General features: G+C 37.5%; 5 protein-coding genes and 1 non-coding gene across 6 annotated transcripts; 3 read left to right on the plus strand and 3 right to left on the minus strand.

Moving 5' to 3' along the window:
* Positions 1 to 17,638: 17,638 nt before the first annotated feature.
* Positions 17,639 to 21,388, minus strand: LOC104886993 (uncharacterized). Its single transcript, XM_057392950.1, has 3 exons — positions 20,759 to 21,388; positions 18,298 to 20,660; positions 17,639 to 18,209 (listed from the first exon to the last, which is right to left on the minus strand). Exons 1-3 carry the CDS (start codon positions 21,386 to 21,388, stop codon positions 17,639 to 17,641), a joined length of 3,564 nt encoding a protein of 1,187 aa, XP_057248933.1.
* A 2,829-nt stretch (positions 21,389 to 24,217) lies between these two features.
* LOC104886976 (actin-depolymerizing factor 4) lies at positions 24,218 to 27,236 on the plus strand. The gene is made up of 3 exons (XM_010671547.4): positions 24,218 to 24,410; positions 26,361 to 26,626; positions 26,718 to 27,236. The coding sequence occupies exons 1-3, from the start codon at positions 24,408 to 24,410 to the stop codon at positions 26,866 to 26,868; spliced, it is 420 nt and encodes a 139-aa protein (XP_010669849.1). The 5' UTR covers positions 24,218 to 24,407; the 3' UTR covers positions 26,869 to 27,236.
* Positions 27,237 to 32,245: 5,009 nt separating this feature from the next.
* Positions 32,246 to 32,318, minus strand: TRNAA-AGC (transfer RNA alanine (anticodon AGC)). Its single transcript has one exon. It is a non-coding gene; the product is annotated as a tRNA-Ala (tRNA).
* Positions 32,319 to 32,387: 69 nt separating this feature from the next.
* LOC104886975 (uncharacterized) lies at positions 32,388 to 39,881 on the plus strand. Its single transcript, XM_010671546.4, has 10 exons — positions 32,388 to 32,685; positions 32,774 to 32,835; positions 34,711 to 34,854; positions 34,948 to 35,058; positions 35,149 to 35,353; positions 36,490 to 36,548; positions 37,528 to 37,580; positions 37,671 to 37,893; positions 38,653 to 38,761; positions 39,387 to 39,881. Exons 1-10 carry the CDS (start codon positions 32,457 to 32,459, stop codon positions 39,650 to 39,652), a joined length of 1,461 nt encoding a protein of 486 aa, XP_010669848.1. The 5' UTR covers positions 32,388 to 32,456; the 3' UTR covers positions 39,653 to 39,881.
* A 4,137-nt stretch (positions 39,882 to 44,018) lies between these two features.
* Positions 44,019 to 44,489, plus strand: LOC109134409 (uncharacterized mitochondrial protein AtMg00860-like). The gene has a single exon (XM_019248147.1). The coding sequence runs from the start codon at positions 44,019 to 44,021 to the stop codon at positions 44,487 to 44,489; it is 471 nt and encodes a 156-aa protein (XP_019103692.1).
* Positions 44,490 to 47,333: 2,844 nt separating this feature from the next.
* On the minus strand, positions 47,334 to 50,063 carry LOC104886973 (pentatricopeptide repeat-containing protein At2g37230). Its single transcript, XM_010671545.4, has one exon. The coding sequence runs from the start codon at positions 49,820 to 49,822 to the stop codon at positions 47,474 to 47,476; it is 2,349 nt and encodes a 782-aa protein (XP_010669847.1). The 5' UTR covers positions 49,823 to 50,063; the 3' UTR covers positions 47,334 to 47,473.
* Positions 50,064 to 72,089: the final 22,026 nt, after the last annotated feature.

The following is a 72,089-nucleotide window of genomic DNA, read 5'->3' on the forward strand; positions in this document are numbered from 1 at the left end:
TCTCATAATCATTTCTCATTTAGAAAATCATTTCCAAAAACTTACAAGTAAGGTCCACTAACTTTCCATTCACAATCGGTCGAGATATTACAACTTGCGAACACCCAACCTATGAATCGTACTAAGTGGAGGCCAACAACGGGAAAAGTATGATTCCTAATCATATTCATACCTTTACCCCGAAACTCAATCTTTTGTTCATTGACTAATATAAAGTTATGACGGGGAAATCTATATTGGATAAGTCTCTAAGTTTTTCCTATGGTTTCCCATATCCAATTAACTTTATGAGTCTTCCTTTAAAGACTTGTTGTCGACTTCTTTTTTCAAAAAATTTCAAATCTAAAAACCCTTTACAATAAAGTAGTAAAATTTGTGCTCATCCCACGTATGCAATGAAAACATGCCTACATTAAGCTTTAACATAAAACATAATAATCTATTAGAAAACTTAAACTAACACTTAAAGTATGCTCTCTCAAACTTTTTTTCAATTCAATTTAGTTTAATTCAGTTTAGTTCAGTTGCAATTGGTTCAGTTCAGTTGCAATCAGTTTAGTTCAGTTAAATTCAATTCAATTCAGTTCAGTTCAGCTCCAATTATCATTTCTATTAGTTATAACTTAATTCAGTTCAATTCAATTCGGTTCAGTTCAGTTTGGTTCATTACAGTTGCAATCAGTTCAGTTCAGTTCAATTCAATTCAGTTGCAATCAGTTTAGTTCAATTTGATTCAGTTTAGTTAAGTTCAATTTAGTTGTTTTATGTCGAAGAGAACATGCCCTTAGTTACCTTGTCATAATCTGACATTAACGTAGAATAATCTCAACTGGGAAATCTTATATACTAGGAAAAATTGAGAAGAATAATCTCAACTATTGTCAATTTGCTAAAACTAAGCCTACCTATGGGTTAATAAATCATCCTATGTATTACCAAAACTTTCTTAAGAATAATTCCTTAACTTGTAACCTGCAAAAATGACAAGTGCTCCCCACATGATTTGCTAAAACTTCCCCACCCTATACATAGACACATAATCGTGTCTCCCCGTTTATCACCCAATGATGACACATATCATCGTCCTAATTAATCCGGCACAAAGGAAGAGCAATCTGACAAGCTAAACCCCAAATCCTTTTTAGAACATAAAGTCTAATCAATTGATTCATGATAATTAATTGTATTTTAAGGCCCGATTTTAAAAAGTCGAATTAATGATTATTGATCATTAATTATATTTTTAATCAGATCTGCATCGTGTCTCAATCTATTAATTATTCTTGATAATTATTTATATTTCCTAAATCAAAATATATTATGAAAATCAGATTTTTATTCCATAATATAAGATAACTGATTTTCGAATCTAAAGATATATCATAGATAGAAATGTTATATGTTTATTACCTTCATCATCTCACATGCTTATTTCTGCTAATCAAAGCCCTAAATAAATGTTTCAATACTAAATTCATATAATTTGTAAAACCTATTAGGTTCCTATTACTTATGATTGCATAAATAACGTTTCACAAAAAATTGATCTTCGTTTTTCATGAACCAACATAGATTAATATTAAAATTGCATGAACATATTGCTTGGTTATTTATTTTCATAAACCTAGATAGGAATAGTATTAAGTAGAGGCCAACAATAGGAGAATATGATACATGATCATATTCGTACTCTTACCCCAAACTCAACCTTTGTTTCAATGACCAATTATGAAGTCATGACGGAAAAATCTACATTAGATAAGTCCCTAAGTTGTTCCTATATATGGTTTCTCGATGCCTAATTAGGTTTATGAGTCTTCCTTTAGAGACTTGTTGTTGACTTCTTTATTGTATAACGACAAAAGAAGAACTTTTACAATGAGATAGTCAAATCTGCGCTCATCCAATATAGGCAATATTGCCACCCTCCCCTTCCACCCACCCTTGCAAACTCCCTCACCCCACCCGCTGCTAATCCACTAATCCTCCTTCACCCCCGGAAAAATCCACTACTCCACCATTTCCTTTTTCCTACTTCCCACTCTCCCTTCCTCCCCCACCTTAGAAAAGAACCCTGCCATCCCACTGCAAGTCTACCACCCCTCCCCACTCCCGAAAAAACCCCCTACCTCATTGTCACCTCTCCCCTTCCTCCCCCCACCCTATTTCCACACCTCCTTCACCCCCAAAGAAAAACCATAGCTACCCCAATCTTACCATCGAAAAGATACCCTCACCCACTGATACCCCTTCCCCACCCCGAAAAATTCCCCCACCCACTATTACCCCTCCCGTACCGCCCAAAAAACCCTACCTCGAATTAACCCACCTAAACAGACCCCTTCAACTTTAGCATTTAGGTTTGTTGGAAAACTACACGTGGATGGGTTTTTTCAGGAGCTAGTGTTTGGGGAAGGGCTGGTAGATGTGGGGTTTTTGGGGACGGGAGAAGAAGAGGAAGGGAATGAGGTAGGCAAGTGGCGGTGGGGTTGGAGAGGAAAAGGAAAGGGAGAGGTGTTGGTGGCAGTAGATAGGGGAGGTGGATAGTGACTGGGGTGGGGTTGGTGGGTCGAAAGGGTGAGGGTGGAGGAGCAAAGAGAAAGAAGAGGAAAAAAGTTACTTAATTAACAGGTTTTCAAGTCACCTTGGAGTATTTTTGAAAGATCTCCTTTACAGTTGGGATTATTTTAAATAAGCTTATAAATGAGATTATTTGTGGCGAAACGGCCATAGAAGGGATTATTTAGGTCAATTGTTCCTATATACTTCCTCCATAACAAAATATATGTTACACTTTCAAAATTGCACTATTCATCTATTACATTTGACTAGGGTTGAAAGTTATTCGGATAAAAACCGAAATCCAATCCAAACCGAATAAATAATTTGGAATGGGCTTGAACTATGTTTGAATTGGATTCGAATTGAGCTCATTTGAAAATCTAATTTTTTCGGATTGGATTGAATTGAGAGTGATTGGATCCAAAAATCCAAAATAACCGAATAGTAGATGGGTCCTATATTGTTTATTTATGATTGGGATTAACTGATTTTTTTAACAAAAAGCCCAAATGGTCCAGCAACCCTTCCCTTCCCCTAAAAGTTAAAACCTCTAATTTGTTGTCACCTGCTATGTAGTTGAATATGTTATTATACTGTTATTCAACACTCTATTGTAACAAATTATAAATTTTTTTACGGGTAATGAATTATGAATTTGTAATTAATTATTAGTTGTTATTATGCTATTAATGATTTTTTACGGGTTTGTACCAATTACTTCTATTCTCAAACATTTCATTTTGATACCCGCGCCAAATGTATTTTATTGAAAAAATATAGTTTTAAAAAATTGGATAATTCAGATCAGATCTAATTATATTAGTGTCTGAAAATTCGGATTGTATTGGTTTGGACTTAAATTCTAAATGGTTTGGATTGGAAAATTAAAATCCAAATTTTGTTCGGGTCGGATTGGATTAGACCTAAATCCAAATTGTACACGAACTTCCACCCCTATATTTGGCCATGCATTTATTAGTTTTAGATAAAATCAACTGTTATCATATGATATGTTGTTTGTTCGTTTCAATGTATACTTTCATAATATTTAACTCTTATGATTTTTTACTAATACATAAGTAAAGTTATTAATGGACAAAATACGGCATCGATAAGCGTGAAGTGAAACATCACTAAACAACTTCTCACTGGTGCACCATCCAATTAGCACTATGAGTACCTAAAATAGAAATAAAATGTTATGAGCCGAGGCTTAGTAACATATTACTCTAACATCATTTGAGCATTTGAGTTCATTCTATTTGTAAACTGGAATGAGGGAAATAGTAAAACCATTTCATAAACATGTCATAAGGTTAATCATCATCTTTCCTTGATCGTTAATTCTTATTGGTAACATGGGAATATAAGCCACATAGCATAATTGTCCCCCCAACAGAAGGTGGCATATCAGAATACAAGTGTCAAGGGAGACTATTGTCCTCCAACAAAAGTAATAAAACCGCCAGATGTAGGAATGAAACTTGTACAACCAACATAACATAATACCGCCAAAAATCGTCTTTAACTTATTAGCACGTTTCATTCCTTTTAAATATCTTCTAGAACTTATAACAGAGTCATAACATAACATCATCATAGTTCTCTATTATCAAAACATAAAACATACTTTCATAACATCATACATTCGTAAATCATCATTTCATAGTAAATATATTGTATCCCGCAATCCATGATAATCATCAACAAAAAGATCATATCATAAAGACATATATAAAATTTATTCAGAAAGGGAATACGGGTGTTAGCAGTTTACGTTACCTGGTATCATAGTTGAATTAATAGATAGTCGGGGGAGGCGTGTAATAATCCTTCTCTTTAATTTAATCAATAGTTGTATGATGGAGTTTAATGTTATTTAATCTAGACTTGGACTTTTCTAAAACTAATGTAGTTTTTCATAAGTAAGTAGCGTTTTATGAAACGCTTTTCCTTTACGACGGTTCTAGTAGTTAGAAAAAACTTACACTTTTCTATCAGGCCATTTTAGTAATTCATGTCATTACTCATAATATCTTTTCACGCATAAAAGTCATTATTAGGCAGAAATAATTATACCAATTACTCTCGATTCATAATTCATGTTTAATGACTTGTATATATGAGCTTCATCAACTATTTGATTCTCTAAATTAAATCTTAAGCGCAAATTACTAACTTAATAGCCTTTAATGCAACTCATAACATTATTATTGCTAATAATAATTTGTTACTAGAATATTTGGGCGAAACTATTATTGCTAATTACACCTTTAATTCATAATACTTATTTACCCAAACATTATCATATTTTACACTTCAATAGTTGTCATAGAATCTAAAATTGAAAGTGTTTTGTCTAATTAACTCAATCACTAATGATTTAACATGAGTATAAGCCAAAGAACACTTATAAAAATTTGGGTCTTACCATCAATATTATACTCAAAATTCATATTATAAGAAATAAGATTAACTATTTTAACAAAACCAGAACCAGTTTAATCCTTATTACAAGATTAACCCAACTAGTCAAATATATAAGTTAAACCAAGTGGTTTCATTAAAGCTAAGTAAATTAGTACATTAACCCCAATAAGTTAAAGGTATGAATTTATACTAAAATTAATCAACAGTGGGTAAACATGAGCGTTATTCAAATATTGAAAATAGAGAAAATAAACAGAATTAATACCTCCGCTCAAGTGTGCAAGGTCGACATAAGCTCCGGTGGACGAGGGGTGCGCCATTGACGCTGGCTGCATGTTGGTGGCAGCGTGGTGGCGTTTGGCGGTGCCACATTTCGCGGTGTAGAAGCGAGTATGAGACTGGGAGGGGACAATGTGGAAGAGGGGAGAAGGAGGAATAAAGGATCAAGATGTTGCGGTCAGGTTGCTAGGGTGCAACGTACGGTCAGAGTTAGGCGGCGGCACTGGTGGTTAGTGTAGGTGGTGTTGATGATGGTGCTGAGAAGAGAAAAGGAAGAACTTATTTGATTTGTTGTGGTTTGAAAGCTTAAACCTATTGCAATTTATAGATGAATGTAGGGGATATAATCTTTTCATGTACTGGTGGTGATCAGTGAATTTTAGTCCTTGGGTAGCAAGGAAAACATAGAATCTTGGGGTTGGGAACGGAAACTTGGGGTCCAAGGTGAAACAGTTGAAAAAGGTTAGAAAAAAACCTTCCCTACTTTATTCTCGACGAAAAAAGTTCTCCCTGGAGAGAAAAGGGTGACTCCTCCAGAGATAGGTTGGTGCTAACCCTAGTGGTCGAGTTTCCTCCAATATGACAGATGCTCTTGCGAATTAGTGCCAGAATATGACAATTAATGATGTGGAGTCGAATACGGTAGATCTTGGCACCCTAAACAGTGAGCATTCTTCAGAATAATTGTCCTTATTATTGATTTGACGTGTCATGACGGAGAGAAGTTTCAATATGGAGGCTTTCAAGAAAACCATAATGCAAGCATGGGGTGTTACGAAGCGACTTGTGATTATGTTAATTGGTCTGAATCTATTTTTGTTCCAGTTTGTGCATTAGAGAGATAAAGATAGAGTTATGGACGATAGACGTTGGTGTTTTGACAATCAATTGATCCTGTTGAATGAAATACATGGCCATGAATAGCCATCTAATGTAAACCTTTCACATTGCCCTTTTGGATTCGTATTGAGGACCTTCCATTTAACTGTCGATCCCCGTCAGTTTGCTCGACCATTGCTTCTACTCTTGTTAGTGTGATGGATGTGGAAAAGGACATAGTTAGTATAAACCCTTATCAACGTGTTAGGGTTAATATGGATATCATAAAACCTCTGTGTAGATTTCAAAATATTAGAAGAAAGGAGGATCGTCTGATTCGAGTAACCTTTGCTTATGAACGATTGCCCTTCTTTTATTTCATGTGTGGTGTGATTGCATATAGTGAGAGGGATTGTACTTTTGTGGATGATCGTGATCATGAATGTAGCATGGGGTGGGGGAAGAGCTTATGGGCTACTCCTCGAAGGGGAGTACAAAGGTTGGTGGAGGAGGTGGAAGAAATCAAATCGTGTAGGAAGTTTTCATTCCCAAATCGATGATTGATGAAGCTGAGTTGAATATAGAGGAGAATGTGGAGGGGAATAAGAGGGTGTTGGGGATGGGTAGTGAGAAGGGCGTGGGAGATGATACGGCGGTGACAGACTTCCTAGGTGTTAAGCGGGGGCTGGCTGGGAGTCTGACTGGGCCTGATGAGTGTGAAGGCATCGAACATACCAAGAGTGAAGAGGGTGTTTTGAGTGACAAAGCGAAGGAAGCTGAAGGGAATGTGGCAGCTTCGATGGGAGGTATTACTTCACCGTCGAAGGGGAGGAGGAAGTGAGGATCAGGAGTGCGTGCTGGGGGGATTGTGGTGAGTAAGGGGAGTCTTATTGAGGGAGAGGATTTTGAAGCGGTAGGCGATAATTTGTTCACGAGAAGGTGAGTGTGGGTTTGCATGGCTCTAAAAAGGTAGGGGGTAAGAAGTGGAGAAAGGTGTCCCGTGAGAGGAGTGATTTTGTGATGGAAGATGGGTGGCTAAGTAAGGAGAAGGAGAAAAAGCGTGAGAGGGAGGGGGCTAGTGAAGAGATGGAGGAGATGGTTGAGTTGAAGAAGGTGTGTCTGGGTTCCGATTCTTTTGGATGGCGTATGACGAGGTCCGAGTTGAGCAGACCCGCCCAGCCTCATGAGTATATTAAGCTTTAATTGCAGAGGAGTGGGCAACTTCTTTGCAGTTAATAGCCTCCGGGGTCTTATTCAGAGAGAGGCCCCTGCTGTAATCTTTCTTTCAGTGACGAAGTTGAGTAGTATTGTGTTTGGGAAGATCGAGTGCAACTGGGTGATTTTGATAGTATTGTTATGGATTTGGTGGGTCGTTCAGGGTTTTGGCTTTGCTTTGGAGGAAAGAGATGGTTGTTGATCTTCTTTCGATGTCTGTACATCATATTGACATTGTAGTTCAAAATGTATTGGGCGAGGAGGAGTGGAGATGGACTTGATTTTATGGGTGGCCTGAGATTCATAATAGACACCTCTCATGGTCTTTGCTAACTACTTTGATGACGCAATCCAATCTAGCTTGGCTTTGTATAGGTGACTTCAATGAGATCTTGTTGATGACAGAGAAGCGATGTGGGAATGACAAAGCAAAGTGGCAAATGACTAATTTCAGGAATACTATTGATGCATGCGGGTTTCAGGATATTGCTTATTCGGGGTATGAGTTCACTTATGATAATGAGAGAGAATTGGAGGACAATATCTAATGTAGGCTGGATAGAGTTCTGGCTACTAGTGCTTAATTGTTTGTGTTTTTGGATAGTTACCTGTGACATCCAGATCGTGAATGGTCAGACCATGATTCGATTAAACTTACTTTATGGAAGAGGGAGGTAGGAGTTCAACTAGGAACAAAGCCATTCAGGTTCGAATAACTGTGCACTACGAAGGGGGAATGTAAGGAGCTGATAGCAAGAGCCTGGATGGGGGTACCTCTGTTGGAATGAAGATTGATTCATGTGCGGCTGAGTTGAATACTTGGAGTCGGGGTAAATTTGGGAAGATTTTTGCTGAGTTAAAGAAGTAGAGGAAAGCATTGAAAAAGTTTAACCAGGGGGACTTAGTGCGGTGCAGTTGGATCGCAGGCGTAAGCTCCTCCATGAGATTGCAGAACGTATTTCGATTGAGGATATCTATTAGAAACAGACATTGAGAGTTCTTTGGCTTGTGGAGGATGATCAGAATTCTAAAATTTTCCACCAAAGAGCATCAGGGAGGAAAAGTAATAAGAACATTATTTGAATGCTGAAGGATGAGGAGGAGGTTGAGCACGTTGGTGATGAAGCAGTGGGGCATGTTATCGTATCTTACTTTAAGTAGATGTTTGCCTCTTCATGCTCTATAGTGATAGTAGAGGCCCTATAGAGTTTTGATGCTAGAGTCTCGGATGAAATGAATGCTCTGTGTTACGAGCAGATTATAGAGAAGAGGAGGTGTATCGTACATTGAGCCAAATGCACCATATTAAAGCTCCTGGCCTTGATGGTATATGTCCTATGTTCTTTCAGACTTATTGGCATATTGTTGGGCACTCAGCGACTCAAATGGTAATGGGAATCCTCAAGGGTGCTCCTATTCCTACCCATCTGAATAGGACTTTTATTACTCTTATCCTTAAGAAGAGTAACACGGTTCATATGGCAGATTTTCGTCCGATATCTCTTTGCAATGTCGTGTATAAGTTGGTGTCTAAAGTGTTGGCTAATCGCCTAAAATCTTTTTTTATCTAAAATAGTGTCTGTTAATCAAAGTGCCTTTACTCCTAAGCGTTTGATCACAGATAATATTTAAGTAGATTTTGAACTCTTCCATCATATGAAGCAGCTTAAGAGTTCAGAGGGTTGCATGGCGATGAAGCTGGATATGTCTAAAGCTTATGATAAGGGAGAGTGGGAGTTCTTGGATGCTGCGATGCTGAGATTTGGGTTTGATACGGGGGGATTGGTAGGGTGGTGGAGAGTGTTCGCTCTGTCTCTTTTTTCGTTCTGATTAATGGGAACCCTTCAATTGACTATTTTCCCTAGAGAGGTATCAAGCAGGGGGATCCTTTGTCCCCATACTTGTTCATCTTGTGTGCAGAAGTTTTTTCCCATCTGATAAGGGAAGCAGAAGTTCGTGGATCATTCAGAGGCATTAGGGTGGCTCCTACTGCTCCTTCAGTGAGTCATCTTTTATTTGCTGATGATTGTATTATCTTCTTAAGAGCTAGATTGCAGGATGCGGAGAAAATTCAACAAGCCCTTGCGCTCTATGAGAACTCTTCAGGGAAGAAGGTAAACTTTGATAAAACTAAAATTTTGTTTAGTCAAGGGTGCCTAGTACTTGAAGAGATGAAATTTCCCATCACATTGGAGTTTAGGAAGTGGTTATACATGATAGATATTTGGGTTTTCCTGTCGTGGTGGGAGATCCAAAAAGGTGATTACAAGAGGAGTCAAGGAGAAAATTTGGAAGAAGCTTCAAGGCTGGAAGGGGATGGTTCTTTCTAAAGCGGGTAAGGAGGTCATGATAAAGACAGTGGCTCAATCTCTCCATACCTACGCAAGGAGTGTTTTAAATTTTCCATCTTCCTTTTGTGATGACATAAGATCCCTTATCTCTAAATTTTGGTGGGGTAAAAAGAGTGGGGAGAAGAAGATTCATTGGATAGCATGGGAAAAGTTGTGTAGACCCAAAAGTGAGGATGGTCTTGGTTTTAGAGATGTGAAGATGTTTAACTGGGCACTTTTGGGGAACCAAAGTTGAGACTTGTTATGAATCCAGGCATCTTGATTAAGCAAATTTTGGAGGCTCGCTACCATCCAAACTCCACTTTCATGGAAGCAAATTTGGGTACTACTCCAAGTTATACTTGGAGAGGTATTTGGGAGGCTAGATGGGTCCTTAAACGTGGGATGAGATGGAGGGTTGGTGATGATGAGAAGATAAAGGTTTGGAAGGATGCTTAGATTTCGGGATCTCAATCGCGAAAGGTGCTCTCTCCACGGGTTGAGGCCAATTATGAGATGGAGGGTGGTACTTTGATTGATACGATTACAAAGAGTTGGAATGAGGTACTTCTTTCTCGACTCTTCCTACCTTTTGAAGTTGAAAAAATTTTAAGTATTTCGTTGAGTCATAGACTTCCGGAGGATTCTTTATGTTGGGATTTGGAGAAATATGCGATCTATTCGGTGAAATCGGCCTACCATGCCATAGTAGATGATGCTTGGCACTTAAGGAAAGAGTCCACTTTCTTCTCATGATTTGTGGAAGGTCATTTGGGGTGCAAATGTTCTACCTAGAGAGAAATTTTTTGCTTGGGGAGCGTGTTTGGAGGCCCTCCCCACTAGGCTTAGCTTGAGTAAGAGATTGAAATACATCTCTCCGGAGTGTTGTACCTGTGGGGCTGTGAATGAATAGGTGTTCCATGATGAATATGTGTGTGCTGTTGCGCAAAGAGTTTGGGGTGAGAGCAGTTTCGATCTTGAGCTACCATCAGGCGGCATTTCCATTGCGGCGTGGTGGTCCGTCTGCTTCAAGGAGTTTCGAGAGGAAGAGCATGAGTTGTTTCCCACATTAAGCTGGGTTGTATGGAGTTCTCGCTGCAAGGTTACCATGGACTTGGAACTTATTCTCCCTGCTGACACATAATCCTACGCGGTGAAGGTTAGTTTAGAGGCGAAACAGACTAGGGAGGGAAGAACAAAGGCTGCGGGGTCTTCGGCGACTTTCCCAGTTGTGTGGTCTGTCCCAGAAGAGGGAATTTGGAAGTAAAATGTGGATGTGGTACTGCTAGAGGAAGCTGCCGTGGGTCTGGGTATGGTTTGTAGGGATGAGTTGGGGGTTGTTCAGGGCTGCTCGGTGCTGCAGGTTCGGGGAAAAAGTGGAAGGTTCGCATGGCTGAAGCTTGTGTTGTCCTTGAAGGCTTGCGGTTGGCTCATAGACTAGGTGTGCGCAAAGTCATGGTGGAGAGTGATCGTCTACATGTTATTGAAGCTGTCAAGTTTCGCTCATCGGGTGCTAATGATTTTCATTTAATTATTGATGATGTTTTGTCATTGTTAGTAGCTTTGATGTAGTGGTTTGGTCTTTTGTTAAACACTCTGCAATACGCTCATTACTTAGCTCATCTCCAACCTGTGGAGTATGGTCTTCGTACTTGCGAGGTTGATATTCCGAATAGTGTTAAACGTTTGGCGGATTTGGATTTGTTAATATAGTTCCATGTGGGTTCCCTTAAAAAAAATTAAAAAAAAGTAAAAAAAGAGAAAATAAAGAGAATTAGTACCTCTGCTCAAGTGAGCAGGGTCGACATGAGCTCCGGTGAACGAGGGGGTGCATCATTGAGGTTGGTTGCATGTTGGTTACTGTGCAAGGTTGCGGTGCAGAAGCGAGTATGAGACAGGGAGGGGACAACGTGGAATAGGGGAGAATAAGGAGGAACATAGGAGCAAGGCGTTGCGGTGGGGTTGCTAGGGTGCAGCATATAGTTAGAGTTAGGCGGCGGCAATGGTGGTTAGTGTAGGTGGTGTTGATGATGGTGCTGAGAAGAGAAAAGGAAGAAGAGCTTATTTGATTTGTTGTGGTTTGAAAGCTTAAACCTATTGCAATTTATCGATGAATCTAGGGAATATAACCTGATCATGTACTGGTGATTAGTGAATTTTTGTTCTTGGGTAGCAAGGAAAACACGGGCATCTTTGGGTTGGGAACGGGAACTTGGGGTCCAAGGTGAAACAGTTGAAAAAGGTAAGAAGAAGAAGGGCGGTGTGTGTGTCGTGAGGTTGGATTTTTTTTTGTCCAGCATACTACATTATTAATATTAGTCTCATTTATTAATTTGTAAATTTAAGTAACACAAAATTCATAATTATACTTACCTAGCTAGAAACAATTAAAAGAAAAAAAAAATTATCTTAATTACTCGATTAAACACGTTTAATGTTTTGGGATATTACATCCTCACCCCTTTAGAAAAAGTTTCGTCCTCAAAACTTAAGAGATATAGTCAAGCATAGAACGTCATGCATTTCATTCATAAACTTTCATAATCATATATTCACATATGCGTAGCATTACATAACACATATACATATCATTGCATAATTGTTGTAAGGTCAGTCAAGCAAATAGGTGAGGGTATTTTGATTTCATTTGATCCTCGACTTTCCATGTGACTTCCTAGGACGAGTTGTTAGCCAACAAAATCTTTACTATATGAATAACTTTATTTCTAAGTTGCTTTTCTCAACGATCAAAAATTTTAATCGGTTTCTCTTTGTATGTCAAGTCATTTCTTAGCTATAAGGGTTCGTGTCCGATTACATGGCTAGGATCAGGTATATACTTCCATCACATGGAAGACATTGTGCATCTTATCTATGTCGGTAGTGCTAATCAATAAGCAACTTTGTTAACACGTTCGAGAAACTCATATGGGCCAATGTACCTAAGACTTAACTTACCAGACTGATCAAATCTCATGACACCTTTGGTAGGCGAAACTTTCAAGAAGATATGATCGCCCATGAACTCTAGTGATCTCCTTCTACAGTCAGCATAATACTTTTGTCTATCTTGTGTAGCTTTGTATCTAGCTTGAATCCAACGTACTTTTTTTTATTGTCTCATGTACCAAGTCAGGTCCAATCATTTGAACGTCGTCAATATCACCCCCAACAAATAGGTCTCCTACACCTTTTACCATAACACTAGGGGAAAAAAAAGGAAGGGCTGCGGAGGAAGGGCTGCGCTTTTTAAAAAAAGCGCAGCCCTTCCTGAAAAAATTTAAAATTTCGAAATCGCAGGCTTTGAAATATTGAGCGGGGATTCATCAAATATATTATCCCTCATTCTCTCTCCTCTCTCACGTCCCTCATTATTCCTTTCCTCCTTCTCTCTCATCCTCTCTTCTTACTCATCCTCTCTTCTCTCTCAAAAACTCCCATTAACATTTGCGATAAAAACCTTGAAATGATTTGCACTAAACATGGCGACGGAGTCCGATTGCCTATTGTGATACCTTTTCGGAAGCGGAACGGGCCAACGAGTCAAACACACCGCTATGCTGTGACGTTTAGGCTTTTTAAGCCATCCGAGTTCGTTTAAGCCTCCAAATAGGCATTTTAAGTTTTTCCGAAATTTTTTTTTTCCCTTAAATTATGTATTAGGGTTTTGTTTTATGTATTTAAACATTATTAGGTTAATGTTTGGAGGTAGTTCTTGTATTTTCAGATCTATAATGTTCTTGTATACTTCTCTTTGTCTATTTTGATTAATGTTCTTGTATACTTCTCTTTTTTTGATTAATGTTCTTGTATACTTCTCTTTGTTTATTTTGATTAATGTTCTTGTATACTTCTCTTTGTATATAATTTCTTGTATTTTCATCTTTGTTTTGATTAATGTTCTTGTATACTTCTTGTATACTTCTCTTTGTATATTAGTTTTTGTTCCTTTTTTTCATTTTCGTTTCATTCTTTTTTTTGTTTTGGGTTTAGTATTTTCGTTTCGTTTCTCTTCTCTTCTGTTTAATTTCAGAAAATGTGAGATTATGAGTAAAAAAATGTCAAAAAAAAAATTTTTTTTTTTTTTTGGTAGGAAGGGCTGCGCTAGTTAGGAAAAAGCGCAGCTCTTCTAGCTAGAAGGGCTGCGCTTTTTCCTAACTAGCGCAGCCCTTCTAGCTTAAGGGCTGCGCTTTTCTAGCGCAGCCCTACTTAAAAAGTGAAGGGCTGCTACTGAAAGGGCTGCTGTCAAAAAGCGCAGCCCTACATGCCTTTTTCAGCGCAGCCCTTCATCATTTTTCCACTAGTGTAGAGTGCTTCATATGGTGCCTATCTGATACTAGCTTGATAGTTGTTGTTGTAAGAAAGTTCAACTAAGGGTAGATATTTCTCTCAATTTTCTTAAATTTGAAGATACATGCCTCAACATATCTTCAAGAGTCTGAATTGTTCGCTCTAATTGACCAATACTTACTAGGTGACTAGTCGTGTTAAAATCCAATCTTGTGCCAAAAGCCTTTTGCAATTCTTTTTAAAACATTGCTTGGAATCTGAAGTCACGATCTGATATGATAGAATTTTGCAATCCATATAATCTGACAATTGTGATTACGTACAACTCTACTAGTTTATCCAAACACCAATTATTTCTAATAGCCAAGAAATGCGCAGACTTAGTTAATCTATCCACAATATATAACCCAAATGGAGTTCATGCCTGGAGATGATGGTGGTAATCCCATGATGAAATCCATCGAAATCGATTCTCGTTTCTATGTTGGCACATCCAATGGTTTTAGCAATCCTATAGGCCTTTGATGCTCAATATTTTTTCTTTGACAAGTCAAGGTTCTTACCACAAATTCCACAACTTCTTGCTTCATACTACTCTATTAAAATGTTTGTCTTAAATCCTTGTATAACTTGTTTTCGTTAGAGTGAACTAAGAAAGGACTATTGTAAGCTTCTTCTAAAATCTTGTTCTTAAATGCTTCGTTGTTGGGGACACAAATTCTTCCCTGAAATCTCATTGTGCGATCATATTGGGTTACAAATCCTGATGATTTTTCCTTTTTCACATAATTCTTCATCTTTTTTAACTCCAAGTCTCCACTTTATGCCTGTAGACACATAATCGTGTCTCCCTATTTAAGGATCCGGTGATGAAACATATTGCGATCTTAGTTGGTCCGACCCAAGGGAAGAGCAATCTAAAAAGATATTCCAAAACTATTTCAAAGTGTTAAAGTCTTATTTTAAAGCCCAATTAATTAATTATTAACCTTGGCCATTGATATCAAGCTTTCTAAAGGTATCCAGGAAAGCCGTTCTGGGCCACAAATCTCCCATCATTTCTTTGCGGGTGATGAGTTATTCTTTTTCAAAGTCTCCACTGCCATATGTTCGTCAATCTCCCATATGCTTTTACGATTCTGCCATAATTCAGGAAAAATTATCAAATACGTCCTACATCAAGTTCATCCCCAATATTCCACTTATCAGGCGCAGAAATACAAGCAAATACAATACTTAACATGTCATCTCAGCAATCACTTCGCAGCTACTTAGGGACACCAATTGATATTCAAGATTCAAAGGTTCAGCACTTCACTTTTTTATTAGATAAGGTCTCGACTCGTATTTCAGCATGGCGCCAACGTCCTCTTTCCCAAGTCGAGAAGTTGATACTTTTTAACTCGGTGCTTATATCTTTCATTGCCCACATCTTATAAGTAGGGGGTGAAAGTTATTCGGAAAAAATCCAAAATCCAATCCAATACGAATTAGTAATTTGGATCGGATTCGAGCTATGTTCGGATTGGATTCGGATTGAGATTTTTTGAAAACTTAGATTTTCGGATCGGATTGGATTAAGGATAATTGGATCCAAAAATCCAATATAACCAAATAGTAATGTGCCTTGTATTATGTATCTGAATTGGGCTTATGTGCTTAACTGTTTTTTTTTTATAAAAAAACTACTCCATATCCCAATACATATAGCACTTCAACCCTTCCCCCAAAACACCACCTGCACTTAATTCCTCATTTCCTAATTTCAATAGGTTGCTGTTGTGCTTAATTCATTTCATCGAAAAACTAGAGTTTTAAAACATCGGATTTTCGGATCGGTTCCAATCTAGAGTATGAAAATTTGGATTTGATTGGAGCAGATTCAAACCCTAATTGGTTTGGATTCGAATTAAAAAATTGAAATCTAAATTTTATTCGGATCGGACTGGATTAGGCACTAATCCAAACCGTGCACCGAACTTTCAACCCTACTTATAAGTGCTTCGAGTTCTGACGAGCATCATCAACAAGCTCGATATTATTATTGCACGTTTCAACCAGGCTCTCTTAATGAAGAAAGTTTAGCGCATTCATACGAACCCTCAACTTCTGATTTCTAGGTTTTTTGCTTCTCCACGCCCAAGCGACCCCCTGTCTCTTATGCTTCTCCGCTCTCTAACTAGTCATAGCTCATGGGGTTTTCGTGGCTTATATCATGCGGAACAAAGCTTTCTCACTCTATGTATGTGGAAGATAGGTAGTGGATCACACAATTCTGCTTCTCATTGCTAGCTCAATGGGCAATCCTCATTATTTTGTGATAATGTACCAATCCAGGAAGCGACAACATTAAAGGTGGATCCCCTCGCTGTCCCTAACGACCAAGGGTGGGATATTCTACGAATTCCACATATTGTTCATAGTCCTCGCCAGATTTAGGGAATGGAACTTCCTCGCTTTGGCACCATCCTTGATACCCCCTACTAGACCCTTCACCCACCTGGTAAGTACACCACTAACTCTGGCAATTACTTTATAATTTCTCTCTACACAACAAGAAATTCATAGCATGACCCCTCACTCTCATTCGATGTTCTTTTGAATGCTCTAGGATTTGAACATCATGTCCAAATAGAAACTTTTATCTCGAAGCTATGGCACAACGGTCTTACGGTCAACGCAAACCTGTCTCGCCGAGGGTTCACGAGTTCCGACCTATATATGCCAAATTTGCTTCCAAGCCCCAAAGGATCCTCAACATCTGTTCAGAATTGTTCTTTGGCTTATGTGGTATGGCTTGCTATTCAGGTACGGTTCGTCCTTCAAGATAATGTTAACACCACCTTCTATGAGTCGTTAATCGCCTAGGTTCAGTTCTTCAGGAGTGAAGATGGGATCATTGGCCACAGTTTACCCACCTTCATTGCAACACTATGGGACATCTAGTGCACGAGGAACGGTCAAATGTTCCGATAGACTCTTGCTACTCCTCAACAGGTCCAACATGCTCTCCATCTAGGGATGACTGAACATCAGATTTTCACACAGTCGCAACCATATATACCTTTTCCTCACCAGGATGATTTGGACTCGCTTAGATTTATTGTCGCCAACATATGTCAATCCCTTATTGTCGCACTAGAATTGCTCATCCAAATCGATGACTCTCGGAGCAGGACCACTTGGTCAGGTAGTATTGTGTGGTTTACTACTAATGCTTAGACCTCCACTCGTCAAGGTCATGGCCAATGCATCTATGCTAGCTCAGTCATCTCGACGGAAGCTCAAGCTTTGTGTACATGTGCTGATTTGGGCCCGCGAGTGTGATCATGAGTGCATTTTGATCTAACACAAACATGACATCACTTGTTAACTATCTATGTTTCCCCCAAGAATGGTGACATCTCCTTCAAATGGGTAATTCATGATATTCGACACATTGTCAAGGTAACACGTTGGTGTTATATCATTAAAGTTCCTCAACTGCAAGTCAACCAAGCTAATGATCTCGCTAGCTATCTCATATTAGTAGTATTCTTTTTTACACCTTCTAAGTTACTCTTATGTTCTCCTAATGTGAACAAAGAATTTATCCCATAAGAAAACACAAATATAAGGACTTTCTTTTATCTTTCCTTCCATAGTTCTTTTTTTTTTTTTTTTTTTTGGACATCGGGAAAACGTACATTCAAAAGTAATTTAACAAAAAGCAATTAAAGACGAAGTAACGGTACATGTCCCTGTCTGACACGTGTTGCCAGATCGTGAGCCTTTTGAACCTGTGAACGAGCGACCTTGGTAATTCTACACCATACAAATTGCTGGCCGATCAAGCGAATATCACCGAGTGTCCAAGTGATCGAAATGGGAGATGTCAGTGGTTTTAATAAGCTTAGGACGATAATTTCGGAATCTGTGTGCAGGTAGAGTTTTTGATAACCTTGACCTTGTGCCCAAAGCAAGGCCTGAAGACATGCCTTAGCTTCTGTGAGGAGAGCAGAGTCTGCATGAATACAAGAGCCTTCTCCTATCTGAATCTGATTGTTAACATTTTCAGCAACCCAAGCAATGCCAGCCAAGGTCGAATTAGAAACCCACGACCCATCAACTTGAATTTGTAGTTGTGGAATCCCGCAAAAAGAAGAACCAAAATGTGCCATAAGAAATCCTGGTGGTCCAGGTCCTTCGTCGATAATTGTATGAGAAAACATCGGCCTAGCCAGGAATGTTAGATGTTGCTGCCTGACTTGTTGTGTAAGGACATTTAAGCTATCACCATCAGGCCTGATGTTGTTAAAAACCAAATTATTCCGACACTGCCAGATTGTCCACAGTGTGGCGATTAAAACCGGAATACGATCCCCCCAAATACCCATCCATACGATAAAGATATAAAATCCATGCAACAAGCCATTCTCTGAAGGGAACGTAACTAACTGAGTTAGAAATAATACCCAACTGACTGGTCCGCCAGGCTGTAGTAGCTAGGGGGCACATTCTGAATAGATGTTGGCAGGTCTCAGATTCCAGCGCACAACAAGGGCATTCACTCGGGACTGACAGCCCCCGAGCTGAAAGATTAGCAACTGTTGCTAAACTGTTATGCCAAAGTTTCCATAGAAAAATCTTCCACTTAGGCATGATGCGCAATCCCCATAAAATCCGAAAAAATTTCGAATTTAGAGGAGGTGTCATGCTACAGATGTCAATTTGTCGCGATAGAAAATAGTAGCCAGACTTAGTGGTGTATTTACCCGAAGCTGTGTGAGGCCAATACGGGATGTCACACTGAGTTGCCAGGCTTGGCAATTCTAACCCTCGGATAGCCCCTATCGTCTCTGGAGTGAATAGAGAATGAAGTCTGGGAATATTCCAACCTTGCTGATCCTGTAAGATGAGGGACCCAACAGTGACAGAAGTTGCTGTTCGTAGTGTAATCTGATCACGGTATATCGGTATTTGACCATTGACCCATCGATTCTGACCTGCCCGTAGAGTTGAGTTGGACCCAATTTTCCAAGCATAATTATCAAGAAGGATCTTTTCAGCCTGATTTAAACTCCGCGCTCCCCAAGAGCTCTGGCCTTTTAAGGAATGTAACATAGAAATATGCGAATGAATATGTAGGGGAGTTGATGCAAAGACTTGGCTGACAAGTAACTTCGAATTCCGATGAATACGCCAGACTTTTTTTATCAGTAAGGCACGATTGTGAACCATAACACTACGTAGTCCGAGTCCCCCAGCACCTTTAGGCATATTCAAAATGTCCTTCCGGCGCCAGGCAATTCCTTTCCCTGATGGTTTAGCCCAGAAAAATCTCGATACCATGGCATCCACCTTATTAGCAATGGTTGTAGGAAGCAAAAACACAAAGAGGATGTGAGCAATTGAAGCAATGAGAACCGAGTTGATAAGGATCACCTTGCCAGCTTGTGATAAGGGGGTATGACTCCATGCAGTAATACGTTGTGAGATTTTATCCAGTAAATAAGTGAAATGCTGAGTCTTTTTCCTCTGAATGTCCACTGGTGTACCAAGATATGTTCCCATAGAACTTGTAGCCTCCAGCTTGAGAATACTTTTATACTCAGTAAGCATCCCTTGAGGAATATTAGGGCTAAATTTCACATATGACTTGGTGAGACTTAGCATTTGACCCGATATCATGCAGAAACGTGCGAGAAGTCTTGAAACTTTCGTACAAGAATTAGTAGTAGCCTTAAAGAAAAGAACAGCATCATCAGCAAAAAAAAGATGGGAAATAGGAGGTGCATACCTGTGTGCTTTAATACCGTCAAATTGCCGAATATCCGTGGCTTGTGTTAGCATACGGGACAAGATATCCATACAGAACAAAAACAAGTATGGGGAAATAGGATCCCCCTGCCTTAGACCATAGTGAGGAGTGAAGGCCTCTGAGACCTGTCCATTGACCAAAATTCGATATGTGACAATAGAGATGCATTGTTGAATCAATCGTAACCAATGTTCAGGAAACCCATATGCTCTGAGAACACTTAAAAGAAACACCCAGTTAACACGATCATAGGCCTTATTCATGTCTAGTTTAAGGCCGGAAAGATGAACATTCCCGCGACGATGTTTATTGATGACGTGAGTGAGCTCATGACTAATCAAAATGTTGTCGTCCATATGACGTCCCGGAATAAAGGCACTTTGATATTCACTGATCAGGTCCTGTAGCAGTGGCCGTAACCGATTTACCAAACATTTTGACGCACATTTGTAAATTGTATTGCATAAACTAATCGGCCGAAATTGCGTAACCTTTTCAGGATTAGGACCTTTAGGTAGTAAGACAATAAGCGATTGGTTCCATTCCCGCAAAATAAATCCCGTGGTAAGAAAGCGACTAACCGCCTGGAATATCGGTACCCCTAGCAGGTCCCAATGAGTTTTAAAAAATTCTGCTGTAGAACTGTCTAACCCTGGAGACTTGGCATTCCCAATTCCAAACATGGCATCATGAACTTCTAATTCTGAAAAAGGAAGAAGGAGTTGTTGTTGCTGGATAGCAGAAAGTTGTGGAAGATTTAGTTCCCGTAGCAATAATCCAATATTTTCGTCATATGCTGGATCAGGCTCCGTAGAAGTGGAAGGCGTGTAAGCGTTTTTAAAGTGTCGCAGGATTTCAGTAGAAATAGCATGAACATCGTCAGTCCAATCACCCTCCGCAGTTTTGAGGAGATAAATGAATGTCGAACGTTGTTTCTGCTTTCTTTGTTAAAAAAGAACTTAGTAGAGAGTTCGCCGTCCTGAAGAAACTTATCCTTAGAGCGTTGCGACCAGTAAGTATGAGCCAAACTAGCCTTATGCAGTAACTGTTGTCTTTGGCTCATGAAAGCATTTCCTTGCTGAAGATTATCAATAGGCTCAGCATAAGTAGTTAATTGTTCAGAAATGTCCTTCCAATCAATACCCCAAACTACCTTGTGATCCAAACACCAGCGCTTAATATCTTGACGTAATAAGGAAAGATGTTTGGTAAAACAGTACATAGAAGATACTGCGATGGGGTTTTGCCAAACAGATGTTATAAGACTCGGAATGTCTGAATGTGTAAGGCACCAATTTTCAAACTGGTATGGCCGCCGCCGAGGAGTATATGGTGGCGCTGTCTGGTAAAATATTGCTAAGTGATCAGAATGTAGGATTGGAAAATGTTTGACGTAACTAAGTGGATATTTGTCTAACCATGCTGGCGACCCATATGTACGATCAAGACGTTCTAGAATCAAGTCTGACCCTTCTCGGTTATTTGTCCAAGTAAACCGAGGTCCCACAAAAGGAATATCTTGTAATTCTAAATCATGTTTCCAATTAGTAAAATCCTCCCATCCCCTAATAGTAACATCTCCACCTAATTTATCCTCGTAATGATCAATAATGAGGAAATCTGGATAGGGAGATAGTAATTGGAAAAGGTGATCCCACAACATTGGGCGGAGTTGATGACTCGGTTCCCCGTACAAGAACAAAACGTACCATATCATTCCATTATTACCAGAGATTTTACAAAAAAATGTTACACATAGAACTAAGTACAGTCACATCGTAAGAGCCCAACAAAAAACAACCCTCCTCCACTAGCACCTACAGCATCAACTCCTACTACACTACGTGGCTAGTACTATGAAGCAAACCCTGTACATGATGCACTGTAGATTTCGTTTCCTGCAAAAACAAAAACATTGGACGTACGGTAGATGTCAACCAGAGTATATACGGAATTATCGGAGCGTCCCTGGACGTCAAACCCCGACAATTGAGCGAGAGGATATTCATGGATAAGGTGGTGACTGGTCTGGGTCAGTCACTACCCTAGGAGAGTCATCTGACAACTTCACCGTCAATGAAAAACGACGATCCATCTTATCAGCTTCAGTGTGATGTAGGGTGGACTCATCATTGTTACCTTTCATGCGCTTGAAAATCCATTTCCCCGCTGGAAGTGGTGGTGAAGTTGCTGCATTGCGCTTTTTGGAAACTTTTGAAGTAACTTCATCACCAGGTTCAACTCCCATTGATCGTGCCATGGCCACATTAGTCAATGCCTTAGCCTGAAACCCAGTTGGTGCAAGTGGAGAAGCAAGATTAAATCCACCTTTAGTTTCCCATTGTGCAAGACGTTGTCTTTACTACTTTTGCTTGCTGAACTAGAGTCCCCTATCAGTTCATCCACCCCATCAATAGAGTAACTGCGAATATGGCGTTTCCGACCACATAGGTCACCCTCTTGGCCGAACGAACGCGGTGGTCGAATAGGGCCCCATGCACTAGGCCCAGGTTCATTTGGCACAGGTGGTTGATTCCAAGTCCACCCTTGTTCTACCAAAGCCTCAAGAGTTCCATTACCATGTATATCACTCCAAGTACCAGTAGGACTAGTAATAATATGCTGAGGGTCTCCCCCATCCACGCCATCATCCTTACGCGCATCTGGACTAGGCTCCTTGCTAACAAATGCTGCGCGAAAGGTTGTTAATTGGGGGTCTTGTGGTAATGCCCAAGTGTCTACGAAAAGGTCGTGGCCCCCGAGATGAACCCCCGACCCCTGCATGAGTACTCGGCGGGGAGCCCCCAACCATCGTCGAAGGAACTCGTTGCACCCTTGTTTGAATTTCCGGACTACGAACCGTCCCACAAGTGAAAACATCCACACCAACACGCCTCCTCGAAAAAGCCACCACTTATTGTGGGGTAGTGTCCCTGTTAACACTTTCTACAGAACCCTAGAAAAGGTCGTAGGTGGATTTGTATGTGCATCGGATTCACGGCCTGAAGGATTATTTGGTTGTGAAGGAAGGTTAGGTGGTTCAGGCGAAGGTTCCTGTAAACCTGGGGAAACAAAGTTACGTGGCTCATCCTCCGAACTAGAATCTACCATATGGACCTCGACGTGCCTTTCATCAAACATATAAGGATCATTTTCCGGAACAAACCTTGCCAAATTTACACGAGCATTGCGATAAATAAATCGATCGGGTAATCCTCTGAGAATATTTGTGTAAAGAGGAGTCTCAATAGGGCCAAACATTAAAGTCATCCCGTCATGCTCAAACTCCGAAAACCTTCGATGGATGAGATGATGAGCATCATAGGCGGACATGGGACACCTAGCAGTATGATGCCCTACACACCCACATTGCTTACAAAATTTGAAAACCCCTTCATACCTAAAATACACCCACACCACTTCACCATCATCTAAGGGCAAGAAACAACCCGAAATAAGTGGACGGGATAGATCAACTAATATTTTTGCACGAAGAAAAGCTTCCCTAGATAACCCAGGCCCCGTATCCTCCACAAAATCCACCACACCCACATGTGAGAGTATACGCGAAGTCCATTCATGCTCGAGAAAGCGCCATGGCAGGTTATGAACTCTCACCCAAAGAGTGGCTAAATTAAAGTTTATGGTAGAAGGCACCTGATTAGCCGAACTAGAACGAAAGGTAAGGATCTTACCATCAATAACAGTGGTGTGACAATCCAGTAGCGCATCACGGTCGCGTTGGTCTTGGCACTCAAAAATGAAGTAATCACCTGTTCGAAGCACCCTAATAGAGCCTCGAGTTACCCAGTGATTATTCACTATATTAGTGATGAAGCTCGTATTAGGTGGAGCATAGTCGAAAAACTGCCCAACAACTGAGTGATTCCACTCAATATTAGGCAACCGCGGTGGTTGGGACGGTGGTTGTGGAACGAAAACACCCATGCGTTTATGTATGGAACGAATGGGAAGATTTTCAGTTTGAGTTGTTTGGGTATCAGAACTCATTTTAAGGTTATATATATAGGTTTGCAAGTAAAAACAACAGTAAAATATGGTGCAGTGAATTTTGGGATTTGGGTGAGTAAGTAATAAAGAACACTGAGTATTTGAAGCGAAAACGAAGAAAGAACCTGGATGAGAATTATCGTGCACCGCCACGAAGACAAACCTGAGTCATGCAAGCTGCCAGGTGTTGAGCACCGAGTCCAGAAAATGAGAAAAAGCGGCGTGGAAGACCGTAGAACCCTTTCAGCGAAGGAATGTAATCCAGCTGGCTGAAGCTCACAATTCTTAGTGAGAGACGCTCTCAAATTTAGTGAGAGAAAGTTTTTTTGGGTTGTTTTTGACTAATTCTCCTTCCATAGTTCCATGCTAACTAAACATTGGAAAATTTAATTGATTCTACTCAAAAAAAAAAAAATCTTTCATTTCTTTTCTTTCATAGTCCATACGAGCTGTAAAGGAAATAGAGAAGAATTTTTTTTTGGAAAAACATCAAAGAAAAATTAAAAACCCCACTTTCTCTTCAGAAAAAAACACACTCCATTTTATACATTCGTTCTCTCTCTTAATCAAAGCCCTAGATTCTCTCGATCGCTCTTACCCACCCCTTCGCTTTCTCTCTCTCTCTCGTTTTCCCACTCTCGCAGGTGCTGCTACTACTTCACTCAGCAAAAATGGTAAAATTTTTCTCTCTCCTCTTTTTTTTTTTTTAAAGTGTTTTCTTAGCTACTTCGCTCTTTTTGTGCAGAGAGATTGAATCTAGGAATTTTCTTTTTTATGAAATTATGCTCTTGTTTTCCGATTTTCGATGTTCGATCTGGAATTTCTTTCTGAGAATTATGTCCTGGATTTATTAGGAAATTGTTCAATTTCTTTGTGGATTTGATCTCATCTCCTTTTTCTTGTTTTTTGCTTTTTTTTTCTGATCAATTTTGCTATATTTTCTGATCTGATCTTTTATATGGCCGAATTCTTCGTATTTACTGATTGTATATAAATTTTCTTTTTACGATTATTTTCATTGTTGCAAAATTGAGTTTGGGATCGATATTATTATTTGCACTGATATAATAGAGGATTCCGTTAATATTTGTGGCTTTTTGTATGTTTGATGAAATTGATTTTGAATATGATGATATTGGAGTGATTACAGCAATTGAGGCTCTGTTATTTATATGATTGAATCGTGTTGGTTCGAAATGTCTAGCTCTGGTAGCAAGAGTTTTATTCTGAGCAAGCTTGAATGAATATGATTAACGGTTTGATTAGATGAAGTGAACATGATAAAGTTCGGAGTTTCCTGATGATGGATTGGAGGTTCAGAATTTTCAGTCAGATATTATGTTTGATAATTATTCTCGTGTTCGGATTTGAGGAATCTATAGGGTGTATGTGTAGTTGATGAAGAGTTACATGTAAACTATTAAGTTCCAATATAAGGTACTTCATAGAACAGAAGTATCCAAATGCTTATATGTGTCTATGCAATACTGCCATCTTAAGGATCACACGCTCGGAGGTTTACAGTTTGTTTGGATAACAACATAGGAAGGAAAGGAAAGAGGAGGAAGGAGATGGGGAAGGTGGAGCTTGGTTTTCCTTCCAAATCTTTGTTCATTGCCTGCTGACACTAGTTATAGTTGATGGTGAAGAATTCACTAACATTAATAAACTATCTATGTGATTATTCATATATGAGGCCACAATATTTCTTTCCGTCATGCTGATAATATCTTGTTTATTTGTGATGTTTGTTTTCACTAATTGAAGTGGAGTAGGTTCTTAATAATCCTCAATTCCATTGGAAGATTCCAGGATTTTATTGGACAAATTGAGTAAAAGACAAAGGAGGAAGCTTTAGTATTACGCTTTTACTGAAAAGCTATTGGTGTAGTGAAGTGAAAACCCATGTAGCATGGAATGGTTGTGATATTGGAAACAAAAACGTTTTAGTATTGGAGAAACCTCAAGTCACAACCATTTTCGGGCTTTGTTAGCATATAAATGGTCGGGGTTTTACAAATGAAAATAATTCAAAAACTGTTGCACAATCTAGTTAGTGATAGAGGAGTTTCAATGATCCATGTCTATGACTATCAATATGTTATATTGAATCATTTTCTTTCTTTAATTACCTTTTGTTTACCGAATCAAGAGTGAATTTAAAGCTTTCAACTTAGTTTTTCAATGCTTTTGTGACTCATGTGATGGTAGCCAATATCTCTGATTTTCTTTGCAGATATGAAAGAGTGAACAAATTCACTTAATTACTTTAGTAAAAGAAGCGCTTGCTATAATATTATGAAACCTCAGTCAACAGCTGCTAAATTATTAATTATGTGTGTTTTCATCTTGGACTCTCTTTCGCATTTTTTATTTGAGCAGTACCACTTTTTGCTTTTTGTTTGAAGTCAGTTATAACTTGTGAGATTATACTTCTGTTCTTTATGATTGTCACAAATAGATTTTGCAAAATTAGGTTTGGAGAATGGCTGTTTTATGAAACATTTTATCCTTGGTCGTTGGAAAGTTGCTGCTATTCCTGTCCCTCTATCCTTATAGTTTATTGCTGTCATTATGGTATATCTTGCCATATGATTGTGATGTAAATTCACATGGTTGTATAGGCCAATGCTGCATCAGGAATGGCTGTTGATGATCAGTGCAAGCTCAAATTTTTAGAGTTGAAGACAAAAAGGACTTACCGGTTCATAATTTTTAAGATTGAAGAAAAGCAAAAGCAGGTAATAGTGGAAAAGGTTGGGGAGCCTTCTGAAAGCTATGAAGATTTCACTGCAAGCATTCCTGCTGATGAATGCAGATATGCTGTCTATGATTTTGATTTTGTGACTGCGGAGAATTGCCAAAAGAGCAGGATCTTTTTCATCGCATGGTAAATTCTTGTCAGCCATAGTATTGCACCTAGCACAGTGTTCATCCTGTGGTTTTAATTAACACCTTTTGTTGTTCCGTTGCGTTGTAAGGGCCCCTGACACAGCTAAGGTGAGAAGCAAGATGATATACGCGAGCTCCAAGGACAGGTTCAAGAGAGAGCTGGATGGTATTCAAGTTGAATTGCAAGCAACTGATCCTACTGAGATGGATTTGGATGTTATCAAAAGCCGTGCTGCATGATGCTCTCGCATGTTCAAGCTGGCCTTCGTTGAGTGTTTCCATACAGTCCACTTTACCTATGTTTAATTGTTAATACCTTGTTATGGAGCAATAGAACTTGCTTACATATAATATTTGATGGTTGTTGGAGTGTTATACTACTGATGATGTCTTGTTCTTTTGCTTCAGTAATTTCAAAAAGTACATTGATGTGTTATTTGTGGGATTTCAGTGGTGAGCCTAGCATCGATGAGTATGCTTTGGCTATGTATTCCTTTTCTGGGGTGAACATGTCCTTTTATTTGAGATGGAGTGCCCCTTTATGTATCACTAATCCTTGAAAACTTTTGGATGTTGCTCATATATGGGATCCTTTGGCATCTGTCTTATCATTTTGCGCAGATTCTATTTCCTGCGTAAGCTTCTTCAGCAAGCTTTTTCGTGTTCTTTTGAACGGATTAAATATATCGGTTTTGCACAGACTCTGGGGTAATTCTGTCATTTTGTAATATATCATGAATACGGTATGATGAGTCTTTAAAACAAGCTATGGCCTCTATTGTGAATGTATGTGTAATGTGTGGCATGTTCTTGGACAGTTTAGGAGCTTGTGTATAGAGGATTACTCTCTGTTTTGTTTAACGTGTGGTGACTTTCTTGAACGTGTTAAAAACTTAAAACTTCATGCATAGAATATTTGGTTGGGAGAGGAAAAGGAATATGATTAGTTAAAAAGGACCCCTAAATATTAAATTTCCCTACATGTTTTGTTTGGGCAAGGTGCTGGTTACAAAAGGTGAACCATATTTTTCTGTGTCCCATTTCAATCTATCTTTATTTGAACGTAACTATATGTGGCGGTAGATCCGGTTTACTTTCTCTCTCTTGGATTGACATTGATAAATATGGTCCCTTTCTCTTAGGCTGACAGGCGGCTACTAATCTTTCTCACTATCTCCCTCTGCTGTTTTAGTGGGGTGGTTTGGGTGGTCTCTTGATGGTTATAGCGGGGTATCGGACTATTGGACTATCAGAAGTGGTTGCTTTGGGTGGTTGGTTGGTTGGTTTCGGGGTGGTTGCGAGTGCTTGGTTGGAGTGTTGGGGTTAGTTTTGAATGGGTGGGAGTGGTTTTGAGATGGAACATTAGGGTTAGTTTTAAATAGGTGGGGGTGGTTTTGAGATGGCATGTTAGGCCTCCCAAGATCCTGAATTTCCTGTATGATGTTGCGAGAAGTTAGTTTATTAGTCGTAGAGTGTTGGGTATATGGATGATTCAGTTGAAAAAGAAACTTGATATTGGCTATATTACTAGAAAGTAGTGTTTTTGTTGTTAAAAACATTGACCTTCTTCTCTCTTAAACAAGATCAAAGTAACTTATAAACCCTCTCTACTCATTTTATATTTTATATTTTAAAGTTGTGGTCTCGTTTAGTGACTTATTCATACATTTCTCGTTTCTTTTAATTCTTTCTCATTTTGCCGTAGAATTCATAAACACTGTCTTTTATCATTCATTCCTTCTGAAATATTGCGTAAAAAGAAAATTACATTTTGGTTTAATTTTGCTCTAATATCCTTGGCAATCCCTTTCTTCTTCTTATCTCACTTACAAACTACTTAAACACTACAATGAAGCACTAATGATAGATTATCTGACTTTTCCACCTAGATGCACTGTGCCACTACCATTGCGCCAAGAAATCATCACCATCGAGGAGGCGGAGCTTCACCTACATGTATATTTTCAGTCCCCAATAACACCAATTATTGTTTTAAGGAGTGTTTTAATGAGAAGCAGGACAAATTTGGTTTGCAAATCCCTATTTATAGTTTTTGGCTTTGGTACTAGGATTAGGAAAGATTCTAAGAAAGGGTTTTATTACAATTAAAACACACGTCTCTTTAAATAATCAAATAGAAAGTCAATAAACTTTAACATCTATCTCTATTATATAAGGGAAGGGGGGAGCAATGGTGTCCTCTTTTGAAATGCCTATTTTGCCCTCCATCCCTTTCTAAATTACAAATTCACTTACTAATTAAAGGGAGCTTCAAACAAAAATGCCAAAAATATAATTATAACAATCATCACAAGTCAACTAAAATCATGAAATTGCATAATTTACGCTATGCAAATCACTAAAATGAGGAAACTTTAGAAAAACTTAAAAATTCACTTACAAACTACAACCTATGAAAAAATTGACTTGAAATCAAAGTGTTCACTTTCTTTACAATTTATGAAGTATTGTACTTAATTCAAAAATCAACTAAAAAATTATAATATTAGAAATCATAAATTCAATAAAATTTCTATTTTGTTCATAAAATTTAACTTTGAAAAGTTAAAAAAAAAAAAGAATGGCGAGAGACATAAGTGGCAGAAATTAAACCAATCAAAATTTGCAACAGAAAACAATTATACTTCATATGTTTAATGTTCAAATTTTGACTCTTTTGCCGAAGAAAATCGAGTTTATGTTTCGAAAAAAATTCAAGCACGCATCGCGTGCAATTCTAGTACTAATATATTAAAAGGCGTGCATAAGAACGTCTATGTGCCATGTGGCACTCTCTTCTAACACTCTAAGGCATATGCTCTATTTTCATGCCAAATGACCTCTCAAATAAAAAAAATAATGTTGTGTGGTTAGAAGGTATTGAACACATGACCTTTGAAAGGAAATTTGAGAGCTTAACCATTGATCCAACATAACATCTTTGATTAATATTTCAAAATAAAATATAATAAGGTTTTGTAATTATATCTCATTAAAAGACTATACAAGTAATTAGATATTTAACACATTAATGGTAATAATAAAAGACTATTGTGGTCAATTTTTTCCTCACAAGATAAAACTCTAAGAAAAGAAACAACCCGGAGCATCGCCCGGGACACTTACTACTCATTTTATAATTAGGAAACTCAATCAAATGACCTCTCAAATAAAAAAATAATGTTGTGTGGTTAGAAGGTACCGAACACGTGACCTTTGAAAGGAAATTTGAGAGCTTAACCATTGATCCAACATAACATCTTTGATTAATATTTCAAAATAAAATATAATAAGGTTTTGTAATTATATCTCATTAAAAGACTATACAAGTAATTAGATATTTAACACATTAATGGTAATAATAAAAGACTATTGTGGTCAATTTTTTCCTCACAAGATAAAACTCTAAGAAAAGAAACAACCCGGAGCATCGCCCGCGACACTTACTAGTTTAATAAATTAAACTTTGAGAAATTATAATTGGTACCATTGTACTTTGGGCTTTCCATTTGGTACCCAAATTTTGTTGGATTTTATATTATACCACCGTAGTTTGAACTTGTTTTTTACCGTAACATTATATTAAGCAAAACGTTAATTTTGGGGTTAAAAAAGGTTAGGAATTTGTCCAATTTTACCTACTTGAGGTTTTAGGAGTCATTTTTGTCATTAACGACCAAATTTAAGGTCCAAATTGCTAAAGACAAGTAGGCAGTTCACTTACATCCCTAGTCTCACCCACTAACAAAATTTGAAGATCCAAATCCACTAAAAAGGGATCTGAATTCACGATACTAATAGGGACTATTACTCAATGACATTTCTAGTCTCATCTAAGACATAATTCACTAATGACCTTCGTAAATCTATCATATTCCATCCATGTTCTTAATGATATTCAACTTTAGTGCCTTTTAGTTCTTCACTGATACCCTCTATTTTGCTCACTATTTTTAGGTATAATTTAGCTTAGGAATCACTAAGCGTAGTTGATAGCTGAAAAATTAATTTACAAAGTCCATATGTAATTTAGAATTGACTTTTTATTTGATGGTTGACCTCCTCAACAATATAATTACTTTTTTTTTTAAGGTAAGATGAAGGGGACTCATTTGAAAGAATAAGGGAAAATCCTCAAATGAGTCACATGAGGTTTGATCCCTATACTTCAGGGAATGAGGTGGAAAGCAATGCCACTACTCCACCACCTCAACCTCCTATGATACAATTACTTGTTATACTTGCGGTATTATTATACTCTCTCTGTATTTAGATAGATGTTGTATCTTGATTTGTACATTTACTGATATACAATTTTGCCTACTAATATTTCTAATTATCCAATACTGGAAAAATATAATAAAATAAAATAATAATTTAAAAATATACGTTGAGACTTATTCAACATCTCGTATGCTAATTGTAGACACATAATAGTACATTATTCACTTTTATAGTTATGTAGAAAAATATGGTCAAAATAGAGCTATTGAATATTATAAAATTCAAAGTGAAGAACTCAATTATTTGTGTTCTACCTGTTTGCGATGCAGTTATTTGTGTACTCGCGTATTATTATACTCCCTTCGTCTCTAATTGCACATTTTCCAGTGAACCTTTAACTATTGATATCTCTAATTATTCATGATTATTTTAAAATTTACGTGGAGAAAATTGAAAACATATGAAATAAAATAATAAAAATTCAAGCAATAATGTGATTTAAAACAATAAAACAATTATAGGAATATTTGCTTCTAATAATCCAAAGTTTTGTCCATCCGCAATTAATAATGCAAGCTTTTGATTATTCCTGAATAATTAATATCTGAATAATCAATATTTTGATTATTCCTTAATAATCAACATTTTGATTATTCCTAAATAATGCAACTTTTATACCCCATTTTCTTTGAGTAAGATAAAGCTGGATAAAACCTATAAAATAGGTAAGATGGTAAACAATTGGTGAGAAGGTTGTATATAAAGGTTGCTTAGAACCTATAAAAATAAAACAAATTACCACTTTTTAAAGTAAAATATGATATCTATTCAAAAAAATAAAAAGTAAAATATGATATTATCCCGCTCAAAGAAAATTTGGTATAAATGTTGCATTATTTAGAAATAAATAAAAAGGTTGCATTATTCAGAAATAATTGAAAAGGTTGCATTATTCAGAAATAATTGAAAAGGTTGCATTATTCAGAAATAATTGAAAAGGTTGCATTATTCAGAAATAATTGAAAAGGTTACATTATTATTTGCGAAAGGCCTTTGGTTACATGTTTAAGAAGCAATTATAATCATATTTTTCTCATTTTAACAAAAAAAAATAAAAAATAAAAAATAAAAAATAAATGAAGATGCCGGATAAAACTTAGGAAATAGGTAAACTTAAACACTTGACCGTGATCAATTGGTAAAAATGTGGCACATTAAGGTAAGGTTGCTTAGAACTTTAAAAAAACAATTACCATTTTCTAGTAAAATATTATTTTATCATACTTAACACTTAATGGTGAAATAGGTAAACTTAAACACTTGAATGTATAAAGTTGCTGAACTTTTTTTTTAAAACAATTACCATTTTCTAGTAAAATTTATTTAACAAAAATGGAGATGCGGGGTATCGATCCCCGTACCTCTCGCATGCTAAGCGAGCGCTCTACCATCTGAGCTACATCCCCAATGTTATTATGATTAGTTCTATATTTTTAAAAACTAAATTATATTTATATTTCCCTATGCTTCTTCTACTTGACTGTTTCGTTTTGATTTCAGGAGTTGAAGAAGCAGAGAGTAAAATTGAGCTTTGAAGATTGGAGATGTTGAGAAGAGCACTGAAAGCGGTGACTTCACATTCCATCACCAATTCACACCTCCGCCCTTTTCTCTCTCCTCAATCTACATCTTTTTTCTCATCTTCATCATCACAAACTTCACCTACGCATTTCGTCGAACATGTTGCAGGCGACAACAACAACAACAATGAACCAAACCTTCAAACTCCCACCGCCATCTCCATTGATCGCTCTTCCCTTCATACCCCTCCTGGTATTTCTACATTTTCACTGGTTTTTACTTCTTTTTTTGTTTTTTTTATTTTTTTTTTTTTAAAAAGGGTTGTTGTTGAATTTGGCAGAACATTCTCATGAACCCAGTTCAGATTCTGAGCTTGTCAAGCACCTAAAAAGCATAATCAAGGTTACCCATTTTTCCTCTTATCTTTTTCTGTTTTGGTTTCTATGCTATTTGGTAAATAATGTATGTTACTATACATGTAAAGAACTTGTGACAATTTTGGCTCAAAATGAAGTGTCCAAGGGTTTTTATGATCTTATCTTTGTCCAAATGTCGCGTAGTTGAGGTATAATGAAGAGTCAGAGGAATGTAGGGCAAAACTCGGCATTCTAATACTGTGTCATTGAAGACTTGAAGTGGACAATGGGTATTTTCTATGATTGTTATCTTATTGAATTTATGGAGTTTGGACACTGGAAAATTGGAATTCTTTAATATGGTTGGTATTAAGTGAAGTCTTATTACTATAAGGTTAGGTTTTGATGTATATCTTTTATGAGACGCTTGGTAGATAACATGTGGATAAATTTGAAATTCCTGAAGTTGACAACTATATCTTTTTGCACTCATGATTGAGATCTTGTTTGATGATTTTCCTAAACAATTTGTTGATTATAAATTGATGTGCCTTCTGAGGGACAAGGCTTTGCATTTGAATAATCTTGACCTCCCAAATCATACTGAGAGGCTAGAGTGACGTGATTGTGGTTGTGGTTGTTGGTAAATCTTATCTTTTGGCTACTATATTTTTCTTGAGATTTTTGGGGAACAAATAAATACAGTATGTATCCTTTTGTTGGAGCATGATGTTCAACTTTTAATGGAGGCCTTGTCCCTTATCTACGGAAGGGATCAAGGTTAGACCTTAGAAAGTCAAGGAAAAAGATTCTAGCATGTAGGTGTAGTGTTTTGTGCTAAATTTTAGAAACAAAGGCTTTCTGTTGAGACTTGACTTGTATTAGATCCAGCACTAAACTTTCTTCCTTCAAGAAGAGAGGTCCTTCTTTCAAATAACCAAGCCACCCCGTTACCCTAATTCCTCTACTGAGGGTTCGCCTAGGGTGGGCCAGTGGGTGTTAATATGATCTGTACAATTGCGAAGAGGTTCTTTCAGCTGTACCCAGCAACTCTAAATTGCTTCAGTCAGACCTTGATTAAAATGTCAGCTGACGAATTAAATACTTGCAAAAAAGTAGTAAGAAGTAAATTACAGTTCAATGAAGCACTTGATGTACTCTGTTGTAATTCAAAGTTGAAAATTTTCCCATTATACTGATTCGGATAATATTACTGTACTCCTGTAAATACAACGTTGTTTTTCCTTTTCCTTGGTAAGAAAGAAACTTTCTAAATGGACGTAAAAAGAAAGACTAAGATAGTACAATGGAGAGGATCAAGGGTCATCAAACAAAACCAATGGAATTTGAGTGACTCCTTCATGGTATACAACTAACACAATTCGGAAAACACAAACATCATGACTCCAAGAAACGTATAAGCGTGAGCTGAGACCCTCACCTGAAAGATTCTTTTATACCTTTGGAACCACCAAACCCTCATAATAGTCAAACAAACCGACTACCACAATGCTCTGCTATCCTTATCTGTTCGGAAAATAATTCTCCCTCTATTCTAGAATCCAAATTAGCTTTCATATTATGTTTTTCTGTACCCACCTTTGGCCATCAATTACTCCTAATACTGCATTGGTGACAAATATTAAAAATGTAATATTATGAAAGTACTTTAAGAGTACTAATTTTCATGATATAATATTTTTAGATTTTTTATAGATATATATTAGGAGAATTTAGTGGTCAAAGGTTGAAATGTGACAGATGAAAAGGAATGGAAAGAGTATTGTGTATCCATTAGTGCCTCAAAATGGCATCTTTGTAAATCATTGCAAAATTACCACCTCCAACAATATATCAGTAGAAGTTTCAGTTTTATTGTGGATACATTTTTAACATAATCATTCAACTCTTCTCTTTGCAGTTTCGTGGAGGTCCTATCTCGGTGGCTGAGTATATGGAGGAAGTTCTCACAAATCCAAAAGCTGGTTACTACATGAATCGTGATGTCTTTGGTGCAGAAGGTGATTTTATCACCTCTCCTGAAGTCAGCCAGATGTTTGGGGAGGTAATCTGATAACAATAACAGCTCTCTAGATGTTGTATATCATAATTGTGCAAGGACTGGCAGTATTTATTTGTCTGTGCTCCCTGTTCATAGATGATTAGTGTTTGGGCCATGTGTCTCTGGGAACAAATGGGGCGGCCTGCTAAAGTTAATCTAGTGGAGCTTGGTCCAGGAAGGGGAACCCTTATGGTCGATCTTTTACGTGTAAGTCAATGGTATCGCTGACCTTAAAATTTTTCGGACGGGCAAAGGTTCTTCATATCTATAATATCAACATTTGATTTTCTTATGCAGGGGGCATCTAAGTTCAAAAACTTCACAGAATCCGTGCACATACACTTAGTCGAGTGCAGCCCTGCACTAAAGGAACTCCAGCACCTCAATTTGAAGTGCGTGGATGAAGATAACGTATCTTCAGACAGTGAGTTAAAGACAATAAGCAGACTAACTGGAAACTCTGTATCATGGCATGCTGCTTTAGAGCATGTTCCATCTGGAGGTGTGGAATCATTGGCGTAATGAGTTTCTTTTAGGGTTATGTCTTAATATTTTCCTTCTGGACTAATGCTATGCTTGCTTGGTTCATGAGCTAGCTTATGTTCATTGTGCTTGCTTGAAAGTTTATCTGGATTACAGATCCATCTGGTTGATATTTGTAATGAAGTGGGTATGTTGGCAGAAAAATAAAGGAAGAAGATGATGATATTTGATTGATGGAAATGCAAATTACAGAAAATAAAAGGATAATTATCAAGTTTTCGAGTGACTTGACACACTCCCAAAGCTAACCACTAAAATAAACTTCTCCAATATTTTCTTGATATCCTCTCCTTAACACTAACTCCTATTAATAAAGTTATTTACTTACTCCCCAAGCTAACCTAATTATATTGTACTACCCAGATTACCCCTCCCCCTAAACCAATCTAATACAACATTATAAAAGTTCTATTGTCGAATCTTTTGACTGCATGAAATTGTTGTCCTCTTAGAGTTTGCCCATGGATAGTACTGACTACTGAGTTTTGAGTGACTTATTTTGGTTTTGTGTTTCTAGCGCGAGAAAAATACACATCCCAGAGCCCTCTGGAGTCCGGACCCCTCTCAGAGAAACAGAAAGAAAAAAGAAAACGAAAACACTAATTAACTGAACATGAATTCAGTCAAACAAGTTGGTCAGGAACTAGATGATGCAGTGGTACAGTACCTTCCTCATAAACTCCCATGATATTTCTATAGATATCATCTGTCTAATGTTTGGAATATCTTGTGGATTACCTTTGAACAAGTGGATTTAGGGTGACTTTTCTCAAAGATGCTTAGTAAGTAAAACATAGTGCTGAGGATTGACACATGTTATTGGGGATAAGCTGTCAGAAAATGAAATGAAAAAGATGGCCTAGTGCTTTTGATAAAGTCTTAAATAGTAAGATGACTTGAAAGTAAACGAATGTCTGAACTGATCAAATGCCTGGGCCTCTAACTGCTTGAGACTTGAGAGTAACTGGAAGTTTTTTGTTTGCTCTAATGGATGCATCTTGTGCTTTTGACATTTAATAGACTTCAAGTTGAGCTTGTGCAACTTATCCAAAAAATGTCGAGCTTGTGTAACTTTCTTTTTTACATTTTCTTCAGTGCCAACAATCATAATAGCCCACGAATTTTATGATGCTCTACCTGTTCATCAGTTTCAGGTTTGTTGTACGTTCGGTTCTTGTCATCCATTAAAAGTCACTTTATCTATTTTTTATTTGCATTAACTAGGCAACATGAACTGTTGCACCTTTTCTATCAGTTAAAATGGCTGAAAAGTTCATCTATTTACTTGTTGATGTTATTGAACCTGAAAAGTGCTTTGCATTATGAGTCAGCATATGCATCTGCCTTGTATATCTTATTTCTTATAGTTTGTATATCTGTCTGGCTTTCCTTCCCCTCTGCATAATGTTCTCTCTGTCTGACTCAAACAGTTGGATTGCAGAAATGTAAAGATCTGCCCAATGGAAAAACTTTGCTTTCTTAGGATTGAATTAAAATATTAAAATTGAGAATAATGATGCTGTTAAAGAATGCGAGAGGAGACTGATCTAATTCCCATGGTGACAAAGGAGAATAATATTTCCATATTTTTCATTTGGTATATACATAGTATCCAAAACTATTTGAGCAAGAAAAAAAGATTGACGACTGACTAGCAGTGCATCTTAGGTGCTTGTTGATATTCACTTGGATTAGTGGAGATACCAGGCTTACTAGATATGTCTGTTATGGTTGTATATCGCTTTTAGTTTTACGAAGACTAATCAAATATGTCACTTCAGGCGTAAGATGCACGTCTGACATAGGAGTGGCTAAGTGTGTTGGACTTGGAGCTGAATATTGAATATCTGTGATTTTATCTTCATTTGCTCCTCTGGTATAGGTCTGTTGTGACATATCTGCTGAGTCCGACGGTCTAGTATAGTTAGAAAAGCTAGTTCATGTAGCCAGCATGGATTAGAAATTAATTGTTCATAATTATCCTTCTTGCAGGTCTATTTGACATGTAGTTCTGCATTTGTTTCTTCATCTTTCATTAGTTCTATCAGTTATCTGCACGTAGCAATTGGTTCTCTAAAATATCATCTTATACACAAATTCATTCCACTTTTCTGATTGTTGAGATTATTGCAGAGAGCTTCTCGTGGCTTCTGTGAGAAAATGGTTGACGTAGAAGAGGATTCAGCGTAAGGTTTTCAAATTTTTTTTACTTATATGGTATATTTTATTCCCATTACAGTATAGAGTTATATGTTCTGTTTATAATCATTGTTTAGGTTTCGTTTTGTTCTCTCGCCTACTTATACACCTGCACAGATTTTCCTGGCAAAGCGCTGCAAGTGGGCTGTGAAAGAGGAAATAGACAAGCTCAATCAGATTGAGGTTTGCCCAAAAGCTATGGAGTTGACTGAATTGATTTCTACAAGAATAGGTTCTGATGGTGGCGGAGCACTTATCATTGACTATGGTCTAAATGGAATAGTTTCTGACAGTCTTCAGGTACATTACAAATCCCTTAAGAATCATTATGATATGATTTGACTAAAGCTGTATGTATGACCATATGACTATCAACACAGTTCTTTCATCAAAAGCCATGCATTTCTTCACTTTGTTTTTAACCTATAGGCCTTTCTCCCAATTGGGTGGAAATTAAGAGGGAGAAAAGTGTTAATTTCAATACCATTGGCCTCATCTCGACTTTGGGGTGTTCCAAAAATAATAGACCACATTTATTAAAATTCAATTCCCAACTTCCGCACACTACCCTTATTCATGAGGATCTGTATGTCTAAATTGGGAATATATTGTTCATTACTACCTTTTGTTAAAATACCCATAGTATTTTAACACATTTTCTTAAAAATGACACAGACCAATAATTTGGAAGGGAATAGTGTATTGTTTTAAATCTGAAGCCAAGGTTAGCTTGGTTTTAGTTATGGAACCCACGGTTGTGAAATCGAATAAAACCATAACCTACTAAGATTGAAGTTTTCTGTTTTCATGCTTTAAACTTTGGAGTGCTGAAGGTCTCAACCTGATAAATCGCCTGTTAATTGTGAAACTGGTCTTTGGATGGAAAGTTTTTGTCTTCAACATAAATATGATAGGTAATCCAGCGTTTATGATTTGCAAATTCCTCTGTGGAATTGATAAGTAAATAGCAACACATAAACATGAGAGATATTTTCATTGCTCATATGCATGGCATATTTGGACGCAAGCCACTATTAATCTGTGATTTTTCTTATGCAGGCAATTCGAAAACACAAGTTTGTTGATATTCTTGATGACCCTGGAACTGCAGATCTCAGTGCTTATGTTGACTTTGAGTCGATTCGTCTCTCTGCTGAGGAGGCTTCAGGTCAAGAAATATCTTCCCATTTTCTATTCCTATCCCCTTTAACTATTGAAGTTAAGAGTGTCAACTTAGGGATTTAAAAAATCGAAGAACAACTTCTCCCATACATTTTACATTTTACCTTTAAAGGTAAGACCACCTCTCTTTTTGAGGTAAAGAAGCCACTTTTTAAGTGAAATATGTCATCTTTTAGGCTTTTACCATAAACAAGTCACTTTTGAATTTAGGATCTTTTGCCAAATGCAGCCCTTTAAAGGGCTACTTTGTTAATTGCAGCTCTTTAAAGTGGCTACTTTGTTAATTGCAGCCTCAGATAAACCAAACTCTTTTAAGTTGCAGCCCAAACCCAACCTATTTTCACGTCTTTTAGGCCGCAACTTAAAAGAGTTTGTTTTATTTGAGGCTGCAATTGAAGAGATTGAAATGAAAGGGCCGCAATTAGCAAAGTAACCACTTTAATGGCTGCATTTGACAAAAAATCTTAAAAGAAGGGGTACTTTTAATCTTGAATAGACCACTTTTGACTAATTTCATAAAAAGTAGACTCCACATTAAATGATAAGAGTCTCATATGAGAATGTGCGATGGACGAATTACATTATAATAGTTGCTTTTGCAATTTTTTCAGAAGATGTTTCGGTACACGGTCCTATTACTCAGTCCCAGTTGTTGGGTTTTCTGGGGATAAATTTTCGAATTGAAGCTTTATTAGAGAATTGCACGACAGACGAGCAAGCAGAGATTCTGCGAGCAGGATACTGGCGTCTTGTGGGCGAAGGTGAAGCCCCTTTTTGGGAGGGCCCCAAAGACAAGGTTCCTATCGGGATGGGTACTCGGTATTTAGCTATGGCTATTGTCAACAAGAATCAAGGCGTTCCTATTCCATATCAGTGAACTAGATTTTAGGATACCTATAGAATAGGAAAGTTAAACGGTCTTGATGTAATAGAAACGCCACTTAAAAAGAGCGTCACTGGTTTCTCTTTTTTTTTAAAAAAAAAAAAAATTTATTGTGTAACTCAGTTACTCACAATTTGTCATAAGAGGTTTTATCTTTGTAATTTGGATGAACATAGTTCTGTGGATCCTTTTATAATCAAATGGCTAAGGATCTTAACTATAACTCTCTGAAATCTAAATCATGACACTATTATATTAACAGTCAGTAGTACTTCTGATCAACGATCATGTTTATGGCATACCCACCCTGGGTTGATTGCTATCAGTGTCGACATAATTGTAGGACCAGATTTTCTTGTTGCAGCACTGCTCCTCTAAATTGCAAGGATTGCACTTCCTGCAGCATTCAACAAGGTGACAATCACTCCAACTCCAATCCGATCTCATACTTGGAACTCGCTTAGCTCCGATCTTACCTCCATCGCTTCTCCCACCACTTTATGCCTTCACAGCTTCACTTAAATGATAAATCAGTGATTGCCTCATGCTCTGCACCACTTATGCCTTCACAGCTTCACTTAAATCAGTGATTGCCTCATGCTCTGCAGGATGCTTGTTAGTCGGTCGGTCCAGTTTCAGCCTTTTGTCTCTATGCTTTCATTAGTTCTTGTTCATGGGGTGGTGGTTAAAACATCAGTCTTTATTGTGTAATGCTCTGATGTAACAAGGACTTCTCATGGAGATCATAGACTGAATAAAAGTTAGCAACTCCTATATAGAAGAAAAAGAAAGAGGGAATGAAACAAGGAGTAAGAGGGTGTTTGGCAGGGCCATAAACATTTTTTAGGAAGTAATTTCCAATACGACGGAAAATAAGTCTACGCCGGTGGGACATATTTCATTTCCTAAAGAATTGAATGCCACATGTTCTCCCTTATTCCTTATCTTTCTCTTTCCGTTCTCTCATCCATCTTATCGCTTCCATTTTATTCTCCCTTTTCTCTTTAACTTTATGTAAAGAACCAAACAAATAAAGTAATTAGTGTCACCAGAACTTTTTTTCTGTCCAACCAAATGAAGCCTAAAATGCTACTGGCGTAAAATTATTAGGATTGAAATTTACTTGTTGGCTCGTAGTTTATAAATAAAGTTGAACCCAAACTTTTAGTTTAGTGGCTTGTGTTGCAAAAACTTGTGTGCAATGAAATATGTGTTTTCATGAAAAATTCTTAACTGCCTTCAAGAAATTATCATCTTAAGATTTTTTTATTGAATGTTATCAGAACCCAAGATCTATAGAAGTCTATGTCTTCTCTTGATTTTCAAATCACGTGTTTTGATAACACATGTTATAGTATTACTGTAATAATAACCGTCATATTCCTAAAACATGTTAACGGCGATGTCATATTCCTAAAACATGTTAACGACGATGTCATGTTCCTAAAACATGTTAACACGATGTCATGTTCCCAAAACATGTTAACGGGCCATATTCCTAAAACATGTTAACGACGATGTCATATTCCTAAAACATGTTAACAGCGATGTCATGTTCCTAAAACATGTTAACGGCGATGTCATGTTCCTAAAACATGTTAACGGCGATGTCATGTTCCTAAAACATGTTAACGGCGACGTCATATTCCTAAAACATGTTAACGGCGATATCATATTCCTAAAACATGTTAACGACGATATCATATTCCTAAAACATGTTAACGGCGATATCATATTCCTAAAGTACGTGTGGAAGCACATACCACATAGGGGAGGATCTTAGTTGGGGAGAATATGAGATTAGTCCCTAGTAACTGTTTTTTTGACAGTAGTATATAGAAGTGATATATACTGTATTGGATATATACATATATAAACTTGTAGCAATCGTTAAGTAGGGCCGGACCAACGTGGGGTCCTGTGCGGCACGAGACCCCCATTATTTTTTCAAAAATTGTTAAACAAATTTTTAAAAAAACAAAAAAAGAACAAATGTGTAAAGTTGTATATTAGGCCGTCAACGGTAGTAACTACTCCTAGTTACTCCCTCAGTCCTTTATTAGTTTACCCACTTTGACTTATAACACTATTCATCTTTAATACTTTGACCATCATTCGTGTATATGTAAGGAGAAATATAATTATGTGGGATATCATTTGATTTGTCTCAATATTTAGTTTTGAAATTTCAAATTTTTATAATTTTTGCAAATACATGATTAGAGATATTATTACTCAAAGTTTTACATCGATAAATGTGAAAAGTCAAAACTGGTAAACTAACTTTTGAAAATCTAGCTAGCAGGTTAGATTTATCTCAGGAGTACTTATTGAGTTGTTATTTGGGAGGATTGGAGGAAGTGATTCAACTTGATGTGAGGATGTTTAACCCTACCACCATCCAACAAGCCCACTGCTTAGCCAAATTACAGGAAGCTGTCCACCAGGCCATAAAGCCAAAAACACAACCCAAACCTTTACCTCCCTTATTACCTACCCCAAAACACCCTACAACCAACTTGGATCCACTAATAATTGGAGAGGAGCAAACACCAACCCACAAAATTCACAAACAAAAATTTAACCAAACTTCAAACCCTAATAGGAAAACCCTGACTGCTAAAGAAATGAGTGACAAGAGAGCTAAGGGACTTTTTTTTGGTGTGATGAGAAGTATGAGGTGGGTCATAGATGTAAGGGAAAGAAGCCTCAGCTATTTCACATTAAGGTGGAAGATGATGAAGAAATAGAGGAGAAAGGGGAAGGAGATACAGGAGAGTAGAAGGAAGTAATGTGTGTCCAAATATCACTGCAAGCTCTGGATGGACAAGGTAATTTCAATACCATGAGGTTAATGGGTCAATATGGGAAGAAACCTCTCCATATCCTGTTGGATAGTGAAAGTACACATAATTTCATTGATACCAACACAACTCTCAAACTTAGTTGCAAGGTGGAAAAGGTCTCACCCATGTGGGTTAGGGTGGCTGATGGAGGACAACTAAAATGTGATGCTGTGATTAGAGGGCCGGGTTTGAGTGAAAAATGCAAGGTTACCCATTTGCTGCAAATTTGTTATTACTACCCTTAAGTGATAGTGATGTAGTATTGGGAATACAATGGTTTTCTACATTGGGCTCTATCCTATGGGATTTTAATAATTTAACCATGGAGTTTAAGGTAGAAGGTAGGAAGGTAAAACTGAGGGGAGCTACCAGAAAAAAAAAAAAAAAAAGGTTGATAGCAATTTAACCAGATCAGTGGATGAAGTTGGTACAACAAACTAGGGAGTTATCCATGATGCAGGTGGTAACTCCAACCATGGAGTGGAGCCCACAGTTATCTTCTACTTATACATGGGAACTTGAGGGTTTGAGTGGAAAATGCAAGGTTACCCATTTGCTGCAAATTTGTTATTACTACCGTTATGTATGTGGTAGTGATGTAGTATTGGGAATACAACGTATTTTCTCTAAATTGGGCTCTGTCCTATGGGATTTTAAGAATTTAACCATGGAGTTTAAGGTAGAAGGTAGGAAGGTAAAACTGAGGGGACCTACCTAAAAAACAAAGGTTGATAGAAATTCAACCAGACCAGTTGATGAAGCTAGTACAACAAACTGGGGAGTTATCCATGATGCAGGTGGTAACTCCAACCATGGAGTGGAGCCCACAGTTATCTTCTGCTCATATGTGGAACTTGAGGAGACACACCCTGATATTAAGTCTCTTCTCCAGGATTTTGCTGATGTGTTTGAAACACCAATAGGGATGCCACCTGACAAAGAAGGATTTGACCATAGAATCCCTCTCAAGGAAGGAACACAATCAATCGACCTCAGACCATATAGATATCCTGTATTGCAGAAGGATGTGATTGAGGAGCTGGTGCATGAATTACAAGAACAAGGGGTAATCAGGGATATCAATAGTTCGTTTGCATCCCCAGTAGTTTTGGTAAAAAATAAAGATGGAGGGTGGAGGATGTATGTGGACTATAGATCACTCAGCAAGGCTACATTGAAGGATAAATTTCCAATACCAATAATAGAAGAATTATTCGATGAATTGCAAGGTACCATTTTCTTTTCTAAGATTGATTTAAAGGCTGGATACCATCAGATCAGAATGCATGCATCCTGATGATATTCACAAGTCCGTCTTCAAGACCCATTTTGGGCACTTTGAGTACTTGGTAATGCCCTTTGGCCTAACCAATGCATCTTCAACTTTTCAATCACTCATGAATCATGTATTCAAGCCTTATTAAGGAAGTTCATATTGTTTTTTTTACGATATATTAGTTTATAGTCCTACTTGGGAGGAGCACATTAACCATTTGCAGATAACCTTGGAAGTGATGAGGACCTATGTTTTACATGCTAATGCCAAGAAATGTTCATTTGGTTATACTAGAATCAATTATCTTGGGCATATCATATCTGAAGGAGTGAGAACTAAAGATGATAAAATGCATGCTGTATTATCATGGCCTCAACCAAGGACCTTGAAACAGTTAAGGGGTTTTCTAGGCCTGACTGGCTACTATAGAAGGTTTGTGAGAGACTATGGCAAAATTTGTAGGCCTCTCACTAATCTATTGAAGAAGGATGCCTTTTCTTGGCGTGAAGAAGCTACTATAGTTTTTGAAACACTCAAGCAAGCCATGTCTTCCCCTCCTGTGTTGGCTCTTCCTAATTTTCACCAGCCTTTTGTTATTGAAACGGATACCTCTGGGACAGGCATTGGAGATGTGCTGATGCGAGGGGGCCACCCAATTGCTTTTATAAGCAAAGCTCTATCAGAGAAATTTGCATCTCTCTGCTTCTGAGAGAGAACTCTTGGCTATTGTATATGCAATAAAGAAATGGCAACACTATCTTATGTCGCTGCCATTTACAATCATAACTGATGAGCAAAGCCTAAAATATATGCTTGAGCATAAGATTGTCACTCCATTCCAACAGAAATTGACGGCAAAACTAGCAGGCCTTGATTATATACGTGTGGCAGTGAAAATAAAGTTGTTGATGCCTTATCTCGAGTCTCTGGAGCTGAGATCATGAATATGATGATATCCACACTTCACTCTTCCCTCTTGGAAGAAATCTAGGAGGTATAAAGGAAGATCCCAACGTACAAAAGCTCATTGCTGAATTACAAGTTGATCCTAACTCTCATCCTCACTTTACTTAGGTAGGAGACCTGCTTAGAAAGAAGGGAAGGTTGGTAATTGGGCATAGTACTGCTCTAAAGGTGAAGATTATGGAGTGGATGCATAACTCTAACACAGGGGGTCATTCTGGGATTAAAGCTACTCTAAGGAGAATTAAAAGTTTATTTCACTGGCCTGGCATGAAGAAAAATGTCGCACACCACATTAAGCATTGTTTGATCTGTCAAAGATGCAAATATGATCAATCTGCGTCCCCTGGTCTCTTACAACCTCTGGCAATCCCTGAAAGAGTGTGGGAAGAAGTCACTATGGATTTTATATAGGGTCTTCCAAATTCCTTGGGGAAAAATGTCATTCTGGTAGTTATTGACAGGTTGAGTAAGTATACCCATTTCATTCCCTTATCCCACGCATTCACTGCTATCAAGGTAGCTCAGGCTTATATGGACTTCATATATAAGCTCCATGGATTCCCTAAATCCATAATTTCATATCGTGACAAAGTTTTTATCAGTACATTTTGGAGTGAATTGATGAAAATTCAAGGAGTACAACATCATCTTTCAACTACTTACCATCCACAAACAGATGGGCGGTCTGAAGTGTTGAATAGATGCCTTGAAAATTACCTCAGGTGTATGTGTTGTGACACACCCCAAGAGTGGGCTAGATGTCTGCCACTAGCAGAATTCTGGTATAACACTACTTATCATTCAGCTTCTCACACAACCCCTTATGAAATACTTTATGGGCAGCCACCACTGCACCACATGCCCTATCTAGCTGGATCTATAGCAGCGGAGAGTGTTGATAGGAGCATACAGAAGAGAGAAGCTACTATTGTTCTTCTAAAAGAGCATCTTGCTAAAGCAAGGGACAGAATGAAGCAGCGGGCGGATAAGAAGAGGAGTGAAAGAGTATTAAAGGTTGGAGATTGGGTATATCTAAAATTACAACCTTACCATCAACATTCATTGGTGCATAGGCCTAACCAGAAGCCTGGACCTAAGTACTATGGCCCTTACATGGTCATTAAGAGGACTGGTGAGGTAGCCTACACACTATAACTCCCTAACTTCTCAAAAATCCACCCCACTTTTCATGTGTCCCAGTTAAAGAAACATAACGGCTGACCACCCACCCATATTATTAATCCCTCTTCTCTTCATATCCCTCACCTACATCCTGCCACACATCCCACAACAGTCATTGATAAAAGGAGCATCAAGAAGGCTAATCATGTTGTAGTTCAGTGGTTGGTTCAATGGTCTGATTCATCTCCAGAGGATGCTACCTGGGTGGATGCTACCTGGGTGGATGCTACCTGGGTGGATGCTACTCAGATTGAATAAACATATCCCACTTTTGATCCTTGGGGTCAAGGATCAACCCAAGAAGGGGGCATTGATGCAAGCATCAGCAGAATGGAAGGAATTGAGCTGACAGTAAGAAAGGGGGAGCTAGGCACAAGAAGACAAGGAGGAATAAGATGCTCTGAATATTCCCTTACAAATTGGTTACATTCCGTTATTTTGATTCAGTTATTTACATTTTCTTTTTATTTAATTAAGCTGTGTCAGCAGATATTTCAATGAGAAGGATCTATACATAGAGCTAGATACACTATAAGAAAGGCATTCAGAAAATATATACAGATCTCCCATTTCCTTGGCTCTAAGTTCTCTCTCTAAATTTCTATATATTGTTACTTATAATTGATATAATCCTTGAGAATTCCTTTTCTTCCTTGTCAAATTTTCTCTGGTTTATCAATTCTTGATTCTCATCTCTTCATTGAGATTGCATCAAGTTGGTCAAGCAATCTTTGGTAGCTAAATCAGGAGATTGCATCATTAACATTTTTACTTTTGGAAACAGATGTTAACATATAATGTCTCATATATGAGCCATGATTCGAAATGTTTAAATTGCTTCGAAAAACAGAGTAAGCAGCTCTTGGCTGGACTCTATGTTTCATCAAACATTACAGTATCACAGAGTTGGTCATTTTGTGGTAATAAAATGTTGCCCTCTGTCATTCTCAACTCTCACACTGACGTTGTTTTCTCAGTGGTCACATCCCCTCTTTAATGGCATATTATTGCCAGAGGCGTTCAGGCAAGAACAAGTGAACAACCAACTTCACTCGAGTTTTTTTTTTCCCTTTGAATGGATATTTGCTGGCCCATAGCAAGCAAAACCAGATGAACTTGAATCCGTGACGAAAGTAGGAATGAACATATTGAACAAGTATAGGAAATAAAGTTGAATGATTCTTTGTCTTAAGCACTGACCTTGATTCCTTCCTTTTTTTTTTTTAAGCCACTGGAGGAGAAAAAACAGACCCTCCTGAAAATTTCTATAGCTGGAGAAATAGCTATATTTTGACAAAGGGGCACATGAAAAGAAACGCTGAAAATTAATCTAGTCAACATCAAGAGCAAGCTCAAAAAAATGAATTATAAGGCTAAAATTTGCTTGTTCTATCAACCCACAAAATCAAAACAAAAAATTGATAAAAGCGAGTATAAGGTACACATCATCTCACTGGAATTATTACTCCCTGAAAAATTTGGAAGGGGATATCAAAGTCCAGCTTCAATCTACAAAACAAATGCAGAACTAAAAAAGGGTCAGTTCTAAGCTAGGATCTCTTGTTTCTTCCCTTTCTTCGAACTGAGACTTTTATCACCCGTCATCATTCTTGACAAAACATCAGCTTGTTTCGTGTTTCCTTCTTCATTCAGGGTCTTAATTAGGCTCTTAAAGCTCTTCTGATCAGTCAAACCCCCTCCTTTCATTGAAATTTTGCACAAGATTGAGTAAGCATTCAGGGTCTTCCCGGCAGATAAAAGGGCATCTAACACCTGATCATAACTGGAAAAGTCCAATGTAAAATCTCTCTCTAGAGCAAAATCTAGAAGTTTAAGGGCAGCAATTGTCTTCCCTTTCTGACTAAGAACTGATAAAAGCTTGTCAATTTCAGGTGCACATCCACTCTGCATAAGTAGCTCAATTCTTCCAAGGGCTTCCTCAACATGACCTCTCATGAATAGAGCCTCAAGAATCTTAGTAGCTAGGTCCATATTTTCCGTCACTCCCTTCTCCAGCATAGTCTTCATCACACGACTCGCAGTTTGCACCCTTTCATCTTTGAAGAGACCTTCCATAACTGTCCTGAACAAAGCTGAGTCGGGCAAGTGGTCATTCTCGATCATACTATCAAGCACTGTTTTTGCATCCGCTGGTTCACCTTTCTCCAAGAAACTATGGATGAGTAATCTGTAAGCATCTGCTTCTGATGAAACCCCTCTCCGAATCATGATATTCAACATTTCAAATGCGCCTTCAGGGTTGTGTTCTCTCGAATGCCCACGTATCAAATTATTGAAAGCAACTGGGTCCTGAACACCCTTTTTCATCAGCTGCCTGAAAAGTATTTCCGCTTTTTCTGTCTGGCCATTGTTACAAAGATATTCGATGATGCCGTTATAGGAAGTAGGCTGCATATCCAGGGTACTTTGAGGCCTCAGTATTATATCTTTCTCAATTAGTTTATCCACCAATTTCACAGCTCGATCGTATACCTTGGCATTACAGAAGTTCTCAATTAAGACTCCATAGTGTCCAGCCTCTGTTGGAATGCTTAGCCTTATCATTGCTTTAAGCACATCAGCAGCTGCATCCAAGTTACCTGATTCGCACTGGCAGTTCAACAACTTAATAAAGACTGAGTTATCCTTTGGAGGGGTATGTCTCTCCACCATCTCATTCAAGATCATTTGTACATCAGACATTTTCATAGCATCACAGAGACCAGGCAAAAGCGTCGTGTAGGTGAGAGCATTAGGGTTGATACCGAAACCCTTCATCTCCTCAAACATTCTAAGTGCATCATCCACCTTTCCCATTGATACATACCCCTTAATCATAGTCGTATAGCTAATAACAGTCGGCGCTATATTCCTACCTTTCATCTCTATAAAAAACTTCTCAGCCTCTTCCAACTTCTTCAACCTATAAAACCCATTAATCATCGTGTTATAAGTAACCACATCAGGCATAATCCCTCTGCTACTCATATCCTCATAAAATCTATTAGCAGTCTCCACCTTCTGACAAAGAAAAAAACCCCACAGCAACAAATTAAAAGTATGCTTCGTCGGGGCAATCCCTTCCCCCAACATCTTATTATAATACCTCTTCGCCATCATATACCTCCCACGTCGCAATATCGCCTTAAACAAAGCATCATACGATTTGACACTCCTCTCAACACCCATTTCCTTCATCTGCTGAAAAATCTTCACTGACTCCTGAACAATGCCATTCCTACCATAACTATCAATCAAAACAACAAACATATCCTCATCCCATTCCACACTTTTACTAGGCATATCCATTAAAATACACCTAGCATGATTAACTTTCGAAGCTCGGCCCAATCTCTCAATAATTTTCATGTGAGTCTCCCTATCATGCTTAAATAAACCCGACCGCTCGACCCACCGGAAGAACTGAAGCGAATGCTCCGAACTCCTAGCATTCTCAATTACATTCAATACAAGATTTTGATCAAATTGAGGCACTAAATTACGAATTGAGTTCTGTAAACGAGTTGTCCAATCTCTACTTGCCATCATTCTACAAATTAAATCCTCTAATTTTTCTGGGTTACGATGCTTACCTCTTTTACTCCTCTGTTTCTGCACATTTTCACCTTCGGCAACAATACCCACCTCAAATTTCTGTTTTTCTTCGGGTATTATTTGGGTTTGAACAATGCCCAGCTCAGATTTCTCTGATTTATCGGGTAACTTTTGGGTTTGATCATTTGAGGAGAGAGATTCCTGAGATGGGTCATCAATGGAACTTGTTGAACAGAAGTTTTTGATCGAATTGAGGGATGATCTGCTCGAGAGAGTGTAAAACCCTGAATAAACCCTAGGTTTCAAATTATGCAACTTTAAACGAGAAATGTGCGCCATTTTTGGAGATTTATGAGATTTGCTTTGCGGGTATGCTTCAGATCGAACAAAAATGTGAAAAAATTACTACGAAATGTTTAATCTCTCATCTTTTTAGTTGAAGTTTCAAGCTTTTTTTTCTTTTACGCTGGTGTCAGTGGTGTAGAGATTAGGGTTTTGTTTGAAAGAGTTAAATTTGGGGATGAGGGAAATGAAGAAGGGGCTTCTGGTTAACATGACAAGCTCATGGTTGGCCAAACTGTGATCCGACCCGAGCCTAATTGATGCCCCATATGGTCTATATTTTGGCCCTTGGAGAAATTACAAAATTATGTCGGATATTTGGACATACTCCAATTTTTTTTTAAAAGAATAATTGTTCATAATACGTTAACCTTTGTCCCGTCAGCTAAAAATAAGTCATCTTTTGATTATTTATTAAACTAAGTGTACGTTTAATACCTATCAATTTCAAACAAGTTAGGTCTCGTTTGGTTGCACTTGGGAAGTTGATCTTCCCTTGATTTTTCACTTCCCATGAAATTTCACTTCCTATGAAGTAAGCAAAATTGTTTGGTAGGCTATGGGAAGATGAAATTCCCATGGGAAGTGACACTTACCTTGAGGGAACTAGGTAAGCAACTTTCCCCATTATGTGGGAAGTAGAACTTCCTAGGAAGTTCCACTTCCTATGCTCTAGTTAAACAAACATCTACTTATACTTGCAATTTCTGAAAACTTGCAATTCCTAGGCAATTGGATGTCAACCAAACAAGGCCTTAAATTATAAAACAATATAACTTTATTCTTTCTTTTTTGTAATTTTTAATTTTTTTTTTGTTTTCTCTCTCATCCTTGTTAAGAGTTACACATATCATATTTAAGCGGTCAAATAAGTTAACAATAAGCAAGGACTTGTTAAAATTAATTGATATTAAAGGCTGACTTGTTCAAGGATAATCAAAAGGCTGACTTGTTCAAAGATAATCAAAAGGTTGACTTGTTCAAGGATAATCAAAAGGTTGACTTGTTTTTAGCGGATAGCTTAAATGTTGACTTATTCTTGATAATTTTTTTTTTTTACTTGCAACGTTTTCATTTTAGCATTTCGCTATTACGTGCAGGTATATATTTTGCAATATATTCTCTCTTCCTCTCTCCTGGCATATGAAGTTCTTTTCTTAAAACACATTGGTCCTTATGTAAAGAGGAACGTTGTAAGTTATATAAAATGGAGAAAATATTAGTTAATATAAATTAAATTAAGTTTCCTAAAAACTCTTTTTTTTTTCTAAAATATATCCAAAATGCTTATTACATTCCTCAAAATTTAAAAAATGCCAACAATATATGCACTAAATCAATATTGTAGTTTCAAAATGAGAAGACACTTATGCTCATTTGGGCAAAATTAAAGTGTTTGCTCACTTTTTCAGATGACTATAAGTGTTTGCCATTTGATAAGGTTTGCTCATTTGGGCAAATGAGCTACATTGATTAAAAACAAAGTAGAATTTTGCTATATGGAGATTTGTAAATGAGCAATGAGTAAGTAATAGTCTTGGGTGTCCCAGGTTTACTATAAATTTTGTCGATAGTAGCAACCAAAATAGATAAGATAAAAAATCTTATCACACTAGTGGAAAAAAAGGAAGGGCTGCGGTTAAAAAGGCCCTTAGGGCTGCGCTTTTTGACAAGCCCTTTCCATAGCAGCCCTTCATCATAAAGGAAGGGATGCGGTTTTACACACAAATGCAACCCTTTTTGGTCTAAAAGGGCTGCGTTTTTGGACTAAAAACGCAGCCCTTCTTCAAGTGAAGGGCTGCATTTTTAGTTTAAAAACACAACCCTTTTAGACCAAAAAAAACTATTTTTTTTGCTTTTTAATGTCAAATTGACACAAAATCAATTCCAAATTGATAAAATTATAACAAAATCACAAACTGACATTTATATATAATAACAAAAACTACTTCATTATGAAGTTAACCTATCATAATCAAATTTCTAAGTATCTTGAACCTCGAACCATCATATATTCAATAAAAATAATATTTTACAAATCTTAATTACAAAATATATAAAAAAATGAAAACAGAGCTAATAAGGAAAAATGAAAAAACAAAAACGAAAAGGATAAAAGAAATAGATATACATAAATACATTAGAGATACATAGAATTAATAAAAAAAAAATTGAAAAAAATGAGAAAATGACATTAGATCTTGAAACCCTAACTTATGAAATGTTGGTGCGGAAGATGGTGTGGACTGGCAACACGAACGACGGCCAACACGACGGCGTCAGTGGAGATGAACGAACGCCGGTGAAAACGAACGCACGCCGGTGGATACGAACGCCGGTGAAAAGGGGCGGAAACGAGGAGATGAAGAGAAGGGAGAGAGAGAGAGAGTAGATCGAGAGAGGTAGGAGTGAATTTGAGTAGTTACTGGGTTGTAGTGGCCGGTTTTCGTTCGCTTGGCGTTCGAACGCCGACGAAGACTTTGCGACGACGACGACGACAGAAGAGAGAGGAAAGAAGCGGTAGAAGACCAGCGAAAGAGGAAGACTCAAATTGTTGCACCAAGATTTGCATCAAAACTATGAGAAGCTAGGCGTGAAGATGAGAGGAGAGTGAAATGAGGAGAGTGAAATGAGGAGAGAGAAGATAGGTAGGCGTGAAATGAGGAGGCGTGTTTGTTGAATTTGTGAGAAACCCTTAAGGTCCCCACAATTCTTTTTAAATAAAATTATTAAAAAAAAGGCTCGTAAAAGAAAGAAAGGACAGGGAGAATGATGCGTGGGCAAGGGAGAAATGAGGAAGAATGGAAAAAGAGAAATGCCACGTGGAAAAAGATAATGCGAGCAAAGAGGCCTTTTGATGAACCATGTAACAAGTGCGTGATTCCCTTATGAACAATGGACTTTACCTATCTTTGTGACTCAAATACATGTTGGTTTCAACAGTAAGCCATCTTTTTAAAGGGATATTATCTCTAATGACCCTAACATATAAGCCTTTTTCCTAAATAACCCTGAAATATTCACCCCTATCGCGGATAACCCTAAACTTGTATTTTGTCATTATACTTCACAAAATGCCTAATTGGTGTTAACTGTTTTTAAACAAAAATAATTTTGTATTTTTTTAGATAGCCCAACTCACTTACCTCATTCTCTTCTTTGAAATCCTACCCAAATCAAAACCCACCTAGGTTTGAAACTACCACTTTCCCATCGAAAACCATGGTAAGATCCACCGAAATCCCACGCTAACCCCGAAGCCACCACCCCAACCCTCGACAACTTTTCCTTCGAATTCTTACCCTGACTTCGTCACCATATCACCTCATAAAACCCTAACCAACAACAATTGATAGGAAATTAGGGGAGGAAGAAGAAGAGTCAGAGGGAGAAAGCGTCGAAAATCACTGGAAAATAGCACCACTCTTGACCATAAAAAGGCGAAAGCTGGGCAACTATTCTCTCTGGAGAAAAGAGGTCCAAAACTGAAGCTAGAAACAGTGGAGAAGAGATAGATGAATGATTGTGGGACCCAAAAGATTGATGATAGGGATGTGGGTTTTAATGGAGTGAAGACTGAAAGTGGGTTTTTGAGAATTACTTCAAGAGGTATTGTTTTTGGAGAGAAATTGGAATGCACACAAGGAATTGTTTTTTCACCCCTGACCCAACAAAACCCAAATAATCACTTTCATGCTCCAGATTTTCTCTTTCTTTTTCCAAGTTATCCAAACCTCAATTATTCACTTTCAAGCTTCATTTTTGTCAAAGAATTTCAGATTGCTTCACAAAAAATGACAAGTTTTTCCAGATCTAGACTTTAAAAGGTAATTTAGTCCTTTTTTTTATAAATAAGTATTTCCAGAAAAATAACCCAAAAATGACAGTACCATTGTTCCTTAAGACTTTGCTCGAGCACCATAAATAACTTTGAATAAGAAAATTGCTCAAAATTGGGCTATTATGGCAAACACGTCGAGCTTGAGAAAGAAGTGAGGAGAGATATGTAGGTAATGCTATGGTGGTGGTCATGGTGGTGGTCATGGTGGTGGTGGTGGTGGTGTAGAAATGAAGAACAAAAGAGGGATAGAGATAAAGAACAATAAAGAGAAACATGTACTTTGAGTTTTTATTTTTATTTTTAAAAGTCCTAATTGTTTTTATTTCAAAAAAAAGTTAACGATGTTATGCATTCCGTCAATTTTAATGACAAAATACAAGTTTAGGATTTTCCGAAATAGGGATAAAAATGTCGGGGTTATTTAGAAAAAAAGACATATATGTCAAAGTCATATGACATAATATCCCCGTCTAAAAGGTTGTGGATTTGTGCATAATACCATGTGAGCTAGCTAAAAAAATACAGAGAGATATTTTTGTTATTATATGGGTAATCTATTGGTATATCCTTGAAAACTGTACATACATTGAATTTTTTTGATTTGTTTTCATATACTATTAGAGTAAAAGAATCGTTAGCTACACCAAAGCAAACATCAATGTATCATAAGTATGATCATTCTATTTTCGACCAAGATCTACATGTGTGATAATTTTTTCCCAAATTGTTGTGTTTATGAAGTTAAAAAAACGCATGAAAAAATGTTAGTTATTGAATTTGTTGATATGTATTAGTATTTGTATAGATTATATGGGTAATCATTTAGAATATCCTTGATATCGGTATAGAATTTGGTTTATTATTTTTTTATCGTTTTCATATAGGATTGTCGTGTCACATAATATATTTAATATTATAATTTTAGAATAATTAAAATGGATAAATTAGAGTTTTAAATAGTTAAAAGATAGAGTTTGGTTCTCAATAAACTAAGAGGGATCATCGTATTATACAAATCCATCGTAACTTCAATTATATAAAGTAGACAATTATAATGCCTAGACTATTGGATTCAGCTCAAAATATACTTTAAAATAAGATTCATATTTATATACTTATCTTACGATTAAATGGAGCTATTTAATATCATATTTATTCTTTAGCAGGTGCTTGATAACCTGTGTGGAAGAACAAGACAAAAATACGGAAACAATATAATGTCCGTTTAGTATTCTAATGGATGAAAAATCAGAATGATCACAGAGTAGAAAATGTTGAAGTCATCAATTTGTAATTTTTTTAGAATTGTGGAGCAGAGCTTTTGGTTCCAATCGAACCTTTGATTTGAATGAAATTTTTTAGGTGACTTGGTGAAAGAGGGACACAAAAAAGAGGAATGAGAGAAAAATTTAGCAAGAACAAAGTAAAACATGTGAAAATTGTGAATTGCGTCCCAACACCAAACTCATAATTGATATCCGAGTTTTTCTTTGAGCAGGTTAGAGCTTAGTACGAAGAAAAATCTTATTTTAAACGTAGGATACAACTTAGGAGGAAGAAAAATGAAAACATGAATCTAGAAGAAAAAAATATTGACTTAGTAGTATAAATAGCTCTAGAAAAATCTATTTCTTAAAAAAGAATAAATAATATTTAAAACAATTCCTTGTGTGCATTCCAATTTCTCTCCAAAAACAATATCTCTTGAAGTAATTCTCAAAACCCATTTTCAGTCTTCACTCCATTAAAACCCACATCCCCATCATCAATCTTTTGGGTCCCACAATCATTCTTCTATCTCTTCTCCATTGTCTCAAAACCCATTACAATTATTTTTGTTTAAAAACAGTTAACACCAATTAGCCATTTCGTGAAGTCTAATGACAAAATACAAGTTTAGGGTTATCCGCGATAGGGGTGAATATTTCGGGGTTATTTAGGAAAAAGACTTATATGTCAGGGTCATCAGAGATAATATCCCTTTTAAAAGATGGCTTACTGTTGAAACCAACATGTATTTGAGTCACAAAGATAGGTAAAATCCATTGTTCATAAGGGAATCACGCACTTGTTACGTGGTTCATCAAAAGGCCTCTTTGCTCGCATTATCTTTTTCCATGTGGCATTTCTCTTTTTCCATTCTTCCTCATTTCTCGCTTGCCCACGCATGCACCATTCTCCCCGTCCTTTCTTCCTCATTTCCATTCCTTTCTTTCTTTTTTCCCCTACTGCTCATATCCACAATGTGATGAACAATCGAGTTCTACTTCTCCTCCCCTGAATTACTTGGCAATTAATAATACTCGATAGCTTGGAATTGACGGTGCCTTTCCATTTTGCTTTAAATATTTGCCAATGATGTTAATTTGGACAGGGTTTCATTTGGGTGTAGTTTAAGGGATTTTGCCTGTCCGTCAGTTTGGTGTGGAACAAACCAAAAGAGCAAACGACATTCATTCCTTGAAAATGTTTGCAAATTGCAACATTCCTTCAAAACTTGTGGAAATTGATTACCTAGAATTTTGAGAGAGATGATGGAGATGAGAATGCCTAGCTTTCTCCGTGCCAAAACTTATGGCCAGGGGTAAATTCCTGTAAATATTACCCATATTCAAGGCATCTTTGTAGATTCGTAAGAATACACCTCATGAATCACATTGCAAATTGGTAAGAATCCTCTTTTCGGCTCTAAGTTTTTAATTCATAGATTAAATTAATTTAATGTTTTTATGAGTGTTTATAATTGTTCTTGGATTATACTCTTCTTAATGGTTAGGAATTCTCTAAAATCCTTAATTTTTTATAGATGACTTATATTATTCATACGTGCCAAAATTTAAATTCATTTTTTTTAAAAAAAAGGTTAAAAAAAAGGGGGTCTGCTTGTGTGCTGGTACCAAACACACGTTATGGAAGCCAGCTTAACAGTCTGCTTCAGGTTGTAAGGGGTGTCCATCCAGGTCTTAATGGTACTTCTTCATAAAGTAAAGGAGCAATAAAATGTAAAGGGGTGTCCATTTTACTGGTTTTGGTTTAGTTGTCATTTACTTCCTCTGTTCTTTTTCTATTGCAATAATCGAGTTGTCATGCTTGTCAATGCATAACTTTAACTCTTAATATCTTTAATTAGTTTTTAGTAAAAAAAAATAAAATTTAATATCTTAAAAGTACATATCGATTTGAGTGTAGCAAGACCTCACATGACTATATTTTTCCTTATGTGAAAATCACGATAGATAGTGAAAGGATGGTAGATGAATAATGTAAAAATTCGATTGGGTCGGCAAATTCCGTATAATAATAAAAGGAGTAGGGACGAGGAGGTTCCTTCCATCAGTAGCAAGCGACGACAAAGTAATTAACTGGTGGTATCGGCTCGGCCCTTGTCAAGCAAGTCGCGCCACCTTAATGAAGGCCGACAAAGACCTTGAATTTAAAGCCGCCTACATGAACGAGAAATTCCGTTAAACTTACCGCCTAAATGGACGGCCTCTGCATCTGGATGGGCGGCTAACACTATAAAGAGTGAGGAAAACTTTTGGCCGCAAAATAGCTGTAATGGTAGAGCTACCTGCTACCTTTTTTGTTATTATTCATGGAAATTATGTTTTGTCTTTATGCTTTAACTGTGAAAAAAAAGGGAAAAAAGCTTTTGAGACTATGTACAAGCAAATGATGAAAGAAGTAGCTAGATTTCTTTGCACCGAAATGAAACATACAGGTACCATATTTTATTTTTTAAAATTATGGCAGCAATTTTCAATGAGAGCTACTAGTTCCAAAGCTAATTGTTGTAACCTTAACTGGCATAATTTGCATGATGACATGCCTTACCGATGTCCTTTGTTCTTTGTCATGTACTATTTCTAAAGTTAACTTGTTCTTTGCCGTGTACTGCAATTGCTATGAATACGACCATGTCATACTGATACTCGGACTTAAAAAGCATACATAAAAGCAACTTTACGATCTTCCATAATTCATAACCCTTTAGAAGTTGGAAGATGGCCTGCTGTTCATTTGAATAGTGTTTTGAGTCTTAAATGCCCGTAATTTATTGTTCATAAAATTGAAAAATCTCATCCCTTCATGTGTTGTTCCATCTGAGCCACACGATGTTTTCTTTCTATTCTCTTTCCATGTCTTTCGTCCTTTGCATGTTGTTTCCTCTCTTCTCTGTCCTCTATCCTCTATCCTCTCTCTTGTAATAGAGAAGACATGATGTATAATGGCAGATCAAAACCTAGCTTAACTCTCTACTCCTCATCCTCATCCTCGACTTCACCTCTATCCCACGCTCAGTCACCATTCCATGCCACGTCCTCACCACCGGTGGATCTAGCTAGGGGTGAAAGTTTGATGCACGGTGGATTAGGGGCTAATCCAATCCGATCCAAACAACATTTGGATTTCAATTTTCCAATCCGAATCCAAAACGATTAGAGTTTGAATCCAATCCAGTCCAATTCGAATTTTCATACTTTAGATTGGATCCGATCGAAAATTCGATTGTTTAAAGCTCTAGTTTTTCGATAAAATAAATTAAACACAACAACAACCTAATAGATTTGGGAAACGAGGAATTAAGTGCTGTTAAGGTATTAGGGAAGGGTTGAAGTGATAGACCTATTGGGCTATGGATTGGGATTTTCTAAAAAAAAATCCAGTTTAGTACTTCAGCCCAATCCAGATACTCCCTCCATCTCATAATTTAGTGCTCACTTCTTATTTTTCATGGAAATTAGAAAAAATAGTTAGAGTAGTAGGATTTCCAAAAAAAAATGTATTTAATGAAATGCTTTTTCGATACTTTTAGTCTTTATTTTCTTTTTTCTTTAAGCAAAATCAAAAGAAAATAAATGTTCCTTAGAATTGTGTAAAGCAATAAATGAGGTCATATGCTTTGAGAGGACAGTAGGGGTATTTTGGAAAGTTTGTGTAGAAAGTGAAGATAATTTAGTTTAAACAAATTGATAAAAAAGACATTTTAATCATTTTCAAAGACATTTTCATCATTAAAATCGGATTTTCGGTGTCAAAAGAAAAAAAAATTTAAAACACATCACCTAAAAAGGCTAGCAAGGGGCATGCACGACCGTGTGCTAGGCGCACCATTGTCCACCTGTGTTAGGTGCACCAATCTACACTTGACACATGGCATTATGTGTCACACATAGTCTTGCTCTTAGCGCATACCTCTGGTGACGCGCGTGATTCTTTTCTATCTTTTCGAAAACGCGTACAACATGTACGAAGCTGATTGGGCATGATGTGTCAGATGCACGTTATCATTGTGCGTCACACGACCTCTTGCGCCTGGTGCAGCTGGCGCGTGAAGCACAATTTCCTTTTCTCTATAAATAGGTCTTGATTTTTGTATAATTTTAAAACGGTTTTCCACACTTAACACTCGACTTTTACACTATGACTTCCATATTTTACGAGACCTCTCTACAAAACCTCTATACAAAACTCATACTTTCTTGCTTTTCAAACATAAAAACACATACATTATTTATACACATGTTTAGATTTTCTGGCTTCACGATTGCTCGCCCTGAAGGTTGTCAATTTTTCAAACCCAAGCGACGGTATAATCCTGATGGTATTTGAATGAATTTCCTATTTTTACACTAAAGTTACTAGCTATTTCTTTCATGGTGTAGATCTTTAATATAAAATCGTTCTATTATACATTCTAATCCCTTTTCTCCTTTTTATTTCTTATTCATATGCATTAATGATGTTATGATTGTCGTGTTAATGCTTTCATCACCCACATGTTATTTTTACTAATGAAAGGCCTAAAGAACTATTCTAATATTAATCAGATAATATGGACAACCTCTTAGGAACCCTGTAATTTGATAGCATAATAACATACCACTAAAAATAGTCTTTTATGTTTCTTGAACCAACCTAGACTATATTATCTTTTAAGGTGCATGAAAAATTTTATGGTTATTGTATTGCATAAAAGTGACATGAATCGATATTAAGTAGAGGCCAGCAATGGGTGACATAGTTCCGGATCGTGTATGTACCCTCACCCCTGAACTCAGTCTACGGTTCATTGACGATCTATGGAGTCAGGACGGGAAAATCTATATTGGATAAGACCCTAAGTTGTCCATATGATTTAACTACATCCAATTAGGTTTATGAGTATTCCTTTAAAGACTTGTTGACGACTTCAAAAATGTTTTCAATAAAACCTTTACAATGAGTTAGTCAAATACGCGCTCATCCCGCGTATGAAAAGAAAAACACGCCTATAGTTACCATATTGAAACCATTAACAAAAACACAAAGTACATGTGCATCACCAAATATGATGCTGGAAAGAAAATAATCCTTGAAAGGATGCGAGCATACCCCTTACAACTGTATTTTACTTATATTAGTCCTGCTGAAACAAATTTGGTGTCTCGCCATAAGGTAGAAACCAAGAAATATTCACTTTGTAGCATGATCACTTGGGTCACCCAAGACCAAGCATGATGACGAAAATTGCTCGAAGCTCAAATGGGCATCCGTTGAAAATTATACGAGCCCCATAATCAAATAAGAATATTGCATGGCTTATTCTCTTGGCAAATTCATCATAAGACCTAAAAATAAACTTGAAAGTGAGAATCTTGCATTCCTAGAAAGAATCCAAGGAGATATTTTCGGGACAAGTTACCCCTCATGTGGACCATTCAGATATTTTCTAGTGTTGATGCGGTCTCACTTTAGTCTCCTATCAACAAGGAATGTTGCTTTTGCAAAACTACTCATACAAATTATGCGTCTAAGGGCTCAATTTCCAAACTATCTTATAAAGAAAATCCAACTTGATAATGCCTGAGAATTCACATCCCGCACTTTTAAAGACTATTGTATGTCAATTGGGATAGACATGGAACATCTAGTAGTCCATATTCGCACACAAAATAGTCTAGCAGAAGCATAGATCCAGTTAGATCTTTGATTGTTTTTATGGTGCATTGTTGAAATACTGTAATTTTTCTCTCTCTGTTTTCCCCGATTTCATGTATATGGCACGATCCTTTTTTGATGATGGATATTGTGTCATTGTTTAATTACTTCCATACTCTTACCCACGATCCTTTTTTTCATTCTATTGCTGATTTCAGATCACTTAAATTCACCAGAAAACAATAAAAACAAAAGTTTTTTTTTTATATTTTTACGTAAGCCTATTGCTACGGTTTTGGGCCAAGACCGCAGCAATAGGTTCCCATTTTTAATATTAAAAAAATGCATATTGCTGCGGTTCTAGGAAGCAACAGCAGTAATAAGTTGAAGTATTGATGCGGTTAAAAATCGCAACATTAATAGGTAATTACCTATTGCTAGGCGCTTAATTGCGGCGTGGTTAAAACTGCGGCAATAGGCCACCTTATGACCACCGCAATAAGCAATTATTCTACTAGTGTATGTAGGCAAGAAGGATAGGTTCCTTTCCAACCACTAATTGTAGTGGGGATAGATCATGCTTAGCGCTCGACCTTAGTCGTAGTAAAGCCACAACATGTAGTATAACATGTCCCATGTCGAAGATGGGAGTTTTAATTTCATTAGCAATGGCTTCGCGGCCAATTGTAATGGCTCATTATGCTAAAATTCAATTCAAAATCACCGACAATGAGTTATAATCACAAGCAATAAAAATGATCTAACCAAATCAAAAAAATTGCGACAAAAAAAGAAGGAAAAAAAGAGATATATATATATATATATATATATGAAGAGAGGCTGAGAGGATTGAAATATGCCATGAGAGAGAGGGAGGAGGATTGAGAGGGAAAAGTGAGGGAGGCAAGGGTTAGATTTAGGGTTTATTGAGGGAGGTGCAACTCAAATATTTTTATATAATATTTGGTCTTTTTATTGCTATGCTTTTTGAGTAAACCGTATCAATAGAATAAAATATTAATACTTTAATCTATTGCTGCGATTTTGGGTGGGAATTGCAGGAATAGATTTGGTCAAACTAGTCAAACTATTTTAAAATTTCCCGTTGACATCTATTGCTGCGGTTTCCACCCAAAACCGCAACAATAGGTTAATTTCGATTTTTTTTTCTTTTAATGTGGTTTATTACTGCGTATGGGTAAAATCGCATCAATAAGTAATTATTCTACTAGTGAAATTTTTTGGTGTTCAGTTTACGTTACCACAACACCACCATAATGTATTAAGATGGGTCCACACAGAAGGTTGGTAATCTATGTTGGATTTGAATCACCGTCCATCATAAAATATCTAGGACCGCAACTGGTGACCTTTTCACCACTAGGTTCGCCGATTATCACTTTGATGAGACAATTTTCCCAATTCCTTAGGGGGAGATAAAGTAGGCCCATGTTGGAATGAAATTTCATGGAATGCCAAATATTTATCATATCTTAATCAAAGATTCAAACATGTGTGAGCAAGATATGCACAAAATCATACACTTGCAAAACATTGCTAATCAATTGTTAGATGCATTCACTGATTCAAGAGAAGTGATAAAATCACATATACCGGCTGTGAATGCTCCTGCATGGGATTAAATCCCAAGAGAAAAAAATAGAAAAAGAACTTGCAAATGAAGCTACAACACGTAAAAGGCATGGAAGACCACTCGGGGCCAAAGATTTGAAATCGAGAAAGTCTAGAAGAAAGGAAACAAGTAATGACAAAATAGATGACTCTTCTATAGTGGAACAATTGTCAAATGACAAAAACATCATTAACCACCAAAATGAACTCAAAGAATCAAATGTTACATATGAGGAGGAGCGTGAAAATGTGAGCACCGACAATCACAAAATTGCAATAAATTTGTCCATTCTAGAAAGCAATGGGACAGGGTAAAACCCCCATTTATGAAATATTTGCATATTCAATTGCCACAGAAATCACCACTGATATTAAGGATACCCAACCAAGATCAGTGGATGAATGTCGACGAAGGAGTGATTGGCCTAAATGGAAAGAGGTCATTCAGGTAGAATTAAAATCTCTCAGAAAATGAGAAGTGTTCGGCCTTATAGCCCAGTCCCCAAAGGGACTAAAACACATTAGGTATAAATAGGTGTTCATGCGAAAGATGTAGTCCAAGGTTTCTCCTAGAGACCTGGAATTGACTATGAGGAAACATCTCACCAGTGGTAGATGCCACGACTATAAGATTCCTCATAATTCTATCTACATGCAAAGGACTACACACGCGCCTCATGGATGTCGTGACAACATATCTCTATGGGTCACTTGACACTGATATCTACATAAGAGTCCCAAAAGGACTTGAATTACCTGAATCCTCAAGGTCAAAACCTTGGAAGATACATTACATAAAATTGAAAAAATTGTTCTACGAATTAAAATAATAAAGATGGGGTATAATCGTCTCACATACATCATGAATCGAGGCTACAAGAACGACTAAATTTGTCCATGTGTCTTCATCAAACAAACCAAAAATGGGTTTGTTATAATTGCGGTATATGTTGATGACTTAATTATCATCAGGACACCCAATGAATTCGAAGAAACCGCTAAATGGATGATGAAGGAATTTGAGATGAAAGATCTTTGGAAGAACAAATTTTGTCTCGGATCAGAAATTGGACACCTAAAGGTTGGGATCCTTGTTCACTAATCCAATTATGCCGAGAAAGTGTTAAAAAGGTTCTATTTGGACAAATCACATCCATTATTGAGTTCATCTATGGTTGTTCGTCGCTTAAAAATGGATGAAGATCTTTTCCACCCTTGAGGGTAAGGCGAGGATATACTCGGTCCCAGAATACCATACCTAAGTGCTATTGGAGCCTTAATGTATTTATCCATCCATGCCAGAATCATACGTTGCATTCTAGGTCAATTTATTAGCTAGTTACAGCTCTGAACCTATAAACAATCACTGGAATGTAATAAAACACTTACTAAACTATATATGTGGGACAACGAGTATATGATTATTCTATTCACAAGACGGAAATCTTACCCTAGTAGGAGATGCTAATGTAGGCTACATTTTAGATCCACTCAAAGAAAAATCACAAACGGGTTATCTTTTTAGCTACAGAAATACAAAAATCACTTGGAAGTCAACAAAAAAGACGCTAACAATTATTTCATCAAATCAAGCTAAATTAAAAGAAATCGCACTTTATGAAGCTGGTAGAGAATGTGTATGGTTGAGATCTTTGACCTCACATACTCAGGGAAAGTGGTATAACAGAGACACAAGAAGTTCCAACTATTATCCATGAAGATAATACCGCTTGCATTGCAGAAATTAAAGAAGGCTCAAAGGTGATAGAACAAAGCATATCGAGCCCAAATTCTTTTCCGCCCACGATTTGAGAAGGAAGGAACATTCAATGTCACACAAGTTCAATCATGCGACAATTTAGCCGACCTACTTACAAAGGCATACCAACAAAGCAATTTTAAGAGCTAGTACACCTAATTGGTCTACGTCGCCTTCAAGATATGTGTTAAATTGAGGGGTAGCATGTAGGCGTGTTTTTATTCACCTACCCGGGATGAGCATGTGATAAGTGCCTATTTATACCTATTTTTACCTTCTAATACAATACTTTTAGTGTCGTCTATTGAGTTATATGGGTTAAATATTATACTTTTAGTATATTTCTGTTTAATCACTTGATAATTATTTTTATTGTTTAAAAGATAAATTTGTGTCTTTATTAATTATTTAGTGATAACCTATTTGAATAGAGTTCGGAAAGATGCACTGAATTCGAATATTACTAATTCTGCATGGCTGATATAGTATTTTGGTCATATCTCACTCATACGGAGTCAAAACGAGACGATTCAAGTGGCTACGGAAATCTGAGATCGAAACTTAAAACTTCTTAGAAGAAAGCAAGAGCTACTTCATCTGTTTACTGGGTCGAATTACATTATAGAGAAGCAGACCATATTGATGCAATTGTGTTGAGTTGAATATTAATGGCCCATGTACAACCCAGCGAGCTCCAACCCTAACACGTACGCACCAACATTAAAGCAAAAAGGGGCTGAAGGCCCAAGTATTTCATAAAGAAAGAAAAGAAAAGTCAGAGGGGGTTTCACATATCCTAAGTTGACACAACATCCAGGAGAAAAAGAAGGAGGTTGGACTTGGAATAAAAAAACCCATACAAAGAACAATAGGAGAGGAGGCGGCAGTAGAGAGATGGGAGAACCAGATGAAGGAGAAGGGGCGCAAAAGATAAACGATGGAGGACGAAACAATGGCGGCGAAATTTCAGTCCGAAAATTCGTCTCTAATGAGTTTTCTTTACTCTCTTCTGTCTATTTTCTTTGTTTTCATGTCTAATTTAGAGTAGTTTACACTAGTAGGAACATGTAATTGACTATTTGATATATGGGTTTATGAGATTACGTTTTTGTTTATGTTATAAACGATTAGTTTCTTTTGGGTATTTATACAAGATTTATTATCTGGCTTTTGATTCATGTTTATTGATTTAGTTTGATCACCTAAATTATTTCATGTTTCCATTGCTAGATTAATTGTAGTTTTAATTAAGTTGCATCTTTCTGGTCTAATTATAATTGCTAGAATCTTGTGTAATAACTGAATTCTATTAGTTGCAGCTTACAAGTTAATTTGGGTTCAGTTGTTTGGTGTTTCTAATGATGTCAAGTTTGATAATTTGATACATGCTTTCATGGTTGGATTAATTTAGCTTGATTAGGATTAAATTTGCGTGCTTTCACGGGATTTAACGAGTACGAAAGATAAAACTAGCTAGTAATCTACTTGCTTTCAATGGGTTATATAGTTAACCAATCTATCCTAGCTAGTCGAATGAATCAATGATTATACCCAATATCTATAGAAGGTTACATGTCTCCTATTAGCTTCTTTATTATATTTTTAAAATCGAATTTATTTCGTGCAATTTATATAGTCATATTTTAGTTTAACAATTTTAGTATAGAAGTGATATCCAAATTCCCCCCATATTTATATAATAATAGTCATTTATATAAGTAAACAATTGGTTTAAGATAATAATGCAATCTCTGTGGGTTCCACCCTTACTTTCCCTATCTATTTGTTAGAGTTAGTGAATGATTTATAAATTTAATTTTGTTGCGAAGAACCATTCTAAACGCTCTGCTGTTTAGAACTAATCTATATACACGAGTCTCTACAAAACAAAGTTAGTATGCAAGACAATTACCACAAGCAATCTGATTACCTGTAGAAGAAGATGTTAGCAGATAAGTGCAAACAATTTAGTTAACCACATAATGATGATGCAAAGATGCAAACTTAGACTCTCTAAGGATGCATAAAACGCTATGCAAGGATTAAGGTTATGAAAAGCTAAGGTATGACACGTAATGCAAGGTCAGGGTTATGTAAGACTAGAATGTATGCAATGCAATGCAAGGTCAGGTCAGGATTTTGCAAGGCTATGATGTATGAAATGAATGCAAGGTCATGATTTCGCAAGGCTAGGAGGTATAGATATGTCGAAAGATAGAATGATCAGAAATGAATAGAATAGTTTTCGAAAACTATTTTTAGTAAATAATTGGGGTCCATAAACGAGGTCCGCAAATTATAACTTTTCAGGAGTGATTTAGATTGGAGGAACCGGCCACCACATAGGAAGCCACCACTTTGGGTGACCATGTCTTGAATTTGGCATGTACTTGATCTGATATGGTAATGTAGTTGAACTGTCTTGAACGTTGAAAGTTATTGATGGGTATTCTTCTTCGGAAAGTTGATATAGCCAAAGTCAAATATCGTCAGAAACCATGGAATTGTCGGAGACTCCTTCGGGGAAAAGAAGAGTTTGGATTGAAAAATAAAAAGGTTTACGGTTTTTTCACCATGTACCCCCGAGTTTTGAAAAAAATCACCTGGTACCCTCCATATTTTCAAAATTCACTAGGTATCCCTAAGTTTGAAACTAATACACGGGGTACCCTTAAATGCACTTAATGACTAACGGCATTAACCGCCATTAGTCATTAACCCTAATTAACATCTAATCCTAACCCTAAACCCTAACCCTAAACCTAACCCTAACCCTAAACCCAACCCTAACCCTAACCACCCCATCCCCCACCCTCCCACCACCCCTGCCCCCATCCCCCACCCTCCCCCACCTATCGCAGCCCCCTCACCACCCTCGCGATGCCCCCCTCCCCCACGCCCACCCCCGCGACCCCTCTCCCCCACCCCCGCGCCGCCCAACAGGCCCATCACCCATTCGATTTTTAGGGAAGAAACACATAGCAAGGAAGGGGGAGAACTGAGCTTCGACAACGGCGCCGGACCGTAGGCCAACAGTGTCACAGCGCGAGCAGCAAAAAGGGGAGGGAGAAGCAGAGCATAACGTTTCGAAGCCGAGAAGAGAGCGAAGGAAAGAGGCGTGTGTTGGTGTAGGTTCCTAGTGTTCGAAGGGCGGCGGTGCACTAGAGGTGGTGCGCACAGTTGTGGTGGTGTGGGGGCGATGTGGTGGTGGTGTGGAGACGTAGTGGTAGGGTGAGAAATCCAATGGGTGGGGGAGGGGGGGCTGGCGAGGTTGAGGGGTGGGGGAGGGGTGGGTGGTTGTGGTGGGGGTTGGGGTTGCAGGGGTAGGGTGGGGCTGCAGGGGTAGGGTGGGGTGGGTGGAGGGGAGGGGGTGGTGGTTGGGTAGTAGTGGGGTTAGGGTTAGGGTTAAAGTTTGAAATTAAGGGTTAGGGTTAGATTTAGTTAGGTTAATTAGGGCTAATTAGATGTGATTAGGGTTAATGACTAACTGCGGTTAACGCCGTTAGTCATCAAGGGCATTTAAGGGTACCCCGTGTATTAGTTTGAAAGTTAGGGGTACCTGGTGAATTTTGAAAACATGGAGGGTACCAGGTGAATTTTTTGAAAACTCAGGGGTACTTGGTGAAAAAACCGAAAGGTTTAAATTTGTGACTCCAATGAATGTAGGTGGGAAAAGGTTTTAACGAGGCTAGATACAGACTCGAGTCTATGTCGGGATCTAGAAAGAATATGCACCAGAATTCTAGAAAGTAAATCATTATACCATGACTAACTTATTTTTTATTTAAGCGGTTAGACCTTGAGATGATAATTCCTACGTCTCCTTGCGGAATGAGACCATTCATAATTATCGATCTGATTTCTTCTTCTTCTTCTTCTTCTTGTTATTATTGTTATGCTCTAATTTTTGCCTAGGCCGCTCTTTCGAGTTTTCAGCCTAGCGGGCATTGACATACCTTAAAGAAGGAGTTAGGATTGAAAGGTTGAAGAGTTTAACACTTGAGGTTTAGATGAAGGTTTAATTGGTTTGGCTAATGTAAGGATCATGTATTTAGGCCATGATTTTGATGGATTGAAGGATTGAAGGAGGGGTAGAGCTTGTGTGCAAGCCTCCTAACTTGACTGTTTATTTATTTGCCTTTGGCTCTTTATTTTGTCCTGTGCATTTTCTTTTGCTTTCTTTTCTTTCGCACTTTGAATTTCTTTTTACCTTTTTATTTTTCCTGGCATTGGTTTTTTTTTTTGTGTAGTAAGGCTTCCACAAAAGCTATTGTTAAGGTATTGTAAGGATTTGAAGGTTATTTGTGGAGCTCTGATGTTAAAGGAATTGTTTGGTTTATGATCGATGATGGTTTATGCATGATGGAGGGACGAGGGGAATAACTCCTTATCTAAAGTATGTCCACTTTTTATGTTTCTTTCTTTTTTCCATTTTTTTTGGTCTCTTTTTATTATTATTATTATTATTAGTCAAGTTTGTTGGGTGATTTAAGTTTCATCATTGAATTAGAAGCATAAATAAAATGATGGAAGGCTAATGAAAATGAAAATGCGATTATTTTTTTAATGAATGAAACAAGGCTAGTAAACATTATAGTCCTAAAGGACATAGACTCAACGGGAAAGGAAATGAAATAGCTAGTGGAGGAACTCTCTGAATCAACCTAGAAAACTAACGCTAAATGACTAAGCCTCGGTATTATATAGGCACTGCCCAATGGGTTGCTGCTGTTGTTGACTTTTTTTGCAGGCGGAGTCGGCATTGTACCATCTTCAACCATATCCTGCAGATGATGCTTTAAAGTCCAGGAGTGTGATGTCATATGCTCATTTCCTTGATGATACTTGCAGTAGGCATTAGGATTCCATTTACTGGATCTTTTCTCATGAGTAGGGTCTGGAGTAGGGCTAATAAGTTGAAGTGCTCCTTTTGCATGAAGCCTAGTGAAGGCTTCTTCTAAGGTCATGCCCAATGGGGTGAATGTCCTTTGAGCCCCTTGATAACCTCACTTTTCAGTAGTTAGGGCATTGACGTTAGAACTAGAAGGGTTGCTATTACTACTCTTCTTGAAAGAGTTGTTGTTGGAACCCTTGTTCTTGTTGGCTTGTTCCTCTTCCCCAATCAGCAAGTCTACCTTATAGAGCTTCGGGAAAGACTTTAAGGGTTGGAATTAATATGATCCCCATACTTGGGCTACAAGTTACGGATCACCAGTCGGACTTGATCCTCTTGAGATGGCTGTTAGTCATTTTTGCAGCTTTTTCCCTCCATCTGTTAAGGAAGGTGATGAGTCTTCGTTGGATTTCTGTTTAGTTAACTCCAACTCACGAAGGCCAGTGGGAAGTTGAGTATTATATTTGTATTGTTTGTGGAACTCCTCTCTGATGTAGTCCCAGTCATTCAGCTTGGTTTTGTTTAGTGATCAGATGCACTTGGATGGATGTGCATCCAAGGTTAAGGGAAAGACATAAGCAAACAGGTTCTTTCTCATTTCCTTGAGAGCCATAGAGATGGAGACAAAGCTCCCAGATGATCATCTGGGTCTTCGACCCCCTTGAATTTTGGAAGGTCACCCAATGTTACCTTTTTAGGGAGCTTGTTCCTCAGTTTAGGATTAATAATGTCATGGCCATGATCCTTACTCTCGAGTGTAGGTTTTGACTGGATCAATTGCTAGAGTTTTTTGAACCTCAAATCTGTGTCGGACTTGACAAGAGGTGGTGGTAGTGGTGGTGGAGTGTCATCATACCCTTCCTCTTTAGTTAGTTTCTCTCTCAGTGTCTTAATATCTTTATCTTGTTCCTCGAGACGAGAATTCATCAGTTGGAGTTGAGCCATGATGGTAATGAGCTATTAAATAGCGTCTCCCATCTCGGATGATGATTCAGAAGTTTCGGAAGATTCGTCTAAAAATGTTAGGATGCGCTTGACGAGTCTAGGAGTAGGTCAACCTTGTTGCCTCTTTATTGGAAGTTCCCAAGTTATAATATCATGACGTGTCCTGAACAGAAATCGAATGGACCCCATAAATTTTGAGAAATGGAAATGAGTGATGGAGAAATGGAAAAAAAAAGAGAGATAAGCAATGAAAATGAAAGTGGAAATGCGAATAGGTATGATTATTGGAATTGTATGGGATTGACCATGATGGAGACACAGGCTTAACTATATGCAAATGCAGACATGGACTGGACTATGCAAGCAGACTGAAATGAATGATTGGGCTTTTATATTAGTTTCACTAGACTTAATGGATTGCGTTTATGGACTTATTGGATGATTAGCTTTGTTAGGTTGATGGGTGTCGTTGTGGTCTTGAGGATGACTAGCTTAAGGGTCTCGTTATGGTCTTAAGGGTGACTAGCTTGGCTAAGTCGAAGGGTGCTGTCATGGTATTAAGGATGACTAGCTTAGCTAAGTCAAAGGGTGTCGTTATGGTCTTTAGGGTGACTAGCTTAGCTAAATCGAACGGTGCCGTTATGGTCTTAAGAGTGACTAGCTTACACTGGTGGAAAAAACCTCATCTGTCACTTAGTAACGGATGCGGTTTTGATAAAACCGCATCAGAAAATCAATTAAAAAATGGGAAGGAAAGCTGGAAGGAAAATCTGATGCGGTCCTCTTGTGGACCGCCTCAGATTAATAAAACTGATGCGTTTTTTAAGAATCTGATGCGGTTCCTAGGACCGCATCAGATTTTCTTAAGAAAACTCGAGGCCTATTTCCCTCCCTTACAACTCCAGCCCACATAACCCATTTAACTCAACCCTAATCCCCCTCTCTCCTCACTCAACCCTAATCCCCCTCTCTTTCTCATTCACGGCGCCCTCACTCCTCTCTCCTCTCTCCTCGCTCCTCTCTTGTTCTCTCGTTCTCTTATTCTCAAACACCACCACTACACATCCTACTCTCTTCTCTGTCGTTCTCAAACACCACCGCCAACGCCAACGCCAAGCCACATCCTCCACGAAACCCTAACGACACACCGCCAACGCTAACGCCAATGCAACCAACCACGAAGGGAAACGACCGCATCCTGGTCTTCAACGGCGCCCAGATCTAGAAGCCATTACCTCGAAACACCGACCATCACCCACACATCACGGTTTTTTTTTGTTTTTTAGTTGATTTTATCAATTTTTGTGGTGATTATATTCATGTTATTTCATGTTATTCTAGACCTAGGTTTAATTTCGTTTAATTCTCGTTTTTAGTTTCTTCTTTATTTTTTTTTTTCATTTAATTTCGTTTGTATAAGTTTGTTGGAGTTATGAATTGTGTTTGTTGGATTTGTTTTGTTTCGCTGCTGTATCGTTGCTGTTTTGTTTGTTCGATTTTCGTTGCTGTAATTTTAATATGTTTTGTTGCTGTAGTTTTGTTTTGCTGCTGAACTTTTCTTTTATTTTTCAAAAAACACACAATCTGATGCGGTCATTCTTGAAAACCGAATCAGATTCTTACCATACTGATGCGGTTTTAACAGCATCAATTTTCTTTTGGTAGCTGCTGCGGTCCCATCTAATGTGGACCAATACCACATCAGTAAGCCCGATTTTGACTGCATCAGATGAGCTTTTTTCCACTAGTGTTAGCTATGTCAAGGGGTGTCGTTATGGTCTTAAGGGTGACTATCTTATCTAAGTCAAGGGGTGTCGTTATGGTTTTAAGTGTGACTAGCTAAGTCAAGGGTTGTCGTTATAGTCTTAAGCGTCACTAGCTTAGCTAAACAAGGGGTGCCGTTATAGTCTTAAGGGTGATTAGCTTCGCTAAGTCAAGGGGTGCCGTCACTAGTAGAATAATTGCTTATTGATGTGGTTTTACCTATATGCAGCAATATATCACGTCAAAAGAAAAAATATAAAATAACCATATTGCTGCGGTTTCGGCCGAAAATCGCAGCAATATGTTTTCAACAGAAATTTTTTTGACTATTTGACCAAATATATTGTTGCGGTTTCCGGCAAACCCGCAGCAATATATTAAAATAATATAAAAAAATATTATTTTGACCAATTGCTGCGGTTCCTTCTAAAAACCGCAGCAATAGACTTCTAGAATTACTATAAAAGGACCAATCTAGGGTTTCACTCTCATCCATCAGTTTCACGGC

This window comes from Beta vulgaris, chromosome 2 (assembly GCF_026745355.1).
Source record: "Beta vulgaris subsp. vulgaris cultivar EL10 chromosome 2, EL10.2, whole genome shotgun sequence".
In the NCBI taxonomy this organism is placed as follows: Eukaryota; Viridiplantae; Streptophyta; class Magnoliopsida; order Caryophyllales; family Amaranthaceae; genus Beta; species Beta vulgaris.

Bases quoted from the DNA above. Each gene is read 5' to 3' on its own strand.
- LOC109134409 (XM_019248147.1), top strand. From the start codon at position 44,019: ATGAGGACCTATGTTTTACATGCTAATGCCAAGAAATGTTCATTTGGT.
- LOC104886973 (XM_010671545.4), bottom strand. From the start codon at position 49,822: ATGGCGCACATTTCTCGTTTAAAGTTGCATAATTTGAAACCTAGGGTT.
- LOC104886993 (XM_057392950.1), bottom strand. From the start codon at position 21,388: ATGTTGTGGGATCACCTTTTCCAATTACTATCTCCCTATCCAGATTTC. The intron at 20,661-20,758 runs GCTAGTTTGGCT...CAAAGAAAGCAG, and splicing joins GACAACAGTTACTGCATAAG to AAACAACGTTCGACATTCAT. The intron at 18,210-18,297 runs GTATTTGGGGGG...TAACAACATCAG, and splicing joins TATCTTTATCGTATGGATGG to GCCTGATGGTGATAGCTTAA.
- LOC104886976 (XM_010671547.4), top strand. The intron at 26,627-26,717 runs GTAAATTCTTGT...TTGCGTTGTAAG, and splicing joins AGGATCTTTTTCATCGCATG to GGCCCCTGACACAGCTAAGG.
- LOC104886975 (XM_010671546.4), top strand. From the start codon at position 32,457: ATGTTGAGAAGAGCACTGAAAGCGGTGACTTCACATTCCATCACCAAT. The intron at 36,549-37,527 runs GTTTGTTGTACG...AGATTATTGCAG, and splicing joins TACCTGTTCATCAGTTTCAG to AGAGCTTCTCGTGGCTTCTG. The intron at 37,894-38,652 runs GTACATTACAAA...TTTCTTATGCAG, and splicing joins TAGTTTCTGACAGTCTTCAG to GCAATTCGAAAACACAAGTT.